This window comes from Saccopteryx leptura, chromosome 10 (assembly GCF_036850995.1).
Source record: "Saccopteryx leptura isolate mSacLep1 chromosome 10, mSacLep1_pri_phased_curated, whole genome shotgun sequence".
NCBI classification, from domain to species: Eukaryota; Metazoa; Chordata; class Mammalia; order Chiroptera; family Emballonuridae; genus Saccopteryx; species Saccopteryx leptura.
In genome coordinates this window covers 42,629,776-42,701,864 of record NC_089512.1, presented here as the reverse complement: position 1 = coordinate 42,701,864, position 72,089 = coordinate 42,629,776, and positions in this window count along the sequence as shown.

Genomic DNA, 72,089 nt, shown 5'->3' with positions numbered 1-72,089 from the left:
TACCTTTTGTCCTACAAAGAGTTGCATGTATTGTAAAATTAGTTATTAGTGGAAGAGGTATTTTAGGTTAACAAGTACCAGCTCAGGGCTCCTTTGAGGACATTCTGGGTATTTAGCTTCACATGTAACATAGGCTAGGAATACATACATACTTCAAGGGTTGTGAGGTTTAGTTGAATCACTGCATGAAAAGTGCTTGGGATAGTAGTTGGGACCGGGTAGGTACTACATAAACTTTTTTATTATTATTATCACGATCACTATTGTCAGGGCGGCGGCTTCCATTTCCAGCCATGTCTGAGGAAGTTCTTCCTACAGGGGAGCAAGTAGGTTCCCAGGAGAAGGAGAGTAATGGTACCAACGCCCCTCCCCTGTTCTGGCTCCTCCTTGGTAGCCAGAGAAAGGAACTGAGAAGGCATCTTGCAGCTATGACACTTCAGCGTTTTCCAGCATCCCAGGATACAGGCCTCTTGTGGTGCTGATGATGGGCCAGGCTGGGTGTTGTTATATTCTGCAGTGTCGAGCCTGAGAAGAATATATCTGCCCAGAAGGACTCTTCTTGGTTAACTGGGCTCAAATTCTTAACCAGAGTCTAGCAGCCATTGTTCGCAGAGGTCCATTACACACACTGCATTTCAGGGAAAAGTCACAGACTGAGCTGCCAAGTTTCTTGCACTATGTTTTGGCTGTTTGAGTTGACCCTTATAAGGACAGTTCAGAAGCCCCTAGGATCAAAATTCAACTATTAAGACTGAGATTTTCCCCGTCCAATCAGAGCTGTGCAACTATCTCATTTGTAGCTTCACCAACCAATCAGGGTGGCTCCATTTTGACCAATCAGGACAGTGCTATTTGGACCAATTAAACCATGTGATTTTCGAGCCCTCCTTTACGTAGAAATGGACCATTGGAGTATTGGGAGTGGGCACTCTTCTCTATATAAGCCAGCTTCACCCCTACCTTAATAGAGTGCACTTTTAGGTTTCAACAAAGACTGCATTTCCCATGCCAGTGCCATAACACCTGAAGTGCCTCACTGGGCTACCTCACTGCTGCTCTGTATCACATTGAGCTGGTTCCGCTAAATAAAGTTTCACCCCTTCACTGAACCGTAACATGGGGATTCTTGTTGGCATTAAATTGGCTTTGATGAACTTTATTGACAGCAGCAGGGGGAGAGGAAGATTCTCCAGCATTCCTTGCATTGGAGGAGAAGGATCAGATCATCACAGAACTGTCAGATGTTACCTCTTATGTGCCAGAGTCCTGTCTCCTCTCATCATTTTGTTCTTAGTTGGATCTTTTGGTGCCTGGTGGGCAGGGCACGTGACAAGGAAGTGTGGGTAAGTAGAATTTTCCCTTGGTGTTGTAGCATGCACTCCCATCCTCCCCACTGCTAGGATCCACAGCTATTCGAGTATGTTCATTCTCTACTGCCCCGAGCGGGGCTCCCACACAGCTCTGGCCCCTCTAGGCTATTCTCTCAGCAGCCCCTGCATCCCCGTACATCTACACTCTGATCGTGACACCTGGTGAAGGCCTTACTTCACTCTGTGCACAGCGTAGTGCTGGACACAGCATAACAGGGCACAGAGTCCTCAGGAGGTTGGGGCTGCAGTGGCCATTGGCATCTCTTTTCCTGGGGAAATGGGGCCATTTTCACAGAACTGTAATATCCCCAGAAACTAAGAAAATGTGGGATCACTTGGTGAATGCAAATTCAACACCATCATGATTTCCAGGTTCTCCTAATTAACCTAATTAGTGAGATCAGTTGGGGTCAACCCACCATGGTGCAGGCTCTTTACCTGTATGATTGTTCGATTTAGGAAATGCATCTTGAGTACGCACTACATGCTGAGCATTCTTAGAGCCCAGGACATGGAGGAGAATCAAATAGGGGCAGACCCTGTGTCCTAGGAGCGGGAACCCAGAGGAGTGTGATCAGGTGAGGGGGATGCCTTGCCATCAAGTAAAGACAGGGACAAGAGAGGCAGGCACGCAGGACAGCACCACATGCAAGACATGGCATGGTGACTAGTGCAGAAGCTTTGGGGTCATGCCCACCAGGAGTCAAGGCCTAGCTCTGCCCTTCATAGCTGTGTGGCCTTGGCAAGAGAGGTGACCTCTCTGAGCCCCAAGTTGCAGCTGTAAATCAGAACTCATAATACTTGTGCTGTATAGCACTATCGTGAGCAGTATGTCTACAGATGTTCATGTAAGTATTAACTGACTTAAATATCATAACAGACCCATACCCTGGGTGCCATTAGACATTTTATTATACATTGTGTTTGATACATTTTAGTTGTTTCTGCTGCTGTTGTTATTGATGAAGCTCGAACTAAGGAAAGACTAATTCTGTTGGCAGCTGATCAGGAAAGATCACACTGAAGAGGTGAGATCTTTGCAGAGATTTGAAGGGCGCAAAGATATTCACCAGGCTGTCATCAGGGAGAAGGACATTGTAGGCCTTAAGATCAACATGTGCCAAAAGCACAGGAGTGAGACTCAGCATGGTGTGGTCAAGGAGCGAGGTGGCACCATTTCAGCCTGACTGATGGCTCCCATGAACATTTCAGCCCTTCCCCTCAGGCCTGTGGAACGGGAACCTGGAAACAGCTTCCTGTTCACTTCCAATATGAGATGTCGCCATCCACTCAGTCCCATGCTGGCTCCAGCACAGGCAGCATGGCCACTATGCTGGTGACTTTTCTGTTCCATCCGTGGCTCTGGCCACCTAGCCTGGAGCCCGCACTCGGCTGGTGTGGGGAGAGCTAATTGGCAGATGAGGCCTCGCAGGAGGCCTGATGTCCTTACCCCTGGCTGTCCCTGATGCTGTGGCAGATGGCCTGCCTTCTCCAGCCCTTCAGAGACGCCCCCTCGCAATTACCACTCCACAGCTGCCATGCACAAGGTTAGCTTGGTGCTTCAGTGTGCGCCTGGAAGATTATGTAACCCTCTGGCAGGAGAAAGCCAGAGTTGGCGAGTTTAGAAAGATTAAATGTGTCAACAGTCGGCTTGGAATATGAAATAATGCAAATGTCTCCTTCGTCTCATTTGAATTTAAAAAAAGGCAAGATTGGTTCAAGTTCTGCCTAAAATGCTATAGATTGAGAGCATGTTGACCTCATTCATGCCTTCATTCTGCAAAAGGATATTAAGGGATTATTATGTTCCATAAACATGTGAAGCATGGAGAATCAAACACCGTTACTGTTCCCTCCCCTCAAGGAGTTTACATTCTAGCGCAGAGTGAGACAGACAATAAATAATAAACACAACATTTACATTACCTATATAGCAGAAGTATCACGGGATTGAAAAAAACAAGCAAGGTAAAGGAGATCAGGATTCAGTCCTCAGGAGGCTGGGGCTGCAGTGGCCATTGGCATCTCAGGATTCAGCGACTGGGTCAATGTTATATGTTAAATAAGGGGAAGTCAAATTTTCATTGAGAAAGCGAATTAGATGTAGATTGTGTTTAGGTGACTTTTCACTCTTCTGGGTGACAGGTGTTTGGTAGGTAAGTCTGGATGGAGTGGCTAAAATTGCTCTGGGGTGTCTTGAGGCATCTTCCCTGATTGTTACGAGAAACTTTGTTGAGGAAGGCTGGAGAAGCATCTCCCCACATAGGTTGACCAACTGTCCTGGGTTGTCTGTGTTGGAGGGGTTCCCAGGACCTGGGAGATTCAGAACTAAAACCTGGGAAGTCCCAGGTAAATGGGGACAAATAGTCACCCTATCTCCATAGCACTGCCTCAGTAGGATCTTCTAATCTAGCCCCAAATAAGCTATCAGCCTCACTACCCAGAATGGGCTGTCCGTCCAAGGCTCCAGCCTTGTCTTATCCATTTTTCAACCCCTCCGTGCTTTGTTAAAATGTTTCTTGTCTTAGATAACCTGGACATGTTTTTCTTTGAATATATGTACCCTGATTTATTAATGTCACCCCATTAACATTAATAAAAATTTATTTAAAAAAATAAATAAAAAATTAAAAAAAGAAAAAAAAAATGTTTCTTGTCTTAAACCCAAACACTTCATCTGATAGATAAACTAAAAATAAGTCAGGTTCAGGATTTTATCAAGATCAAACAACAGAAGAGCTTTCTTCTGTCTTCCTCTGATTTTTAAGGCCACCACTGGGGCACCGAGGGAGGGGAAGTGAGCACCCATTTCCAGTGTGCTTTTGAGAGTCTCCAGGGAAATTTACTAGCAGACATTGTAGAACTGAGAACAAGACTTGCCTTAAGTGAAGTTTGAATATTCCCTAAAGACTTCCGTTGTCAGGGCCCTCAGCAGTCACAGACATTCAGAAGCTGATAGAGTTCAAGACAGGGATTGCCATGGCAGATAAGTGCTCCTGGCACTGAGTAGAGGCCCTGGCCTCTTGTAGGATGTCGGTTCAGACCTTAGTATTTTAGCCTCCTTTCCATCATCCTGGCACTTACTGAACTCTGTAGCCTCCATCTCCCCCCCTGCCTAGACACGCTCCCTCTCCCAAGCTCCCACTTCAGTAAATGGTCACACCATCCTCTAATCACCCAAGTCAGAAACTGCTGCCATGAATCCTGCCCGCAGCCCATGAATCATCTAGCCTTACCTCCACACTGCCTTCACTTCCACAGTCACTGCTCTGGTCCCACCCACCATTATCTGGCACTTGGATGACAGCAAAGCTTTCTCATTGGTCTTCCTATTTCCTCCACAAACCTTCTTCAACGCTGACAAAAGGATCTTTAATTATATTTGCCTGATTCTATTACTTTCTTAAATGGCCTCCCATGGTTTTCCAGTATTTAGTGGAAAAAGTCCATGCTCCTTAGCTTGGCCTACTGTGCCCTCCAGAATCTTGATTGCTAGATGGCTGGCTTTAGACCAGCCCCCATTTCCTACCACTGGACGGTCTGATTGGACTCAGTAACAAGACATTTTCTTAGGAGGCTTTGCTGCACTGTTTTTACACCACTCCCTCTTGAGGACCCATCTTTTCTATTTTATTTCAAGACTCAGCTGATGTCACCCTGCAGTAGATTTTCCCAACCCTTCTAGTTAGAACAGATGTGCTGCACTTCCTAGTATCTGCTGATACTCAACACCCTCCCTGACTTTCTAAGTTTTTCTTGTATCACAGGGGCTGGAAGTCTGGAAGCTACATTACTCAAATTCCCTTGCCTGCAGAATTCCAGTTTAAATTCTTCAAATGAGAGGATTGTGCATGATATTTGGAAGTCAAAAAAGAAGGATAAATTATTATTTACTTCCAGGAATGGCAGATGGAAAGAGGGGCAGGCGGCAGCTTTTGGTAGTTCTTCACTTCCTCACTTCCTGAAAGCCAACATCAGTTTTCCATTAGCATTGCTTCCTCAGCTCTCCCATCAGTTTTATAAACATTGGATATCTTTTATTTTATTTTATTTTTTAAAAAAATTTTAAATAACAAACCCTTGTGTCGAACATTGGATCTCTTATAATAAATTTGTCCCTTGGAAATATGAATATTAGTTTCTGTTTCTCTGATTATGTGTGCTCCCTATTTTCTCAGGTAATTAGTCTTCATATATTCAGCACTTGGCATGGTATCTGGCACTTAAGTACTAAATATTACTGTTTACTAAGTTAAATTGAATCATAAGAAAAAAAATACCATGGGTCAATAACTGCCCGGAGCTACTCCATGAGGCATGGCTTTTTGCTCATTTTATTGTATCTGTTTCTTTCTATCCTCTATCTCTGTATTTGTAATGTCAGATTGTGTATTATATGAAATACAATGAAAAGAGAAAAACTGTTGGGGTACGACAGCCATGGATTCAAATCCCACATCTCTTACCATCTGTGTGGTCTTGTGAAAGTATTAATTTCTCTAAACATCAGTTTTCCAATCTGAATAGTGAAAATAATTATGCTTTTCAGAGTACTTGTGAGAGTGGGTACTCAGTAAACATTAACTCCTTCTCTCTTCCAAGTAGAAGAACCATGAACTTTTTGAGAAATAAGTAGCCTCAGAGATTATTTGTGACCCCAGCCTTTCCTTTTACAAGGGGAAACTGAGGCCCAGAGAAGGGGAGTGACAGGTACAACATTACAGTTATTAAGTGGTGGCGCCAAGACTAAGATAAACTTTTCTGACTTCGAAGGTGTTCATTTTTCTACTATATGTACAGATAATAATGATAAAAATAATAATTTTATGATTGTTGAAGAACAAGATAGACTTTTCTGCAGTCAAAGACCCCTAATAAAGAAAATGTAGAACAAAGCACCGTTTTTTTTTCCCCCCCACAGATATGATATATATGTATAAGCACTTATTGTTTGGCTACTGAGATTTTGAGGTTGTTTGTGATCAGAACATAACCTTGCCTATCCTGATTGATATAGGATGTGAGCTGTGTGGAACTCCTTGTAGTCTTGTTGACGTGGGATACAGCGGCTTAGGCTGAAGCCATGGCTGGTATTGCAAACTGATGCCGCTATGAGATAGATGCATGGGACTCTAACTTACCAAACGTCCATGTTCCATGTAGGAAGTGAGAACTAGAGCATGAGGTGGTGTTTGGGGGTTTAGATTGTTAAGGCTAGGCATTGACGGAAGGTACAGGCTCTCTTTTCTCAGAAAGTGTTGTTTTGATTCTTGTGTTAAGCTGCATCCAAGACCAACAAAGATCCTTGTGAGCTGACTTCAGATCCGTGTGCTTGGTTCATGGGTTCCTGGAGCCACCTCCTCCCTCATGCTAGCAAACTGGCCTTAGACTGTATTTTGCGTAAGTCTTGAGCATCCTGGTGGACTCAGGGACGTGAAATGTAGGGTTTTCTCAGAGAAGTAAAAGATGTTAATCCATGAGTGCATAAAGAAGCATGAGAATCTTACTTATATAGGCATATGTCATTTTCCTGGATTGAGGCCAAAAAATTAAATGGAATTATTTCAAATCCTATGCCTAAGAAAGGGATTAAAAGCTTTAGCTAGAAAGTTTGTGATAAAAGCAATTGGGCCTGACCAGGCGGTGGCACACTGGATAGAGCATTGGACTAGGGCGTAGGGGATCCAGGTTCGAAACCCTGAGGTCGCCGGCTTGAGTGCGGGCTCACTAGCTTGGGTGAGGGATTGCTGGCTTGAGCGTGGGATCATATATGAGAAGGCAATCAATGAACAATTAAGGAGCTGCAATGAAGAATTGATGCTTCTCATCTCTCTCACTTCCTGTCTGTCTGTCCCTATCTGTCCCTCTCTCTGTCTCTGTCAAAAAAAAAGCAATGGGAGAATCCGTGCTTGAAGACTGAGATGGCTACATGAGGGAGCTACAGAAAGTTTGCATAGATTATAATCGTGGGAGAATAACTCAAGAATATTAAGGGTAGTTTTCAAGGTGAGACACTTATGAGTGGGAAAGTAGGTCTGGCGCAGGTTTGGAAGAAACGTGTCAGAAGTGAAGCCGAGAGGCCAGTGGAAAGCCACAGCTGAGTGAAGTCCAGGTTTGATGTAGGACTAACCCTGAGTGTGAGCCCAGGAGGGCAGAGACTTGGTCTTGTTTACCACTGTCTCCCAGCATCCAGGACAGTACCCAGTGCATAGCAGGTCCCTTGTCGATATTTGCTGGATGAATGACGGGAAAGTGCTTCCTGGTGGACTTCCTCTTCTCAAAGAGGAAGTGACAAAGACAGGCAAGATACAAAGATATAGGAAAACAAAGGGAAGCATTGGGATCCAGCAAACAATACTGCCCCTACACATGGTAAAGAAGGAAAGGAGAGAACTGAAGAGGCAGAGGGTATACATTGTAAAACCTAACCTGACAGGAGTCAGGGTATGCCAGAGGGAAATGGAGTGACAGGTGGAGCCACTGCCACAAGAAAAGAGCCAATGGAAAGAAAACTTGGGAGATGAGGAGAGCAAGTTTTGGAAAGGGGCCCTGGCTTGAAGAGGTGGTCTTCTCCAGAAGCACCAACAGCAGCTTTGATTCCTGGTGCTCCTGCCACTGAATCAAAAAGTAGGGAGAAGGAAGGTGCCCTAGTAGGCAGGATCCCAAAGCCTGTGCAGGAGGCTGGGAAACACTCAGGGATGCAGGTGACAGTCACAGAGAAGAGTGGGAGTGTGAGGCGAGCAGAGCCACACACACTGAGCTCGGGCAGGTTCCTGCTCACAGGGTGGAAGGGGCAGGGGAGCTGCCCCTCAGAGGGCCAGTGGGAGTTGGGAGGTTTTATAAACACAGGCTAGTCCTGGTGGAGACGGAAACTCAGGTAAGACCCGGAGGCAGGAGGCTGCACCAGGGAGAATGCCAGTCTTCCTGGCAATTCTAGACAGTCTGAAATCTAGAGTATTTTCTGTCTCACATTGGTTTTCTCCAGCCCCTTCTGCCAGATGTGACCAACCATCTGCTCCATCCGTGGCTGACAACAGAAAATGGGGTTCTGGAGCATCATGTTGCATGGCTGAGTGTGGCGAGTGAGGGGCTGGGCTGTTCTTGTGTGCCCCGTTGACTGGCGATGTCTTCGAGAAGCAGACACATGTGTGATCTGGGATTGGATAGACACACACTCCTGTTGCTTCAGGAGCCACGCCCTGCCTGGGTCTCCGCAGGGAGAGCAGCTGCTCCCAAGGGAGACACTCAGACTCCAGCCGGGGAAGCTCTGCTGGCTGAAACTCGAGGGAACTCAAATCTGGAAGGGGAGGTCTTTCATTTCTTTGGGTTTTAATTTGCAAAAGGAGGGAAACTCTTGTTTTGAATTTTTATTTCCCTCCTTGAGCTCCACAGAGGTCAAGTTCGGGGTATTTTTGAGTTGCTACAACTATGCTCCTCGGGGTATTTTTACACTGGCATGTGGTGTTTTTGGTACGGCTTCCTCCGCTGAGCTATATGGGCCAGTCTGGCTTGCAATTTGAGATGGGAAATATAATCAGGGTGAATTTTTGGCCTAGGGTACAGTAGGGACTTGGACTGATTTTACCCAATACCCTGTTTTGGCCATTTCAGAGGCTTCTGGGGGTGACAGCTAAACTGCACTTCCCACAGACTGGCCTCTACACCTGAGAGGACAGGTGTACCCAGGCTGACCCTAGGCCTGGCTGGTTAGCCCCACTGGATAAGCGGGCAGAATCTGGGTGGAGTTAGGCCACAATCCTAATCCCATCTGCCTCCTGTTTCCACAGAGAAGAGGCTTCCTTCTTGTCATCCCCTAACTCAGAAGTCCCAAGGACTGTGGAGCTGCTGCTATTCAGAAGGTGACATGTTGACCAGGGAACAGACTGGGAGAGTTAAAGGTACTGCCTATAGGTAACAAGTTAATGCAAAGGTGCCTCTGGGTGAATTTGAAAATGCTTCATGTGGCCAGGCAGGGCCTGACAGACACAGAGGTTGACTAGATGACATATCTGTGCAAAGACAAAGGTGCCCCTTTTGCTTGTTAAGTGGAGCTGGGGCTCCATTTCCTTCTTCCCCTTCAGGGGCTACTTCTGTGCGGTGCACAAACTGCACAGCCATACACAGCTGTCCTGGGTACCCCTCCTGTTCTTGCACTGTCCACCCCATCACTAGGGATACTTGCATTTGAAGGTCTCCACACAGCTTGGCGCACCAGGCACGACCTGCCTCTGGAGACCCAGCCCAGCCCAGCCCAGAGCTCCCTGCTTCTCAGGGCTCGTGGTCTTCAGGTCACAGGAGGGTAGAGAAGATAAACACTACCTTTGGTCCAGCTTGTCCAGGGGCTCTTATGCCTTGGGTCATGGGTACCTGTCTGACCCATGAGTAAAATATCCACTGGTCTATCCCTACCTAGCATCTTTTATGATGTTCTCTGTCTGCCAGAGCCTGAGAGGGCAGGAGTAGCGAGAGGGAGAAAGGGTCAAACTCCACCCTGATCCCTAGTCCTTAATGATAATGATTAATGTATTTCTTTCATAGAAACAATATGAGTTCTTGTGGTATCCAAAAGCATTTTTTAAAAAGATTTTATTTATTCATTATAGAGAGGGGAGAGAGAGAGAGAGAGAGAGAAGGGGGGAGGAGCAGGAAGCATCAACTCCCATATGTGCCTTGACCAGGCAAGCCCAGGGTTTTGAACCGGCAACCTCAGCATTTCCAGGTTGACGCTTTATCCACTGCACCACCACAGGTCAGGCCAAAAGCATTTTTAAAGGTAATTTTATATTGCGGCTCCTGTCATAAATAAATGATGTGTAAACCCACACTTGGGTTCATTAAAGGGGTTGTGTGCCTCTCCCCCCATCACTGGCTGGGCTGGGAAGTCCTGTTTGTGTAATAGAGAACACACCCCGGCTGTAGGAGCTCATTAAGATAGAGTTCTATAAGGGAGATGTCAGGTGAGTTATGGGGGTAGATCGGGGTGATTAAAGTAGAATTTGAACCCAAATGTTACTCCAGTAGTCAGACCAAGCCTGCTTCATCCAAGTATTCACCTATGACATCATCCAAAAGAACTCCTTAATTTATGACTTTTGTGAGGTTGGTGGAAGATGTTGAACATGACTGAACCTGGTCCCCCCCCCCCCCCCATACAGAGGAAAAATACTCTTGTCATTGTTCTATTTATAAACATAGCAGATAAATCATGGGTGCTGATCACCATTTCCAAATTCTGCAAAGAGCTTTGTAGAACCAGCGTGCCCTCCTGGCCTTGCCTTCCTTCAGCCTCTCCTGCTCACCTGTGCTCCAGAGAGGCCTGCCTCTCCTGCTCCCCTGTGCTCCAGAGAGGCCTGCACTGGGAAAGGCCACTTTTTCCCTCCTGACCTTCAGTGCCGAGTACTTAGTCTTTGTTTCTGCAAGTCCTCAACAATTATTAAGCTGGCCTTTGAAGAGGCTTTGCCGTCTCTTCCCTTGAGCTTTGTGTGAGCCTGCCTTAGGTTTAATTCAGGAATGGCTGCTGAGCTTGCAGTTTCTGCGTCTCTCTCTAAACTGGGTGCCTGGATGCTAGGGTTTGCCAGGCACTGAGACGTTTCTTGGGACACAGGCTTCCAGTGCTAAAATCGGGGAAGTTCTGGGCAAACCACTGTGTGCTGGTCACCCTACCTACCGCCCTGATTCTCAGTCGAGGGGCTAGATCTCTGTAGTCTGACAAGAATCCTCTGCCCGGGCTAACGCCAGTCCTTGTTACCTTCTTGTTTCCCCGCCGGCCAGCAGCTAAGATCTGAGCATGCTGAATCTTCCTAGGAATATTGTGAGTTCAGGTTAGCATAGATAATTAAATGGAGCGATTTCCTTTCTTTCTTGTGTGTGTTTGGAGTCTATGGGGACAGAAAGCCTCCCAGACACAGGTGATCCAAATGTCTGCAGGATCCACCTGAAAAGCTGCATCAGCTGTGCCCGACGCTCACTTTTGCATCCAGCTCCATCATGTTTAGAAGTTTTGCTGTGTTTCTCTGGGTTAAAATCACATTTCTGCTTCTTTTGTGCAAAGGCGCCACTTCTCATTTCAGATTTATTCCAAGCCAAACGTTCTGAGATTGTTCTGGGAGTTGTGTCACTGTCCTCAGTTTCTCTTGTTTCTATTTTTATTTTATTTATTCATTTTTAGAGAGGAGAGAGAGACAGAGAAAGAGAAGGGGGGAGGAGCTGGAAGCATCAACTCCCATATGTGCCTTAACCAGGCAAGCCCGGGGTTTCAAACCGGCGACCTCAGCGTTTCCAGGTCGACGCTTTATCCACTGCGCCACCACAGGTCAGGCCAGTTTCTCTTGTTTCTATGGTGCTCACGTGGCCAACTACCAAATCCTAGGATGTTTTGGTTATTATAATTTTTTGGTTAGGAGAGTCTGGCCTATTGCCATGCTACCTACAGTCATACCTTTCATCAGTGACCATATGACTCTGCAAGGTGGCCAAAATGCAGTTTATAGGAGCTGCTGAGAGTCATGTGGCAAATCCAAGCATAGAGTTTGGCTAGGGTGGGTATGTGCTCATACTTTCCACTCCAGGGCAGGGCAATCTGTTTGCAGCTCCAAACTCTTTCTTTCTTTCTTTCTTTCTTTCTTTCTTTCTTTCTTTCTTTCTTTCTTTCTTTCTTTCTTTCTTTCTTTCTTTCTTTCTTTCTTTCTTTCTTTCTTTCTTTCTTTCTTTTTCTTTCTTTCTTTCTTTCTTTCTTTCTTTCTTTCTCTTTCTTTCTTTCTTTCTTTCTTTCTTTCTTTCTTTCTTTCTTTCTTTCTTTCTTTCTTTCTTTCTTTCTTTCTTTCTTTCTCTCTCCCTCCCTCCCTCCCTCCCTTCCTTCCTTCCTTCCTTCCTTCCTTCCTTCCTTCCTTCCTTCCTTCTTTCTTTCTCCTTCCTTCCTTCCTTCCTTCCTTCCTTCCTTCCTTCCTTCCTTCCTTCCTTCCTTCCTTCCTTCCTTCCTTCCTTCTTTCTTTCTCCTTCCTTCCTTCCTTCCTTCCTTCCTTCCTTCCTTCCTTCCTTCCTTCCTTCCTTCCTTCCTTTCTCTCTTTCTTTCTTCTTTCTTTTTTTCTTTCGTGTGACAGAGACAGAGAGAGGGAGAAATAGGGACAGACAGACAGGAAGGGAGAGAGATGAGAAGCATCAACTCTTTATTGCAGCTCCTTAATTGTTCATTGATTGCTCTCTCACATGCAACCCTGACTGGGGGCCACAGCAGACCGAGTGACCCCTTACTCGAGCCAACAACCCTGGGCTCAAGTTGGTGAGCCCTGCTCAAACCAAATGAGCCTGCACTCAAGTTGGTGACCCTGGGGCTTCAAACTCAGGTCCTCTGTGTCCCAGTCCAACGCTCCGTCCACTGCGCCACCGCCCAGCCAGATTCGTTATTTCTTTATTTGCATTCAGTACTGCAAAGCCAATCATGAGAAACACATTTTTATTTTATATACTTTTTTTAAATTTTTTAAAAAAAAATTTTAAATTTATTTATTTTAGAGAGTAGAGCGAGAGAGAGATAGAGAGAGAGGGAGGGGGGAAGAGAAGGGGGAAGGAGTAGGAAGCATCAACTCCCATATGTGCCTTGACCAGACGAGTGCAGGGTTTTGAACCGGTGACCTCAGTGTTCCAGGTCGACACTTTATCCACTGCGCCACCCCGGGTCAGGCGAGAAACACATTTTTAAAGCATTATTCTATAAAATTTATTAGACTGAGTATAAACATTTTATCACCAGTATGTTCTAGAGGGTTTTGTTCCCCCTTCTTTTTCTTTTTTGTTTTTTAATGGAAATACTATTCACAGCTCTCTGACTCCTAAGCTGGGTCACAAGTTAATAATGTCTCTGCCTTGGAATGAACTTGGGCTGTTGCCAGCTGTCTTGTCATAAATTAGGCCACAGTGAGTTTTTCATTCCTTATGGCCACATCAAGAAGCAGTGCATCGTCATTATGAAGCTTTCTTCTTTACTTTGTCTGTGCCATCAAGTAAAATCAGAGGAATGAGAGGGCTGGGAGGCCTGTGAACCTTGGCAGATTTCAGGCACACACACATCTGGGTTACGAGTCTCGGGGGGAAGGGGTCTTGGCGCTCTTTACACGGGGAAGTGTGTTTGGCATAAATGTTATTCAGACCCCAGAGATGCTTTTGAAAAGAGACACCTTTCGAAGGATAGAAACAGATTCCCATTTTGGGGACAGCATTCTAGAGTTAAAATTGTTTTGACACTTGGCCTATTCTGATGCTGCAGCTTTTTTAGTTTAGGTTTACAAGTTTAGTCTTCAAAATTGTGTTTCTCTTCTGGGCATGTTGTTTGCAGATGGAGTACAGAGCCCTGCCAAAGTAGGGGGGGGGTGTCTTGTGCTTGGAACAATTAGGTCACTTCCATACAGGGGAGGAATAATCATCAGATAGGAGGGTCCATCAGCTTCATTTTCCTTACTTCCAAAGTAGAGATAATAATGCTCAGCTTATTGAAAAGATGAAAAGGTAGGTGATATAAAAATTTCAGTAGTGGTCATTTGCTGCTATTATTACTACTTCAGCTGTTTGTAAAGCTGCCACCTCTGGGGAGACTCCTAGTGCTGTGGATGTGCTGTAGGGACCGGCGTGTGTTCGGGCTGTAAGACGGGAACACCAAGGCCACCCGAGACGCTCTTGATGAAAACAACCTGGTCTATTCCAGTGTGTGGGACAACCACAAAACAGTATTAGTTGCTCCTTATGTTTGTATAATCACTCCAAATGAACTCTTGTAAGCACCGTTCCTCTACTCCTGGTGTAGGACAGAACTGATTAGCTTCATAGGCATTAAACAGAAAAGATCTCTTTGGGGAAAAGCATAGATTTTTATAGATCATTTGTAAAACAGTTCCAGCCAGATAATAACTAGCTTTTCTCCTTACCTGCAGTTCGAAGAAAGGCCTTTGGGAGTGTATTCCTTATACAGTACTCATGACCTTCATGGGGTTTGGAATTGGGCTCTGGTGCTTAAGCTCTTCTTGAGTTGGTGTGAAGTGCTGTGCAGCTCAGAGACTCTGGTGTGGCTGTAATCGCCTGCCCTCCATAGAAACTGTCCTCACCCCAAGGGCCTATGTGGGTGGAGGCAAAGAACTACAGTCTCAGAGTCGTTACTTGGATCCTGGGTGGGCTCACCGATGTGCTAAATCCTTTCTTTAAAAAAGATGCTCAGCCTTTGTTCTCAGGACCCCGGCTGCAATGCCATCTCCCAGCCACCAATCCTCAGGCTCACCTCTACAGGCATACCTTGTTTAATTGCACTTCGCCGATATTGTGTTTTTTTTATAAATTGAAGCTTTGTGGCAACCATATATCAAGCAAGTCCATCAGCGCCATTTTTCTAACAGGCTTAGATGATGGTGAGCATTCTTTAGCCATAAAATATTTTAAATTAAGGTACTTATTGTTTTTTAAAGATATAATGCTATTGCATACTTAATAGACTATAGTATAGTGTAAACATAACTTTATATGCGCTGGGGTATCAATAACTTCATGCGACCTACTTTATTATGATATCTGCTTTATTGTGGTGGTCTGGAACCAAATCTGCAGCATCTCTGAGGTGTGTCTGTAATATGTTAGTTGTTTTGCAAACTCTCAGGGGACCTACTATCAAAGAATTCATAATTTAATGAAGGAGTTATGCATGTAGATATTTAATTACCATCCAACATAATAAATGCTCTGACAGAGGTCATGTTATTTTAAGAGAGGGATCCAAAGAGGTCCTGAGGGATCAGAGAGAGACTCTTGGAAGACAAGGTTTCTGAAGGCTGGGTGGGAATTTGCTAAGGGAAGAAAGAGTAAAGGTATCATGAAAAGGAAATATATGCAAATTTCAGGAGGTAAAGAAAGGATGGTGCATTTGAATTACTGAAATTAATTTACTATAGTGGAAGGACAAGTGTTTTCTGGGATTTGGAGGGGTGAAATAACAAGATATATCCTGGAGAGAAAAGAAGGGTCAGGTAATACATGGCTTTAGTAGAACACAGAAATGAGCTCACATTTTATTCTGAAGACAATTAGGAACCATTGAATGATTTTATGAAAAGGAATGAAGTGATCAGATTTACAATGGAGAAACTTCATTCCCTGTCTATTTATATTGACTCTCTTTTCTGTTGGGGTTCCAGTGATTTGGTCTTATTTACTGATAATGCCTGGTAATTTTTTATTGCATTTTGGACATTGTATTTAAAAGGTTTTAGAGACTTCAGATAATATTTTCTTCCTCCAAAGAGGAAAAGTCTTCTTCTTTTATCTTTTGTTTTGTTTCTATCCTTTAATGAAAAAGAAATATATTTAGACCTAGCTCAAGGAAATGTGTATCTGGTGTGTCATTGCAGAAAGGGTTGGGGATACATACAATAGATCCAATAAATAGAATATACATAAAGATACATATGGCCTCAGAATGAAAAAGTAATGCCTGGATGGTTAAGGCTCAGTTTCCTGTCCACTCAGCAGCATGTTGGGGATCCTGCAGCTGATGGAGAACACACGTCTAGACCCTGGGCATCGCAGGGTGCCCTGTAACACATCTGCCTCCTGTGGTATGTGGCGCATTTTCCTCAGAAATTTCTCACCATACTCATACCCATGGATTGGCCCTTTGGGCACCTGGTTGGCCACCGCCAGAAGTGCTGCCCACTCCACCTTGGGCATCATATGTATCACAAATTCGGGTTGAACTCCACAGATCTCGCAAAGATGCAGACCTTGATGGCCTGAAGGTGCAGGGAAAGCCACAGGACCCCATCTTCCACACATGGAACCCCAGGAAGTTGTGGATAAGCAGCTTCATTTGCCACATGCTCAAGCAGGCTGGAACTGGAAAGGGAATGTCTTCTTGCAAGCAGACAGGATATGGTGAGAGCTCCTTAATTCAGGGGAGGCTTTTCTATTTCTGGCCTGACCTTGGTCCTAAGGCATAGTCTCTCTGAGGTCTCAGCTGGATCCCTGGTTGCTTACCCGCCTTTCCCCATGGTAGGCCCCAAACTCGCATTATTTTTCTTTCCAGCACAGTGAGGCTACGACATTCCATCCTTAGATTTTTACTGTCTTGGCAGTTTCTTTGCATTTGACTTCTTGTGTGTGTGTTTTCCCTGTGTTCTTGCTCATGTTCAACATGTAGCTTGGAAATAGTGAATTGACCCAAGGGGAAATTCAGCTTCAATGTCAGCTTTGCCTCATTTTAGTCCCTTTTCTCCAGGATCTTGAGCCTTAATTCTTTGTTTCTATGTAGTTTGAACTCCAAGGTTTGTCTGTCCAGACCAGTAAGATTGCTGTAAGCTCTAGTCCCAGCTTTTTTCTTCTTGATTCTATGCTCCATGCCAGGAAATAATAAATGAATCAAGGAGAAAAAACAAGGTTGAATGCAGCTTTCACCACAAAGCATTTCCCTTTTTCGGGGATGTGGGCCCTCCAATCTCGGAAGCACTGGTATTCTAACGCAATCTACTAGCTCTTTCTGGCTTGTTATTCCGCTCTTACAGGTTTTGTTGTTGTTGTTTTGTTTTTTTTTTTATCTTAGGGAGTTAGTCTGATACAATTTACATTATCTTAGCTAGAAGTGCAAGTATGGACTTTAATATCTATTTTTTAATGTGTATAAACAAAACTAGATTGAAATTCTTCTATTTATAGGCTTATAAAAACAAAAATAAACACAAATTAATCAATTTAAACCAAATTAACTAATTTGGTTAACAAATTTAACCAACTTAAAAACTGGTTAAAAATAAAACTAACATTAACATTATTTTTAATTTAATATGATAAATTAGATATGTGACTATCTCATAATGTCAGATTTTTAATTGTGCTATATAATGATTCAGTTATCCTCTATTCTAGCCACTAAATAACCTAAACTCCAATTTATATGGCATGCTGTGACATTATTTAGTCTTTACTTTTTGTAAACATACTTATGCATAGATTCAAATATGTTCTTTTCTCTTTGGCTCTGATCATTTAAAATAGTGTTCCTTGGCATAAATACAAGGATAGAAATGAACACAATGTAGGCACTGAAATGTCATGGCAATCCTTGCAGCTGGGTGGTCATCTTGATATTTCAGGATGTACTTATGTTCTTAGATAATCACTGACATAAAAAAAATTTTTAAATTACCCTTATTGCAGCTTTGAAGACTCTGTGACTATGACAGTGGACTCAAAACTACTCAGCCATGGGTTCCAAGTCTCCTACGCTGCTCTTCTCAACCTTTTCACACCCACGAGGGAGAAATGTACCCGGCCCAGCTGACGGCCCAGCGAGCAGAGGGCAAGGCTGACCGCGCATCTCAGTCTGGCTGCTTCCCACTGACGGAGGGTCTGTGCTTCCGCAGAAGACAAGACACTGCCTGGAGGGTCAGGCTTTGATTCTGGGATCTGCTGCACAACAGCAACAAGAAGCAATGGGCAGCCTTGCCGTTCCTTAACTCACGGTCTCCTTCTGGGCCTGGCTGACTGTGTGTGGAATTGAATAGACAAGAAGGAAAAGCCACAAACCTGTAATCCAGAGCAGGAGGGAGCAGAGAGACCAAGAAGCCAATAGAAAAAGAATTGAACTAGAGCTAGATGTCACTTAAAAATATTAAAACACACACACACACACACTCACACACTCATACACTCACACACTCACGTAAAGCAAATTTCCACAAGGTGGCCATCAGTATAGGGCAGTAGAAAAGAGAGGCAAAGAGACTTGAACTTAAATTCCTGCTCTGCCTCTGATTGTGTATAATATTGGGCAAGACACTTTACCTCTCTGAACCTGTGTTTTTAAATTTTTAAAATGGAGGTACTGACATCTGTTTCACCACATTATTAGAGAAGTGTTAGGCTTCAATTGGCCCCTTTAATTCCACAACTGTAAAATTCAAATTCCCCACACCCAGCTTCTCACTCAGGCTCAAAACAGAACGTTCTCATCCCTTGCTGTGAGGCTGTAGTTAATTTGCTTGCTGTTCTCTCTCCTAATGGCTTCCTGGCCTTCACTTTTGAAATGTAGCAAAAAGTTGACCTTCACAAGAATGTCTGGGAAAGCTTGCATTGGGGAGACACCTGACCATTAGGGGAGTTAAAATCACAACAGTTGCTTGTGAAAGCCTAGCCACAGACTCAGGTCCCAGCTATGCCTGGGAGATTCCCGACCTGCTGGCTGTCTTCAGAATTTATCAAGGACACCAAACCTGTGCTACATCAAAAAAGAACTTATGTTTCTACAGCAGAATTCCCTTTCTGCTCATCATCAAGTCAGTGACCAAGGCCACAAACCCTGACATGCTAATCTGAGTATGTTCCAGGTGCAGGCAACCCCATGCCAGCAAGTGCCTGTAGTAACCCCTGTATCTAAAGCTCCCTCCTGCAGCTTAGCGCTGACACCCTTTGCTGGTCTCATCCCGCCTGCACCCAAGCGCTTTTAAAATAAATTTCCCTTTTGGAGCACACTAGCCTCATGTTTCTGGTTTGTCCCACGATTTCTGCCTTTCAAGAAGTAAACAAGAAAAATATGTGGAAAGGGGTTTAGTCTAGTGTCTGGCACATAGTAGGATCTTAACAGATGTTACTTTTCTCCTTTAGGTAGAAATAAAGCCTTTACTTCTACTATCAAAGTGCAGAGTCTTTGATGTTTAATAGCCACTGTAAAGTGTAAATGAAAGATACCTGAGCAGGGTGTGGGGCACTAGGGAAGGGATACTGAAGTAAGTGGAGGCAGGGGCCAGTGGGCGCAGGAAGCCAGTGGTGACTAAGGAGGAAAGAGAACTCGGGGGCACCAGGGAGGTGACTTCATCATCAGAACAGCCCCTGACTTGGTCTGAAAGGAGACCCTTTTATACCTTTGCAGAAATGCCACCGTTGTGGGTGGGTAGATACCTGGAGGGAGTGAGCTGAGGTGAGCCAGGTGTTAGCACCTGGGCAGCTGAAAGAGCAAGTCCTGGTTGAGGAGTTAAGGTGGCCTTAAGTTGAAAGAGTCCAGTAAGGGAGGTCGTGGTCTGGAAGAGCAGGCGTTGTCTTTAGTCTGGTTTCTGAGACCCGGTCACTGAGTGAAATACAGGCAAGGGAGACAGAGGCCCTCTAAGAAAGCCTGGGAGCAGCGACTAGGCCAAGTTTCTCTCTGATTTAGTTACTATTTCTCACCAGAGAACAGCAAATCTAAAAATTAACCAAAGTGAAGGACTGATGTTGGCAAAACCACCCATGGTGTGACTATCTCAATAGTGTTTTCAGTATAAGAAAAAGGTAATATCACCTATGGTATGATAGATACTTAGGCACACTCATTATCTTATTTAAATGCCTATTTTATTAGGGAGGCTAAAAGAGGCAAAGTCACCTGAGCAAGGACAAAGGTTCTTGGTTCTAACGCGGGAAAAACCTCAAGTAAGACTCCCAACCAGGAGCAGGAATGTGGGCTCTGGGATAAAATGTGTCAAGGTTCTCTTCTCCCACAGCCAAGCTTCAAATGAGCAAGTTGGCCCCGGGTGCTGAGGATGGCTCCATGGCCTTGCATCTGGCACTAAAATAGCTCTGTTGCAGAGCAACAGAGCAACAGCCCTAGATGGGCAGAGCATCAGCCCCAAACAGAGGTTGCCTGGTGGATTCCAGCTGGGGTGCATGCTGAAGTCTGTCTCTCTACCTTCCTGCCTCTCATTTGATAAGGAAAAAAAGAAAAAAAATTTAGAATATTAGGGCATATAATTTTCTCATTTTTTATTCCTGATGGGTGTACTGCCTTTTCTCTTGCCAAAGGCACAGCCTTTCCATTGTTTAGAACTTGTTCCTGAGAACAAACATTTTATTACTTATCACCCCATGGTTTTATTTTTGTTTTCTATTTCAATAACTTCTGTTTTATTTTTATTATTATCTTCTATTTAATTTAGTTTTATCCTGAGCTTGTTCTATTTTCTTGAATTGAATTTTAGTTCATTATTTTAAGTTTTCCTCATTTCCTAACACATAAAATTAAGGCTACACAGTTTCTATTAAATATACCTATTTAGCTGATTCTCATAAGGTTTTAAATGTAATATTCTCAATTTTTAAAATTAAAATTCCAGTTTTGATTTCTTCTTTAATTCACAGATGATTTAGAAAAGAGTTTTAAAAAATTTCAAGTGGATTATTTTGTTTAATTTTTATGGACTAAGGTCATATATATATATATATATATATATAGTTTTATTGTATGATTCTATTTGTTTTGGGAATGGCTGACATTTTCTTGTACCCTAATACATAAAATTCTAAGGGGGTTTGAAAAGGATGTATATTTTCTATGTGTTGAGTATGAAGTTCCACATTTGCGTATGAGTGTGTTTACTGTCATTAGTGATTTATTCAAGTTCTCTATGGTTTTATTTTACATTTTTCTACTAGATTATATAAGTTCTGAGAGAGGCGTTATTAAGTTGTCTTAGAATTTCTTTGATATAATTGTGGATTTGCTTGTCATATTTCTGGAAGTCATTGCTTTAATAGTTTAAAGTTATGTTATTGGTTCATTAGGTTTTTTGGCTGTTAGAACATCTGGGTGTATTTTACATTTTATCCTTATGAAATATCTATGTGGCTTGACAATACTTTTAGCCTCAAAATCTACTTTATGAGGTAAAGAAGTACTGCCATCCTATATTCCAGTTGTTTATAAATGCCACCCTCTGTTCAGTCTTTCTCTGTCTTAAGTTATACACATAGAGCATAAAATTGGAGTTTGCTTTTTCACTCAATCTTAGTCTTTGATATTTTTTAAAAAATATATTTATTGAAATATAATTATGTATAATAAACTGTACATATTTAAAGTGTACAATTGCACACTTATGAAATAATCACCCTAAGGATTGTTTTTAATGGCTGCCTAATGATTTTTTATTATTTTTTAAAATAAGGACATTAATTACAGTGGCCATAATTGAAATAAGAGATGTGTTGGGGTTTATTTTGTCTTATTTTGTGCTTTTTGTTTTCCCTAACCAATTTTTACTGCATAATTAGAGTTTTTCTTTTCAGTTATTATTTTTGCCTCCAGTGATTTGAAAGTTTTTCTACATGTTTCTAATTTTTAGTGGGTATATACATTTTCAAGTGAATACTCATGTCTATATTTCTTTACCAACATTCTGAATGTCCCAATTTTCCAAGAAGAGACCTGTCTTGTGCAGTTTCATTCAACTCCATTTCAGCCACATACTCAACACTGAAACAAAGCTGTTAGCATGTGTTTACTTCCCCGTTCCTTCTGTTCCTTCCTCACTAACTTCTTGGTTTTTGCTAGAATTCTTTGAAATTTTGACTCCCAGATTTTTTTAAAGTGAGAAGCAGGGAGGCAGAGAGACAGACTCCTGCATGTGCCCCAACCAGGGATCTACCCAGCAAGCCCCCTACTGGCCAATGCTCTATCTGGGGCTGTTGTTCTATTGCTAGGCAACCAAGCTATTTTTAGCACCTGAGATGAGGCCATAGAGCCATCCTCAGAGCCCAGGGCCAACTTGCTCCAACTGAGCCATGTCTGTAGGAGGGGAAAAGGGAGATGGAGAAAGAGAAGGGAGAGAAGGAGGGGTGGAGAAGCAGATGGTCATTTCTCTTGTGTGCCCTGATTGGGAATTGAGCCCAGGACATCCACATACCAGGCTGATGATCTACCACTGAGCCAATCGGCCAGGGCCTTGACTCCCAGATTTTTAAAATAATTTTTTATATCTTTTAATCTCTTATGTTGCAGGTGGCAATCTCCTTACCTTCATTTATTCAGGTTTAGCCACAACTGTCACTCATTCATCCACTTGATTGCTGGACTCCCTCCTTTGTCCTGTCCTGCACTCATTGATGCTTCTGGTCCCTCACTTACTGTTCCCCTTCCCCACTCCCACCATCATTGTGGGGCTTCATCATCCATGTTGGTGACACAACCAACCTTCTCTGACTCTCATGCCCTCCTCTCCTCCAGTGAGGTTTTCTTGGATGTCACCTCAGTCACTCATTCATGTGTCTACTTCCCAGACTTTGTCATTATCAGTAATTGAACTCTGTCTGTCATGTGACATCATGCCCCCCCTTTCCACCCTGTCTCCCCACCTCTCTTGCTCTGGTTCTCTTGCTCAGCCACTCTCCAATTTGTTCTCATCACTCTTTACTCCATGACCTTTTCACATCTTTTTTCCCTCCTCATTCAGCCTGGATTCCATGATCTAGCCCTAAAACCTCCCTTGCAAATTCTTTTTTTTTTTTTTTTTTTTTTTTTTAAAAATAAATTTTTATTTTAATGGGGTAACATCAACAAATCAGTGTACATATATTCAAAGAAAACATGTCCAGGTTATCTTGTAATTCAATTCTGTTGCACAGCCATCACCCAAAGTCAGATTGTCCTCTGTCACCTTCTATCTAGTTTTCTTTGTGCCCCTCCCCCTGCCTCCCGTAACCACCACACTCTTGACCATGTCTCTTAGTCTCATTTTTATGTCCCATCAATGTATGGAATCCTGCAGTTCTTGTTTTTTTTTCTGATTTACTTATTTCACTCCATATAATGTTTTCAAGATCCCACCATTTTGTTGTAAGTGATCCGATGTCATCATTTCTTATGGCTGAATAGTATACCATGGTGTATATGTGCCACATATTCTTTATCTAGTCTTCTATTTTTTATTTTACAGTGATTAAAGCCTTTAAGCAAACTCTTGGCCAATACAGCAAGAATCCATAAAAGAGTAGTGTCCTTAACATGTTCACCAAGTCCAAGTTGGCCCCAACACCATGCCAAATCCCTGAAAAATGCAACCCAACCCCAGTTCAGTCTGTTAGGAGCTGTCACAAGGAGCAGAAGTCCAGGAAAAGTCCACATCCAGGAAAAGTCCGCATGGCACTGGAATTGTTGTCACAATTCTATACTTTGCAGCTCACATCCAAGTCCCAATAACCACTGCTTCTAGCTGGTAATGATTCAGGTAGACTGGAAAAGCCATCTGCAGCATGTGTGGAGATGGAGCTTCTGTTCTCCTCTGCCTGGAGAGATGAGACCAGGGTGCTTTTCCCTGGAGCTCTGTGACTGTGGCTTGGTAAAGAGAACCTTGGGATACACTAAGTTGGGTGGCAAAGGTAAATTCACAATAGAAGTTGGCAAAAGGGGGAAAGAGAGCTATAAATTAGGAGTACGTCCCAGCCTGAAATATGAGTGGGGCATTGAGGTAGGAGGAACAAAGGAAACACTATATATTAAACAAAGCAGCAGAAAATAGGACTATCAACACCCACAACAGAGACCTTCAAGGGAAGAATAAAAAACCTGCCTATTCAGGCAAGACATAGTTAAGTGGCCCTTGTGCAAATGAGATCAGTTTACCTGCTTCTTGGAAGAAATACCCTAGGCTCATCTACAGTGTTGTAGATGGGGCCGACGGCCCTGGGCACCTTCAGCCTTCCGTGGCAAACACCAGCATTCTGGGCAAGGTTAGGTCATAGGTGGCTGGAGCAGGGCTGGAAGAGACTGAACCCTCCCTTAGAGGAGCGAGGGGGAAGCCTACCTTCCAGTGTCCCTGTTTCCTTACAGCAGAGGCATGTAAGTCTGGCAGGCTTTAGCTCAATGACCTTCCTTTCCACTATTGAAGCAGGACCCAGATGGCATCCTATGAGACCCCTTTTGGGGCATTGGAGCCTTTAAGGGCATATCTTAAAAGCTAGTAGTTCCCCTGATCTCTATTGGGCTTTTTCTGCCTCTTGGTATCTTAAAAGCTATGCTCAGAAGATCTCGCTGAGGGGTTTGAGGATCCCCATCCGCCTATATAAATCTTTTCCATATATCTGGAGCTATTTGGAAAAAGATATAACAGTGTTATTAGCTGGATCAAATAAAGAAGGTAGTAGTTTGCAGGAGAAAAAGATTTGGCATCTCCTGTTCATCAGCATTAAAAAGAAATTAAAAAATTTTTTAAGTAAAAAGCATGATATGGTAGACCCGTAGGAGTTCCAGGATATGACTACCTCCTTTTAAAGTTTTTTAAATTCACCTTAAAATATTTGCTGGGTACACTTTAATAATACCTTAACTTTAAGGATTGTAAGAATGACAAAATACAGTAAATGCTTTTGCTCCATATGTAGGAGCATTTTCAGTTTAACCAGTTTAGGAAATCCAATAATAAAACAATGCATACAGACAATGAGCTATAACATGCTTAGCAGCCTCTCCTGTTCTGGCAGAGGTTACTATAAATACAGAATATGTATCCACTGTAACATGGACATAGGACTGTTTGCCCAATGAAGGTATATGAGTAACATCCATTTGCCAAAGTTGTCTTAATAGGGGTCCTTGGAGGGTTAACTCCAAATGAAGGGGCAGATTGTAGTATAGGACCCCTTGGACAGGATTTCCCAATCTGCTGTGCTGCTTCCCAAGAAAGTTGAAACTGTTTACACAGGGCTGCAGCGTTCTAGTGATGAATAGTATGAGATTGAATTGCTCGATCTGTCATGGTTGCTCCAAATAATTTTCTTTTGGGTAGCTTGATCAACAAGGGCATTCCTAGGCCCTGGCCGGTTGGCTCAGCGATAGAGTGTCGTCAGCCTGGCGCCTTGCAAATTCTTTTAACTCACTTGCCCTGCTCCTTGTGGTGCCTACCCAAAAGAGATGCCCACTTGGGATCTGTAAATGTGAACTTATTTGGAAAAAGGATCTTTGCAGATGTAAATAAGTTAAGGATGTTGAGATGAGATCATCCTGGATTAGGATGAGCTCTAAATCCAGTGACAAGTGTCCTTATAAAAGAAGGAGAAATAGACACAGAGACACACAGAAGATGGACACAGAAACAGAATACTCATAAGCCAAGGAATGCCCAGGATTGCCAGCAGCCACCAGAAACTAGGAGAGAGGCATGGATTGGATTTTTCTTCAGAGCATCCAGAAAGTTCCAACCTTGCTGCACCTTGACATCAGACTTTGGCCTCCGGAACTGGGAGAGAATTTCTATTATTTTAAGAAACATATGTTATGGCAGCCCTGGGACATGAATACATTCCTTCTTAAGTGCTTGACTGGAAAAACCCTGACCTATTTACACCCGACTATCTGCTCATTTCTCACGTGTACCCAGGCAGCCAAGCAATGCTGGGAAAGCCCCACTGTGCTCCTGGGGACCTGCACTTCCCACGCTTTCCTCCTCCCTCAGATGCTCTTCCGCTCAGTCTCCATCACACGTTCCCGTCCACCACCCAGAACTGGAAATGCGGGGAGTCCGGACTCTGCCCCAGGCTCCTCTTCTCTAACAACACTGTCCTGCGAGGAGGTCCCGTCCCGGCCTTCAGAAACATATAGATTCATCGACACTTCTCATGCTTCTTTCTTCAACCTCAATTTCCTGTTTGAAACTCTAGATGCACATAGCTAACATCTTCCTTGGATGTCTAATAGACATCTCAGATTTGACAGGAACACAGAAATCTTGATTTCCCATGCTCCAAACTTGCTTTCTATTACAGGTGTCCACATCTCAGTTAATTATCTCAAACTCACAAGTCACTTTTTATTCCTCTCTTTTTCACATATCTCATATCCAAAATATCAACTCTACCTCCAAAATTTCTCCCAAAATTAATCATGCTGTACCCTCTCACATTCTAAAGCCCCACTCCAAGAATATTTCACTCATAGTGCTCTCTCACCATGACTGAGCAGAAGCCTGCCCCTAGATCCTAGGACATAAATCTGATTGTGTCACATTCTTCCTGCATGTTCTTACCCTCTCATTCCCATTACACGCCCCTCCCTCAGCCTTTCTCATTATACTTGGAGAGAAATTCAAACTCTGTGCTTTGGTTCCACAAGACCCTGTTTGCCTGTGATGCTCAGCGTATGCGAAATGCTGTGATGGATTTACTCAGCACGCAGCCATGCTCAAACAGTATAGATGTTTGTTTCTTGCTCGCATAACAGCACTGAGGTAGGTGAAATGTTGGTAAAGTTGTTCTATCAATAATCATGCAGAGCTATAGGTGGACATCATTATTAACATGAGACTGTTTTCCAGGATAACCCCGGGGGTTATTTTCATTGTAACTAGCTGGAAGGGAAAAGTGAGTGGGGAAGAGTGCACCTCAGGGTGGTTTGAATGGGGTAGAACAGGGGTCCCCAAACTTTTTACACAGGGGCCAGTTCACTGTCCCTCAGACCATTGGAGGGCCGGACTATAAAAAAACTATGAACAAATCCCTATGCACACTGCACATATCTTATTTTAAAATAAAAAAACAAAACAGGAACAAATACAATATTTAAAATAAAAAGCAAGTAAATTTTTTTTTGAGTTTTTAATAATTTTATTTTTTAATGGGGTGACATCAATAAATCAGGATACATATATTCAAAGATAACAAGTCCAGGTTATCTTGTCGTTCAATTATGTTGCATACCCACCACCCAAAGTCAGATTGTCCTCTGTCACCTTCTATCTTGTTTTCTTTGTGCCCCTCCCCACCCCCTTTCCCTCTCCCATTCCCCCCTCCTCCCCGTAACCACCACACTCTTATCAATGTCTCTTAGTTTCACTATTATGTCCCACCTACGTATGGAATAATACAGTTCCTGGTTTTTTCTGATTTACTTATTTCGCTTCGTATCATGTTATCAAGATCCCACCATTTTGCTGTAAATGTTCCGATGTCATCATTTCTTATGGCTGAGTAGTATTCCATAGTGTATATGTGCCACATCTTCTTTATCCAGTCATCTATTGATGGGCTTTTTGGTTGTTTCCATGTCCTGGCCACTGTGAACAATGCTGCAATAAACATGGGGCTGCATGTGTCTTTACGTATCAATGAAAAACAAGTAAATTTAAATCAACAAACTGACCAGTATTTCAATGGGAACTATGCACCTCTGACTGACCACCAATGAAAGAGGTGCCCCTTCCAGAAGTGCGGCAGGGGCCGGATAAATGGCCTCAGGGGGCTGCATGCGGCCCGCGGGCCATAGTTTGGGGACTCCTGGGGTAGAATGAACTCTCTTCTGATTGCCCTGGCTGGAACTCTCATGGCCACACCCACCTTCCAGGAAGGCTGGGAAATTGGTCTAGCAGCATGCCCTGGAACAAGAGGAAACCTGCATTTCAGCGAGTAGATGCTGGTCTCCACCACACTGCCTCCCTGACCCATCTTCTTCTACTCCTGCCCAAGTTCCCTACACCCAGCCACTGTGGTTTTCTTCTTGAACAAGCAGAACACACCAAACTTATTTTCTCTCAAAGACTGTGCTTCTTCTGCTCAGAATGCTCTTCTATAAAGATGCAAGGTTGTCTCCTCCTTACATACGTTCTCAGTTCACATGCCATCCCTAACTTTGCCAAAACAGCACCAGCATATCAGTCCCTCTTTTCCTCATTATCCCACTTAATCTTCTTCTCAACACCTGGTACCTCAACAGGAGCTTCTGGAGGGCAGGGGCTCTGTTTTGTTCACCACTCTGGCCTAGAACAAAATAGGGATTTAATAAGTATATATATATATATATATATATATATATATATATATATATATATATATATATATGGAAACGGGGAGAGACAGTCAGACAGACTCCCCCATGCGCCCGACCGGGATCCACCCGGCACGCCCACCAAGGGCGACGCTCTTCCCACCAGGGGCGATGCTCTGCCCCTCTGGGGCGTCGCTCTGCCGCGACCAGAGCCACTCTAGCGCCTGGGGCAGAGGCCAAGGAGCCATCCCCAGAGCCCGGGCCATCTTTGCTCCAATGGAGCCTTGGCTGCGGGAGGGGAAGAGAGAGACAGAGAGGAAGGGGGGGGGGTGGAGAAGCAAATGGGCGCTTCTCCTATGTGCCCTGGCCGGGAATCGAACCCGGGTCCCCCGCACGCCAGGCCGACGCTCTACCGCTGAGCCAACCGGCCAGGGCCAAGTATATTTTGGCTGACTCTTACTCTTTAATTATTTCATCCTACTTTAAGATATTTTGTTCTAATTAAAAAAAATAAATTAGAGTCCTTCCTTGATTAATTTACTTAGAAGTATAGTACTGAGTGGCATGCATTGTGAGTCTCCTTAAGATTAAAAAGAAATTCTCTTTCCATATGAATATTTATTAGATAGTATAAGATGCTTGGCTCACAACGCTTTCCAACAAAGACCATATATACTTCTACTGTTTCCCAATGTCCAGATTCGCAGATGAGAAATCTGTGGTGCTGAGTCTCTTGCCTTTGAAACTCACCTCCTCGCTGTGTTTGGAAGCCTGTAACCAAATCTCTTTATCCTCAGTGTGTATTTTCCTGACATTATATGTATCTTTTCAATTAAAATTTTTATATCTCTTTCAACTCAGTTTTCTTCTTTTTACATTTTTGCTTTCCTATGTCTGTTCAGAAGTAGGTAAACTACTTCTGAAACTATGGAATTTGCATCCGAGGTCTCCTGGATCTCTGTGCCTCTTATTTTTTTCACTGTATTTTTATTCTTGTGTAGTAAGATAGTTTCTCTACTTGTTTTTAGATTGCTAATTCAGTTTTCAGTTGAATCAGTTTTATTTCATAGTTCTGCAACTGCATTTTTCAAATGAGAATTAAAAAAAAAATTACTCAAGCTTTTTTATCCTCCAACTATATAGCTTTATATATTTCTATGAATATTTACTTAAGCTTTCTTGTGTCTCTTTCACTAAAGTGTCCTCTTTAGAAGTCGGCTCTTTGCTTGGTCTCCCTTCATGCTACCATCCATTGCAGTGATTTTCAACTGGTGTGCTGTAAGAATTTTCAACACATGCAGAACCCTGACTATTGAGGCAGGGGCACTGACCTCTTTTCCCTTAGATTGTCAAATTAAAAAATGACCACAGCCAACACAACAACAGCTGCCCCTGTGAATGACCACAGAACTTTAGTAATTAGTTTATATGTGCCACAAGATGCAAAAGGTTGAAAATCGCTGATCTATTGATTTGTAATCATTCATTCCACAGCATGTCTTGGGCATGGCTTTCTCTCTAGCACATGTTCAGGACTGGTTGAGGCTCTCTCAAACAGTGTAGATAGAAGAATTGGAGGGCAAGAAAGATGAAGAAATGAAGGACTGTGATTTTCTCCCAGTTCTGAGAGCAGTGAGTTGGTGGCCACCGCAGCTTTCTCTTCACCTTGGGAGCTCAGTGTCTTGGGCCTGTTCATGTTGCTGAAGGTCAGATGTTTCCACCCCAGACTTTTCCAGAAAGGACACCTCCTCCCTTGTCACTGGGTTCTACATCCTCCAGGTGATAGAAGCTGGTGCCACAGAATAGTAGTTGACCACTGCCCACATCTGCCCAGTCTCTTGGAACCTGAAACCTCAGATGGATGTCTGCTCCTTTTTAGGATTCAGCATTAAGGCCACTCCCATCTTCATTGTTATTTTGTTTCCTTTTGAGTTACTGCTGCAGGGAATTTGCTGATAGAGGGCATCAGAAATATGGAGTCAGGCTGCTACCTGACTTCTCAGATTTCCTTCTTGACTTGCTTTGTAATTCATGTGTCTAATGTGTAAGTATAATCACCTTCACCCCCACTCCATTCCTAGGGCTGACAAGAGATGAAGAAATGACATCCTTGAATAAAATAGAAATTTGTGAAATTAAATAGGAAAAATGAAACAGGACAAGTGGATATAAAAAAGAACAATGCAAACTTCTGGAACTATAAACAAATGGAATATTAAAATAAAATTATTCTTTATTCCTTTGGGCTCAAGCTGGCGAGCTTTAGGATTGTGTGAATGATTTCCCCGCTCAAGTCAGTGACCCCACACTGATGAGCCCACGCTCAAAGCCAGTGACCTCTGTGTTTCGAACCAGCAACCTCAACATTCCAGGTCAATGCTTTATCCACTACTCCACTACTGGTTAGGCAAAATAAAATTATTAATAAAATAAACTCTAAGTTGGAAGATGAAAAAGCTGAAAGATAGTAAAACTTGAATTCATTTGGAACTTAGCATAAAAAGATTAAAAGAAAAAATAAGAGACATGGAAAAACTTTGTCAGACTTTTAAAAAAGAAGAAAGGAAATGGTGGCACAATTGAGTATGAATCTTAAGAAATAGAAAAATAAAACAGAGGTATAAATCTTTATGACTTCAGATTAGGCAATAGTTTTTGTGTATGACACCAAAAGCGCAAGCAGCAAAATAAAAAAAATAGACAGATTGAAAATCACCAAAATTTAAAATCTTTGGTCTGCAAAAGACACTATCTAGAAAATTAAAAGAATCCACAGATGAGGGAATTTTTTTCCAGTTATAGCTGATAAGGGGCTTGTATCTCTAGTATATTAAAAATACTTACAATGCAATAAAAAATAACCCAATTTAAAATGGGCAATGAATGTGAATATATATTTGTCTAAAGAAGATATGTAAAAGCACTTGAAAAGATGCTCAATATCGTTATCCATTAGGGACATGCAAGTCAAAACCGCAGTGAGAGACCACTGCTAGTGGGAATATAAAATGGGGCAGCCCCTTTAGAAAATAGTGCAGCAGTTCCTCAACAGGTTAAGTATAGGGTTACCATGTGATTTAGAAATTCTGCTTCTAGGAATACCCAAGAAATAAAAACATATGTCTGTACAACAACTTAAACCTCAAGGTTGATAGCAACATTATTCACAGTGACTCCAAAGTGGAAACATCCAAATGTTTATCACCTGATCAATGGCTAAATAAAATGTGGCACTTCTCATACGTGGCATATTGATATGATGAAATATTATTTGGCAATGAAAAGGAGTGAAGTATTTCATGCTATAGCATCAATAAAACTTGAAAACATTATGCTAAGTGAAAGAAGCCAGCCACAAAAGACCACATATTATATGATTCCATTGATAAGAAGAGTCTAAGATAGGCAAACCCATAGAGACAGGAAGTAGATAAGGGTTGTCTAGGGCTAGAAGGGAAGGGTCCACGGGAAATGGGGAGTGACGGCTAATGGGTGTGAGGTTTCTTCTTGGGGTAACGACATTTTCTAAAATTGATTGGGGTGATAGTTGTACACTGACTATATTATAAACTGTTGAATTGTACACATTGAATGGGTGACTGTATATGAATTATATCTCAATAATTTTTTAATTGAAAAAATAAAAAGTAAACAGAATAAAAAAATCTATAACTTTCAAACCAGGTAAGGGGAAAAGGAAAAAGTTTTTAAGATGTTATTAATTCAAGAACAGACAAGTTAAGTCAAAAAAGTAAATTAAAAGAAAGAAGCAAGTAAATAAAAAAAATTCATACGTATAAAATCACCTATCAAAAGTAGAGACGATTGATTACAAATAAAAATCAAGCTTTTTTGTTTTCACGAAAGACTTTCCCAATATAAAGTCATGGAGAATATTTGCAAATAAAGAGTTAGGCAAGATATACCTACAAATACAAATCAAAAGAAAAAAAGTTATATGGCATTACCAATATAAGAGAAAATTGAATTTAATGGAGAGGAATATTAAGAATAGAAGGGAGCTCTACCTACTGATCAAATATTCCAGCAAGAAAATGTAACAATCACAAACATATAAGCTATGATAAATTTACACAATGGAAACCATCACAGCAATGAAAATGAATGAGCTAGATCTTAAATGTATCAACATTGGCAATCTAAACTATGCATTAGTGAGTGAAAAAAGCAAGGTATGTCTCAAAACATAAAGAATGGCACTTTTATCTAAGTTCTAGAACATAGAATGATGTATATTGTCTATGAATAAATATATAGTTCATGATTTCATAATTTTATGATATACCTAAATAAATGCTTGAATTCAACCATGGCTCCTTTAATACAAGAATTGCAAAGACTTAAGGAAGTGGTTTTTCCCCCATGCAGAATCTGAATGTGTATAATTTTCACCAGTAACTTCATTAAATCTATATCAGACTCAAATTCCAGAAAATGCACAGGACACTGGCAGCAGCCCTGGCTAGCTGTTCTGTGCTGGGCATAGGAAGATGCATAAGGTACAGCCCCTGCCCTAAGGGACCTCCCAGCCATCAGGGATGAAGGAAAAGCGAACACAATATGATGTGACAGATCGGAAGGATGGGAAAAGTTCAGAGAAAGCACATCCCCATTTCTTTCTGTGGGCTCAGGAAAGACTCTGGAGGAGACGCATCCTGCACAGTCTTAAAGCTTGAGCGCAGCTCTCCGGGTGAATGAATAAAGGTGGTGGGTGAGGCTGGAATGAATGAAAGCACGCAGCCAAAGCAGCAAGGGATATGTGGATGTCTATGTGGTTTGGTGCTCCCAATTGAGTATAAAAGTGCAAAAGGTGGGGGTGGGGGAACATCTGGTCCGAGAGATGGGCGAGGGCAGATCACCAAGGAGCACGCTGGCATGCCAAAGAACTGGAGCTTGAAGCTAGGAGTAAAGGGAAGCTACTGCAGGGTTTTCAAGCTGGGCAGGAGCACAACCAGATTTGCATTTTGTATACTTCACTCAGGCAGCCAGGCAGAGGGCCGGGACCCAGAGACAGCAGGTGACTTCAAGAGATAAGGAAGGTCTGAAACAGAACCTGAGGTTGAAGAGGTAGGCAGACTTGATCCTTTTAGAGAGATGGGCATGAAAAGAAGACAACTGTAAACAGGCAGGCTGGGGCTTGGGTGACTGCTGGGCAGACACCAACAGGGTTTGTGTCTGGAAGGAGGGTGGGTGAAGACAATTACGGGTTCATTCTCTGCCTCACAGTCCTGAGGGTTCTGAGAAGTTCAGTCAAGCGGCTTCACTTTCACGACTGTGGATTGTTTAATTTATGCAGGTCAGTGACAAAAACTGGAGGAGAAGTGACTTGTAAATTATTTCACTTCTGGCCTTTTGATTTTTTTGGTAGTAATTATCTTGAATTCACATGATCTGTGACAAGAAACATTGACACAAGGCTTGCAATGAGAAGTTAAGCATCTGAACTGGATTGGAATAAGAAGATGGCTAATGCGTATTCCTGACATTTTTGCAGTATCAAATCTGACTTCGCTGTATTTATAAGGTACCGAGAGCTGGGATCCAGTGGCAGTGTGTTATCATTGCCTAGCACAGTGTTCCTTAATTATCAGCCCTCTCACACTTCCTGCACAGCAGATTTGAATCTCTAGAAATAGCACAAACTTTAAAATTAGCGTTTTTCTCTTAAATAATCAGGATGCTATATTTATCGTTTTCATAGGATTGATGTCTTAATGAAGGTAAACTAATTTCACACTCAGACGTGAGGTATTCTCCCCTCCTTCCTGTGTGCTTTCCCCTTCTCAAGGGTTTATCTTTTCGGTCCTAAAATTTGCATAGCATGAATAACCCTCCTTTCTAAAGAGGTGTTTCTGCACTTAACTTGCCCTTGCAATAATTTACTATGTTGGCAAAGACTCCTGCTGGAGTAAATGGTTCACCTTTCTTTACTGTTGACATTAACAACACTCGATCACATGAATTGCACAATTTTTAAACTTTGACAAAAGTCAAAATGCCTTGTCTAGGTCACTGAGCTCTAAATAACATATAAACTAGTGCCCATCAACTAGCAGTTGAGTGGGAGAGGAAAAGAAAAGAAGATGAAAACTAAACAAAGAATAATAGATGGGGAGAATTCTGAGTAGTCCTTAGCAGAGAAGTGTGAAGTATACAGAATCAACACTTGGAAGTCCCGTCCCCATTTGGGTCCTCCTTCTTCATTTACCTTACCCTACTTCGCAGGCATACGATGCCCCACGGACAGCCCGTATAGGTCCACCTCCCCAGCATACAGTCCTACTCCGGAATCCCTCTCCCACCACATTAAGCTGCCATCTTGCATGTTAGCTGATGCTGCTCAATTAAGAAGAAAGCAACCTTTTGGGATGAATTAATCTTCCGTTATAAATTGATGTCCAGCATCCTCATGATTCTCAAGCTATGGGGATTTTTCAGGAGTGTGAAGAGGTAAAGTGAGGAATTTCAAGCCCCGAGGCTTAGATGCAATCTTGGAGTTATAGAAGGTCTCAGCCAAGTTGTCTGTGCACAAGACCAGCGTGGGGAAAATGAACAGCCTGTGCTGTCAGCATCACTCATGCTGTGCTTACATGTTAGACTTTGCTGTAAGCTTCTCCATGAATGAAAGTTTCTTTCTGGCAAAGACATTGTAAACTTGAGGGAAGGGATTGTAGCCAATACATCTTTGTTTTTGCAATGCTATAGCTATGTACACTTCCTAACTGTTGTGGTTGTTCAATAAATACAGTGTGTCCGTAAAGTCATGGTGCACTCTTGACCGGTATAAGGAAAGCAACAAAAGACGATAGAAATGTGAAATCTGCATCAAATAAAAGGAAAACTCTCCTAGTTTCATACCTATTCAGTGCAGTTTGATGTGGGCTCACGTACAGATTTTTTAGGGCTCCTTAGGTAGCTATCCCGTATAGCCTCTACAGACTCGTCACTGACTGATGGCCTACCAGAACGGGGTTTCTCCACCAAACTGCTGGTTTCCTTCAACTGCTTATCCCACCGAGTAATATTATTCCTATGTGGTGGCGCTTCATTATAAACGCGCCGATATTCACATTGCACTTTGGTCACAGATTCGAATTTAGCGAGCCACAGAACACACTGAACTTTCCTCTGTACCGTCCACATCTCGACTGGCATGGCGGTGGCTGCTCCACTGTATACAGTGTTACGTCATCATCTGCGCATGCGCACATGCTGCCACATCATCCTACAGAAACTGGGAGGGTTTTCCTTTTATTTGATGCAGATTTCACATTTCTATCATCTTTTGTTGCTTTCCTGTGACTGGTCAAAAGTGCACCATGACTTTACGGACACACTGTAGATCCAGATAATAGAAAGAGAGAGAGACAGAGAGAGAATGGCAGACAGAAACAGCACAGGGAGGCCTTTAGAATGGGAAGGTAAATAAATGTTAAAATAGAACATTGCTGAAAAGAAGGAACAAGAAACTAAAAGGAAACAAGAAAAATAAAAGGCAAAAATAAAAAGTAAGTGAGAATTTAGAATTTTAGGTTCTTAGGTTAATGGCTGGAAGAGATCTTGGAAGGCACTGAGACCTGTTCCTATCTACAGCCAGATTACTTACTGTGCCTGAATCCTGGGGGGCTTTGTCTGTCTGGTATCCTTAAAAACTCAGCAAGGCTGAATGGTTGGGAGGGTCTTTCCAAAGCTGGTAGACACTGTAGGTGTTGGTCACTGGCCAGTGATGTGGTACTTGACACAAGGAATCACCACTCTACAAGGAGTATGTAGTGAATATTAATCCGCCCCCCCCCCCCCCCATCTAGTACATGTCTTCTTTCAAGGAAAACTACTCCCAGTTCACTTCAGGAAGACCAGACCTCTCCACTCTCAGGCTAGGGGCTGTGGGAATCCATGGCCAAGCATGGCAGTCAGGCTTGGCCAATCACAGCATTGCATTCCCCAGGCCACTGTGAGTCATTCTGGGATGGGCTTAACAACTTCTAGCAGGGAAGAGTGAGGAGATCTGTGAATCCTCTCCTCAAAAACAAAAAATTGGAGAAATTGTCAAAATAACCGTATCAAAGCTCTGGAAATTGACCAGAGGCAAATAACATATTGAGAAGTGTTTATTCATGCAAAAACTGCTGAGCTGCAGGTAAGAACACTGGGAGTGTGTGGCATTCTGGCCTGGGGCTGTTCATAGTCCTCATTTCTCTTCCTCTACACTTGGTTGTAAAGAGTTTCTATCACAGCGGGGTGAGGTGTGGACACCAGCAGTTCAATCGCAGCTGGGAGAAAATATTTGTAAATCATATATATGTAAAGGATTCCAAATATATGAAAAAGGCTTACAACTCAATAACAGGAAGATAAACAACCCAATTTAAAAACAAACAAAATATTTGAGTAGATATTTCATCACAGGAGATATACGAATGGCTACTAAAGCACGTGAAAAGGCGCTCAACATCATTAATCATTAAGGAAACACAATTAAAACCACAATGAGATATCATTGCACAAACACTAAAATGGCCCTAATTCAAAATGACAAAGGCAAGTGCTGATGAAGATGTGGAGAAACAGAAACCCTTTTTCCATTGCTGGTGGAAAAAATAGGTTAGTATAGACATTTTGAAAACATTTGGCAATTTAAAAAAGTTACATGTAAACTTAACCATATGACTCTTAAATTCCACTCAGATATCCAATCAAGAGTAATCAAAATATATATTCACATGCTTGCATGCACATTTTTATAGCTTCATTTATAAGAGCTCAAAGGTGCATCAATTGGTGACTAGATAAACAAAGTATAAGATATTGATACACTGGAGTCATGTTGAGCAATAAAAGAAACAAACTACTAATAGATGCTACATGGATGAACCTTGAGGATATTATTCTGGGTAAAAGAAGCCAGACAGAAAAGACTGTATGTTGTATGATTCTATTTCTGTGAAATGTCCTCAAAGGGAAAACCTAGTGACAGCCTGTTGGTGATGGCCAGAGCTGGGGAAGGGGCAGGTTTTATTACAAATAGGCATGAGGAAACTTTCTGGAGTGAGGAAAGAGTTTTAAAATTGGATTATGGTGTTGATTGCACAACTCTATAAATTTACTAAAAATCATTCAGTTGTACAGTTCCAATGGATAAATTCTATAGTATGTGATTTATGCTTCAATAAATCTGCAAGAGAAAAAAAAAAAAGAGATGCCTAGCTTCATCTGTGGTCAGAAACATGCAAATTAAAGGACTTGAGAAATAACATTTGTCACCTATCACATGGCAAAAATATTAAAGAATTAAATTACACATCACTGGCAAATATGTAGGGGAAAGGTTGGAATAATTGTTTTAGCGTTTTTATAAAAAGATATGGAAATAACTACTATAATTTAAAACATCTATATTCTCCGGATCTACAATCCCACACCTAGAAATCGATCCCACAGAAATAAAGATGTTGCATTTTGTTGCAGCATTATATTTAGTAGCAAAATTTAAAAAAACAATCTGGTAACAGAATGATTGCCTTTCAATGTGGAATGAGTAAACTGTGATGAATCCATACTGTGGCTCCAGTGTTCAGTATGGTTATTCTGAAGAGAAAGGGTGTTGATTGGGGGGATTAGGTTGGTATCCAATCCTTGGGAGGGCTAGAGGGAGCAAGGTTTAAGTTTGGTTTTCAGAAATGACTTCCAGGAAGGACTCCAGAACAGAACTGATTCACCAAGGTTGCTATCCTCTCTGGCAGAAACAGGTAGCAATAGTAGTAGATTGTATTATTGTTCTCAATTATTTGCTTCCCTTCCTAGAAAGGGCATTATACTTCTCCACCTCATTAACATAAAGCTTGGCCACATGCAAAGTCAGTGGGAGTGGTGTGTGCCAGTTCCAAATCAAAGCATTAAGTGCCTTCACATGGTTCCACCATCTCTCTTTACAATCTGTCACAACAATGGCGTGCCCTAGACAGGGGCTATCATCCGCCTGGATCCTAGGATAATGAAGACACAGTGGTAGAGTCAACTCAAACCACAGCAATGTGCAACATCAAGGAGAAATTTTTCTTTGTCATTAACCACTGACATTTTTTTTTAAAGCAGGATAACTTAGCAAAAGCTAAGAAAACTAGATATTCAGGAAGCTACAGCCACAATTGCTGGATCCAATGCAGCAGTCAATCTAGAGCAGCAAAATAACTGCCCTGTGCCCTGCCTCTGGCTATGCATGAAGCTGGGCACCAGTTCCTGGGACTCCTAGTACAGCTCCCATGCCACGGTTCCCGAGTACCACTGGGATGAGAGAAGCAGCCAAAGCAAAATTCTTCCACACTCTGGCTTCCAACTCTCTCTTTGGTGCCTGTTTGCCAGAAACTACATCAAATGAGAAATTGTAGGTCTAGGAAGGGCTGGAGACACGTGCAGGAAGACATATTCCCACAGGACTAGAATGCAGTTGAGCGCACTCACCTCGATATCTGCCACTCGTATTGTGCAGTATCACTAAGGCCTTAAAAGAGTGAGTCAACCCCAATCACTCAGGCTGTAGTCCGTACATGGCATTTCATACTAAAAGGAGGCTAGTAAGACTAATAAGGCATTTAAAAAAGCACAGGAGCCAATCGGAGGGGCTCCCATTGGCTGAAGTTGGGAAAACTTGAGTATTAAAAAGAATTGCAAAAGATTAAAATGCATTGAATATATGCACGTGAACTTGAATACTAAAACAATGTTAGTGAAATGATAGATTTAGGCAATTGACTCCCAATATCACAGGGCGAAAAAGCTTTTGAAGCTTTATCTTGAATGGATAGGCTGACAACACCTGGACCACCAATTCATCTCAGTATTCCTCAGTGTGGAAAAGCCACATGTAATGCAAGAAGAAGTCAAAGGAGTTGAATCCAAGTTTTATCAAGTTTCTAGATCTAACTGCCAGTTTACGTCAAATATGGGGGATAGAGGAACATGTTAATGATACCTTGAGGATGTGCTCACCTAAATTTAGAAGGTGGTAAATCTAAATGTACTTGAGCAAACAACCATGTTTTTTTCTCAAAATAATGGGCTGTTTGAAAGGGAAGGAGGGTAAACTATTAAGAATAGAAAGTGACTTAAGAGAAATCTCAATGGAATATAACCTGAAGACTTCTTTAGAACTTTATTAAACAAACCAAATATAAAAATAGATATTTTCTCAGATAATAAGAAAAAAAATTCTGAACACAGAGTATTGGATGATATTAAACAATTATTCATTTTTTAAGTGTAATGGGCATTATAATTATTTTATTTATTTATTTATTTTTTATTTTTTTGTATTTCTCTGAAGTTGGAAACGTGGAGGCAGTCAGACAGACTCCCGCATGTGCCCCACCCAGGATCCACCAGGCACACCTACCAGGGGGCGATACTCTGCCCATCCGGGGCGTCGCTCTGTCGCGACCAGAGCCACTCTAGCGCCTGGGGCAGAGGCCAAGGAGCCATTCTCAGCGCCCGGGCAACCGCTGCTCCAGAGGAAGGAGAGGGGGAGGGGTGGAGAAGCAGATGGGCGCTTCTCCTGTGTGCCCTGGCCGGGAATCGAACCAGGGACTCCTGCACGCCAGGCCGATGCTCTACTACTGAGCCAACCGGCCAGGGCGTGTAATTATTTTTAAAATTGTCACCTGTTAAAAAATATATGGGGAAGTATTATGGGTAAAATGTGATCTCTGAAATTTGCTGTAAAATATTGCAGCCATTGCCAGGAAGGAAGGAAGGAAGGAAGGAAGGAAGGAAGGAAGGAAGGAAGGAAGGAAGGAAGGAAGGAAGGAAGGAAGGAAGGAAGGAAGGAAGGAAGGAAGGAAGGAAGGAAGGAAGGAAGGAAGGAAGGAAGGAAGGAAGGAAGGGAGGGAGGGAGGGAGGGAGGGAGGAAGGGAGGGAGGTATATTAGTTTTTTATTGTTGCTATAACAAATTATTACAAACTCAGTAGCCTAAAAACCCCCCACATATTTATTATCGTGCAGTTCTGTAGGTTAGGAGTCTCACATGATTCTCACCGGGTTAAAATCGAGGTGTTGGCAGGTTGGGCTCCTTCTGGAGGCTCTCGGGAAGATTCTGTTTCCCTGCCTTTTCCAGCTTCTAGAGGCCTTGCTTCATGATCCTTTTCCTCTATCTTCAAAGTCAGCAAGGTTGCATTTCTCTGGTCATTCTTCCACAGGTATGTCTCCTTAACTAGTTAACCAATTTTAAGGATTCACATGATTAGGTTGGGCCCGTTTGATAATCCAGGATAATCTCATCTCAATCTACTTCATCATATCTGCAAAGCCCCTTCTGTCATGTAAGGCAACATTCTTAGAGGATAGAGTGTAAACATCTCTTGGGGTCATTATTCGGCCCATCACAGGAAGGATTAATAAAACAAAATTGGCAAAATGTAAATATTGATCATTGTTGAAGCTTGGTAATGAATATGTGAGAGATCATTATATGATACTTCCTTTACTTCTTTTGTGTTATGTTTGAAAATTCCCATAATTAAAACCTAGAAAGAATGAGTTAAGTCTACTGAAGATTTACTATAGAGGATTTACATGATGAATTATAGGTGGGAAAAGCAAACTTCAGGGAAATATAATATAATCCTAGTTTTATAAAATAAATAATGACTGAAATTCTATATATTTGCTTGCCTATGTCTCTCTCTCTCTCTCTCTCTCTCTGTCTTTCTTTCTTTCATATCATTTATCCACCTATGATTAAATGAACCTTGAAAAAGCTAGGCTAGAATATTTAGGTAAGCTGTTAACATATTGGTTATTCAAGATGTATGTATTAGAGTAAGAGAGAGGAAAGCAAAGTCAAAAAGAATTTGGCAAAAGCAGTAATTTAATTTAAAATGCAAATATATAAGTTCACTCCTGAAAGTTTTATAAATGAAAATGTATAAATGTAAGCGCATAACTATTTCTATATATCTGTATCTAGAGATACACGAATGGGTGGCTGGTCACCCAGTCTTACTATCTCAGAGTAGAGGGTATTTGAGGGGGGGATTTTTACTTTTTCCTTATGTTTTTCTGAAGTTTGAAAATATTTTAAGCTAAATATATATTCTAAAAAATCATGAAAGATACAGTAAAGTAATTTTAATTATAGAAAATACAATAAATGTAAATGAGTATTATTCATTTTCTTAGCATCAGGCATTTACCCCCCACCCTCTGATCCTTTCCTCTCTCCCACCTCCTCAAAAGATGAAGAACTGAAATTCTAAACAGTACCAAAATGAAGATAAATTTATGTGGTTGAAAGGAAGAAAGTATGGTGTGACACATCCAAACTCTAGATTTTGATAGAAAATATATACAATTAAAGATACTGTATTAGAATTTTTTGAGCAACCACTAAAATAATGGAAGTAGATATTATAACCATCAAACTAACAAAGTAAGAAAAAGGAGGTTAAGAGAAGTAAAGCATAATCAAATCACTGGAAAAAAATTTTGGACAAGAAAAAATAATAGGAAAAACATGCTAAAAAAATTAGCAACCCAGGTGTAAACATATTCAGCTAAGTTATTAAAATACAGGGATTATCATGTTGACTAAAAATCTGAACAAAGTTCTAAAATCCATTTATTTGCTGCTTTTAAGAGTCACAAATAAAATTAATATAGAAAGGTTAAAAATAAAATATGGAAATAGCATATTTTGCAAATGTTAGTAAAAAGAAAACTCTTCTAATGAGATGAAATAGATTTTAAGGTGGAAGGCTTTAAGATGCTGCATGACAAATGGTATAATTTATCAAGATATAATTATGACCTTACTCTCCTAGTAACATGGCCTAAAAATAGGCAGTATTATAAGGAGAAATGGACAATCCTCAGTCCTAACAGGAGGTGTGAATATCCAGCTATCATAAACTGATGGATCAAGAAAGATGACAGAAATTAGTCAGGGGGTTCTGCGACCCATTACTCCCATGCAGAAAGGCACAATGCTATAGACAGAATGTTTGTGATTACACCCCCAACCTCTTCATTCATATTGAAACCTAATCTCCAAAGAAAGCCATTACATTTAGCACGTGAGGCCTTAGAGAGGTGATTAGGTCATGAGGGTGAAACCAGCATCAATGTGGTTTGTGCCCTTATAAAAGAGATCCTCTCCCCTTCCATCATGAAAGGTTGCAGTGCAAACAAAACTGTCTGTGAGGAAACAGGCTTTCACCAGACATAGAATCTGCCTTGACCTTAGACTTCTCAGCTTTGAGAACTGTTAGAATTAAATGTGTGTTGTTTGAACCACAGAGTACATAGCATTTTTGTCATAGCAGCCCAAATGGATTAAGACATAAAGAGACAGAAATAGGGAAGGAAGAGAGAGGTTTTGGGGGCTATGAAGCCCATTTCCTGTCACCCTCCATGGTACACCTCGATGAAGTTCATATGACCCTCAAATTTCATCTTTGCCTTGAGCTCATTCTAGTTATATTTCCGAAAGACTGTTATCACGCAGTCTAAGTAGTCAGTCAAATCTTTAAGGCCAAATCAAAGCCAATTTGACATTGGAATACAATTTGAAAACCATTATTTGCTAACCAGATACATTTTTTCAAGATTATATAAGTTCTGGACCAGAGACTGATGAAGGAATGTTTTATGCAGAAAATGAAGGATTGAAAAATACAATATTAACATGAATGATGTTTACAATAAGCCATTAACATTCCTTGTGAGTGAAACTCAAATGCTAGCGTGATCACTCGCTCTACAAACAGCTTGCTTGTTTTGCAAATGGTTTGGCATGGGGAACCTTTGAGTAATGAACTCCTTAGTGCATTCTGTACAGGGCACCTCTTCCCAAGGTACAGCCAGCAGCAGCTCTGGGGCCAGGAGTCCTTGAGAAGGAGGCACTCCTAACCTGGGACACTGGGGTACACTTACAGGAAGGAGCCCAGTTAGTTCCCTGCAGCTGGGAATGGAAATGCAGGCTGCTCACTCCAGGTGGCGCTAGGGAACCAGGGGCCCCTGGTGCTCCAGCAGTTCTCATTCCTGGGTTAGGCACAGGGTTATACACTCACTGTGGTAATGAAACTGGAGAGGGTTCCAGTTATGATGCCAGCCTTGGCGAGCAGTGCCAGGCCAAGGAGGATGAAGGAGTTAGAGTCAACTGTGGGCGAAACATTTCTGAAAAAGTTGTGAGATACAGAGACCTTCAGCAGAATGGATAACTGGACTTATTTTAATAAATTTGAAATGAATAAATGAATGAATAATACAAGTCCACTGTAGAAAAATAAGAAAATATAGACAATCAAAAAATATCCCATAATTCCCCACCCAGAGGTAGATAATTGCACTTAGCATTTTGGTATTTCCATTTAAATTTTTTTTTCAATGAATATATACATATATCTACAAATATATGTGTGGTTTCTTAACAAAAGGTATCACTACATGTGATACCTAACTGCAAAGTAAATATTTCATGCCATATATATGGATATGTGATATGATATAAGATTCCATCCATCTCCTCATGTTAGATATTTAGCTTGTCTCCAAGTTTGCCTATTGCACTAGATGAACTTGTACACCCATCTTCGTGAGCTTCTTTGTTTGCTTAGGATAAAACCCCAAAGTATTATGTCCAAGTCAAAGGGAGTACACATTTGCCAAATCATTATATGAGGAAATTTACTGGGTGATTCTCTCTTCATCAAGGATAAGAACACTCAATTCCATTTCACCAACCCTATGCCTCAACATTTCCAGATTGATCAGTATCAAAGGTACCTTGTAGTTTTTTGTTTGTTTTTTATACAGGGACAGAGATAGAGTCAGAGAGAGGGATAGATAGGGACAGACAGACAGGAACGGAGAGAAATGAGAAGCATCAATCATCAGTTTTTTGTTTTGACACCTTAGTTGTTCATTGATTGCTTTCTCATATGTGCCTTGACCGTGGGCCTTCAGCAGACCAAGTAACCCCTTGCTCGAGCCAGCGACCTTGGGTCCAAGCTGGTGAGCTTTTGCTCAAGCCAGATGAGCCCGCGCTCAAGCTGGTGACCTTGGGGTCTCGAACCTGGGTCCTCCGCAGGCCAGTCCGAGTCTCTATCCACTGTGCCACCGCTTGGTCAGGTACCTTGTAGTTTTTTAAGCTTTCATTTGTTGGATAGTTGGTGAGATCGTGCCATTTCTGAGTGTCGGCCTCAAAAGACTTTGTATGTTTTCCCATGCTCTCTTGCATTTTTCTCACCAACATGAGAACACATCCAAGCATATGACAGACACATGGAACAGAATCAAATCACTCTGCTTGCACTTGTGGAGGATAGCCCGAATTAGTGAACAGCCAGGTGGCCCCAGAAGTGTGAGCAATCCCAGAAAAGGTCAACCCACAGTTGTCCCCAGACATATGAACAATGAATGCTTATTTCTGTGAACATTAAGTTTTGTGATTGATTGTTCTGCAGCATAATTATAGCAAAAACTGATACAACCAACACTGGTTACTGCACGAAAAGTGGCTTGCATGTACAGAAGGAATGCAGTTATCAGAAGAATACATGCAGTAAAAAGCAAGAAATGCCCATTATGCAGAGACATTAGAACTTAACTCAAAGAAATGAATCCCCAAGGATGGCATTTGAGGTGGTGCTGGAGGGAGAATGCCTTGCCTCCTTCTGTAGCCCACAGTGGGTTTTGTAGCCAGACCAGAGTTCTCCCAGGATTCCTAAAAATATCACTTAGTTGGAGTGAAAATGAATAGTGAATGTACTTTTAGCAGAAGGACAATGAGTTGTTTGAGAAAAGATTTTTCTCTCCTCTCATTAAGGAATCTCTCTTCTTAATGGTCATGCCAATAGCGTCTCTTAGGAGCAATATGTGGTAAGTGGCATTTTTATGGAAGCTGATTGCCAAGCTTAGCCCAAAGAGCTAGAATCTAAGAGCTAGCTGGGATTAACAAGAGAGACATAATTACAATCTAGGGGAAATCTTATTTGAGTTGTGTAAATGATGTTAGATTTCCATAGTACTTTCCCCCCTTATTTATTTTTCAATCATGTAGGACATTTCTTGGAGGAAATGGGATTATGTTGCAGCAAAAGAAATATATTCCCATCATAGGGATGGATTCCTTCTTGTCATTAGACACGGGAAAGGAGTTTTGTAAGCTGGTTGTGAAGTCTCTCTCCTCGGAGGCTTATGCATTGGTTGCTCTGGGGTAGGAGAAATTTCGGTCAGTTTAGATTTCATCTTTTCTGGGAGCAGAAACAAAGGTCAGAGAGGCTAAAATCCTAAAATCTAAGTGCCTGTCAGTTTCTGCTCCTGCCCCAACTTTGTTTAGCCTTATTAGATTCTGGGATTCTCTCTCTAGCTTCTTAGTAGAGGGCCATTTTTTACCTTCACTGTTCTAATTGTTTCCATGTTTCCTTCCCCAAATTCTGTTTGGGAGCCATGGGACGTGCCACAGTGGGAAGAATGTGGGTCTGTGATCAGACATCCAAACAGTCATCCACATACATCGGAAAAGGGCTTCCCGTGGGCAGAGCCTGTGATTCAGACGAGTGTCCTGCCCTCATTCCAATGGGGGAGATAAAAATAAAGCCCAAACAAAAATAGAGACAATGTGCTGTCAGGTAGGGAAAAGTGTGAGAAATAAAGTAGAATAAAGCATTACAAGTGATGTGTAAAGGTGACACTTTAGAGATAAGATGTCATCAGGAAAAGTCTTTCTTAGAAGGTAAGATTTGAACCTGAGTGAAGTAATTGACTAATGCCATATAAAAATGGGGGTTAAGGCTGATGCCAAGTCCTGAAATTGGCAAGGCCTGAAACCGGGAGTGTTTAAGAAACAGCAAGAAGGTTAGCGACTGCGTGAAAGAACCAGATGGAGAGTGACCAGAGGTGAGACTGGACAAGTAAGCATGGGCCAGGCCATGGGGGGTGGGGTGGTTGGAGGACAGGTAAGCATTTTGGATTTCATTCTGAATGATGTGATACTGGGACAGCCTTGAAGGGTTTTGAGGTGGGAAGTGACAAGATTTGACTAATTTCTACAGGATGTCTCTGGATGCTGTGTGGAGTAGACCCTAGGGGCATGGGTGGGGGCAGGGAGGGCAGTGAGGAGGCTCCGGCAGCAGTCCAGGTGAAGGGACCATGTTGACTTGAGCCAGGGCAGTAGCAGTTAATTGATGACTCATTTTGAGACTAAGTGTGATCTGGCACTGCTTCTAACAAACTGTGGCCTTGGCCAAGTTAATTGGCTTCTTTGAACTACAATTTCTTCTTTTTTCTTTTTTTTCATTTTTCATTTTTCCCAAGCTGGAAACGGGGAGGCAGTCAGACAGAATCCCGCATGCACCCGACCGGGATCCACCCGGCATGCCCACCAGGGGGCGATGCTTTGCCCCTCTGGGGTGTCGCTCTGTTGTGTCCAGAGCCATTCTGGCGCCTGAGGCAGAGGCCACAGAGCCATCCCCAGCGCCCGGGCCATCTTTGCTCCAGCGAGGCTTCGCTGCAGGAGGGGAAAAGAGAGACAGAGAGGAAGGAGAGGGGGAGGGGCAGAGAAGCAAATGGGCGCCTCTCCTGTGTGCCCTGGCCGGGAATCGAACCTGGGACTCCTGCACACCAGGCCGACACTCTACCGCTGAGCCAACTGGCCAGGGCCGAATTTCTTCTAAAAAAGAAAAAAATCCAGAATGGAGACATTGCCTTTGTAATCACTTAGTCCACTGTAGGTCCTCAGTAACCTAGTGACTTTACTGTCCACATTTTGCCTTCTGGATAATTGTCCTCCTTTCCTGAGAAAGAAATCCTACAACCAGTTTACCACTGTGGGTGCCAAGAGTTGAGTCAATCCTCTTCATCAGGGTGTGTGGCCCATGATCCTTAGGGCCCATGCAGTGTTCCTCTGCGTTTTGACTTCTTTGTGCTCCATTCCCTTCTCCCCTTCTCCTTTCCTTTCACCCTCAGCTAATCATTCTAAAGTGCTTAATGAGCATCCTTTTGCACATTAAGAGCATATTGTTCTCTTGTGTGCATGTATTTTAAGTTGACCTCAATGGTGTTACATATTTCATTCTCCTTTTTATTTTACTGAGCTCTGCCATTTCCCGATCCACCCTTGTGGCCATGTACATACTTGATCCATTGCTACTAACTGGTGACTAGTGCATGCTTCATGAGGTACACCCACTACGATTTGCCTCGCCACTCTTCCAATCCCCTGCAATGTGAAATAACTCCATATCCTCATACTTGTGCCCTTGGACTGTATAAGAATTTCTTGGGATACATACCGACGGGGCAGTGTAGCTGGGTTGTAGGTATTTGTATATCCGATTAGACTAAGGACTCACTGGACCTTTCCAGAATGGCTGCACCATTCCCACCAGCAGTACATGGAACTTTCCATATCCCACACCCCCTCTAGCACTTGGCATTATCCAGGTTTTGGATTTTAACAGTCTAATAAGTATAAAGAAATGGCTCTTTGTTAATTAGTATTTCTCTGACTGCTAATGAGTTTGAGCATCTCTTCATATACTTATTAGCCTTTTGAATTTTCTTTTCTATAAATCATAGCCTTTGAACATTTTAAATTTGAGGTTGCTGTGTCTATGTATTTTTGTATAGCCTAACCTTGTTGATATTAAATGCTACAAATATGTTCTTTCATTCTGTCATCTATTAACTCTTTCCAATATGTCTTTCATTGAACTGAAAAATAAAATTTGATATAATCCATATAATTTTTGCTATGTGGTTTGTGCTTTTTAAGTACTGTTTAAAAATTATTTTTCCTACCTCTATGTCACAGAAAACATTTATATGTTGTTCTTTTCATTTTAAGTGTTTATCTCACACATTTAGATCTTTTATCTATTTGGAATACAGTGACATTAGGTAGGAATCCAACTTTATTTCCTTGTGTTCCAGTATAAACAATTTTCTTTGATTTATAGTGTTATTTTATCACATAGAGCTATGATCATGGGTCTTTCTTGGCTCTCTATTTTATAATCTGTTTGTAGAACAATACCAGACTGGTTTTATTACTATGGCTTTATATTTTATTATTTGATAAAGCAAGTTTCTCCCATGTCTCTTCTTTTATAAGGTTGTTCTTTTTAATTATAGATTTTTATTCTTTCATAGGAATTATTGAGGTACAACTTGTATATATCAAAGGTTATATATAATTTTCAAAATTCATTTAACTGAATTTATGATCTTTCCAATTTTGTTACATGTGGAATTATATGTATCTCACTAATTTATATGAAAGAATAAAAATACAAAATTAGCTAAGGCAATCTTAAAAATAGAATATTTTTAGCACCCCAGAAATTTTTCTTATGCCTTTCTGTCAGTCCTACCCCTCACCATGATTCTTTTCTTTCTTTCTTTCTTTTTTTTTTGTGACAGAGACAGAAAGAGTCAGAGAGAGGGATAGACAGACAAGAAGGGAGAGAGATGAGAAGCATTGATTCTTTGTTGCGGCACCTTAGTTGTTCATTGATTGCTTTCTCATATGTGCCTTGACTGGGGGGCTGTAGTAGACCGAGTGGCCCTTTGCTTGAGCCAGTGACCTTGGGCTCAAGCTGATGAGCCTTTCTCCAACCAGATGATCCCACGCTCAAGCTGGCGACCTTGGGGTTTCGAACCTGGGTCCTCTGAGTCCCAGTCCAATGCTCTATCCACTGTGCCACCACCTGGTCAGGCACCATGATTATTTGATTATTTTTTGTTTCCTATTATGATAGGTTAGTTTTACATGACTTCATATAGAGTTAGTCCATATTCTTTTATACCTAGATTTTTGTTTTCCTTTTAGATTTACCACTGTTGTTGGAAATTTTAGTATTGCATCCTTTTTATTGCTAGTAGACTTATTTTCCCACCTACCTGTTGATAGACATTTAGATTGTTCTTAATTTTTGTATATTATGCAAAAGGTCATTACAAACATTACTGTTAAATCTTTCTGTGGACACAGATGATCACTTCTCTTTGGTAGATACCTAGGAGGAAAATTTCTGTGTCTTAGTGTAGACTTATATCTAATTATAAGACATTGCCAAACTATTCTTCAAAATCATTGTAGCATTTTACATTCCATCAGTGATGTCTGAGACTAGTTGCTCCACATCCTCACTGATGTTGGCATTATTAGTCTTTTAGATAGAAGCTCTTCTAGTGAGCCCAAAATATATTTCATTGTGGTTTTAATTTGTATTTCCCTAACGGCTGATAATGTTGAGCACCTACATGTGCTTATGAACTAATCTGACTCTTCATGTCCTTTGCACATTCCCCCTCCCCCCCTTGGATTATGTATCTTTTCATTATTGACTTTTAGGAGTTCTCAACATGCCCCCCGCCCCCACTTCAATCTGTTGAAGAAGAGTTTTTTATTAGATAAATATAGTATGAATAATTTTCCAATTTGTGGCTTGCATTTGCATTTTCTTAATGATGTCTTTTGGTCAGCAAACTTTTTTTTTTTTTTTTTTGTATTTTTCTGAAGCTGGAAACGGGGAGAGACAGACTCCCACATGCGCCCGACGGGGATCCACCCGGCACGCTCACCAGGGGCAACGCTCTGCCCCTCCGGGGCGTCGCTCTGCCGCGACCAGAGCCACTCTAGCGCCTGGGGCAGAGGCCAAGGAACCATCCCCAGCGCCCGGGCCATCTTTGCTCCAATGGAGCCTTGGCTGCGGGAGGGGAAGAGAGAGACAGAGAGGAAGGAGGGGGTGGGGGTGGAGAAGCAAATGGGCGCTTCTCCTGTGTGCCCTGGCCGGGAATCAAACTCGGGTCCCCCGCACGCCAGGCCGACGCTCTACCGCTGAGCCAACCAGCCAGGGCCAGCAAACTTTTTTTTAATGCTGTTTGATTCTGCTAGTGTTTCTACTTAGATATTCATAATATTTCCAAAGAGTGAACAATTTTACCTTTTTTTCAAATGCTTTTTACCTCTTTTTATTTTCCATTGGCCAGAACCTTAGTGCTCTGTTGATCAGTAGCATACAATCATTTTTATAGCACCTGACACCTCCCTGCCCTTCTTTCACGCCTTCCTGGCCACAGTGGAATTGAACCAGAAATTAATACCTGAACCAAGCTGGGCCAATCAGATCCTCTCCTCTAAGAATTTGGAATTGGAATTCAGAGTTGATGGTCAGCTTCTGTTAGGCAGGTGAATTGGAAAATGTCATCAGGTTTGGATAGGAGCAGTTTAGTCCTTTGCACACACAAGCAGAGAAAGAAGGAAATGAGCCTGTCAAAGGAAGAGATGACACAGCCGGAGCGAGGCAGACAGAGACAGATAGAAGCACACAGATACTCCTAAACTCACGAAGAGACAAAGAGAAGAGGAATAATCATGGTGACACAAGACACAGGAGAAGCACACATTCATACACATCTAGAGAGAGACAGGCACGCAGAGACAAATACAGACATGGAGGAAATGTGCAGAGATAGATTAGACAACAGAGAGACAGACACACAGATCAGAGCCTGACTCGGTGAGGGTGTAGGAGTTCATTGATGCAGAGGCAGAAAGGCTGCCTTGGCTGGGGGGGGGGGGGGGCTGCGGCATCTCCCTCGGAGTAATTCCTGCCCTCAGGTGAACCCTCATAACAAATCCCACTTGACCAAAGCCTCACTCAGGGGCTTCTCCCTGACATAAAATGCATAACTCAGCCCAGAGCTCTCTTCTGTGCTCTACAGTTTTGCACAAAAACTGACCTGTACCTAGAAAGTTTAAAGACATCACAAACCTAACCCTTCCCAATTGGAACTCTTGATTGTTCCAGAAAGCAACACTGCACTCCTTCCTGTGTTCCCAGAAACCTAGGAACCACCTACAATTGCTCCCTTCCCTCAGCCCCTACAGCCAACCGCCCTTTGTCGTATTAGTTGTGTCTCTAATTTGTCCACATTTGTCCATCTCCACAGTCCGTGTTCCGGTCTAGCCTCCAGTATCTCCACCTGGATCACTGCAGCAGCCCCTTAATTCATCTCCTGGCTTTCACTTTGCCCCCCGCCATCAATTCTTCACACAGCTGCCAGAAGGTTCTTCTTAAAATTTAAATTGATAATATGCCCCTGCTTTTAAAACCCTTGAACAGCTTCCCATTTTACTTTGCACAAAATTCAGCACCTATTAGAGCATAGCAGGACTACATGACCTGCCCCTGCCTTTCTCTGCTCTCATCTCACGTCACCCTACCTCAGTTGCTAGGCTCCACATGGACATACCAAGCTCACATGACCTTAGGGCCTTTGCACATGCTGGGCTCTGCCTAGAATGACACTTACTATGGCTAACTTCTTATAATGTAGTTCTCACCTTGAGTGTCTCCTCCTCAGGGAGAATGGAGTGACAATTTACTAGTGTAGGACCACCTAAGGTAGACCCTATCCCTTTTTCCTATAGCTTGCACCTAAATGGTTTCCTTCATAGCACTTATCTATCTTATCCTTTACTGGTCTAGTGTGTGTGTGTGTGTGTGTGTGTGTGTGTGTGTGTGTGTGTGTGTGTGTTTATTTTTGCTTTCACTGCTCAAGAACTCCATGAAGAGAGGGAACATCTATTTTGACCATATGGTCCTCATGCAGTGCCTGACACATAGTAGTAGTACAATAAACACTTGATAAATGAAGACAGAAAGGGGGAAAAAAATGAAGAAAGAAGCCCTCACTAAGTTGGAAAGTAGGAAAATGAACAAGGATTGAATGACAGTGACCAAAGTAAGCATCCCATACTGTGGACATTGGTCCCAGCTGACAGCTAACACCTACCCCGTTACAGAAGGTCAGCTCCAGCGAGGCTGGGCCATGGGAGCAGTGGGCATAGTGGAAGGAGCACAGCATGAGGAGTCTGAAAACCCGGCCTGCAGGCCATTGTGTGACCAGGGCTCAGGTTCCTGTGGTTGAACTGGAGGATTCTACGGTCTATTCTAGGTCCCAGCCACCACCAATCCTAAGGTGTTTTCAGGTCTGTGAGAGCATGCTCCAGCTTTTTGGATTTCCAGGCTGTGGAGACAGCTTCCTCTCTGTGCTGGGACTGCTCCTCGGAAGAGCAAGGTCTGACAGCACTGACCCTCCCATCCCGCCAGCTGACCCGACAGCCCAGCTGCCTCTGCAGCGCGCTCCTGCAGTCAGCTCGGCCACAGGCATGGTCACCTCCAGGGAATGCGCTAGAGCAGGCCGTCTTGCCTTGCGTGAGAAGTCTGCTCAAGCTGACTGTTACTTTCTATCCCTCCCCAGGGGAAGGGTGCAAAGAGCCTGGCGTTAAAGTCTATAAATGTTGCAGTCATTGTCTGGTTCCAGCCTCTTTTGATTTTACTTTATTTGCAGAAATTAGCAGATTACATGTGAACAGGACAATATTTTCGTCTTTTATGAAAAGTTAAAACTACCCCCGTTAGATATGGTATCAGTTCTCTCCTTCCCAATCTGTCTTTGCCAGCGGGCGCCTTCCGTCCACTCCGGCTGCCCTCCCACATGTCGGGAGTCCTGGACCCTGATGGCAGGGAGGGTCCAAGCACGAACAGCTGTGCGCAAGCTAATCCTCCTCTGAACCTCCGGACCACTTGCCCTTCAAGCTCACGAGATCCCACCGGCAAAGGAGGTACATTTTAGGGTGTCTTTCTGCCTCACAATTGCCTCCTGTTTGGACAGAGTGTCACCCCACAGCCACAGGGGAGGTGTCCTGGAGCTGGTTACACCACATGACCTGTCTCCACATGTCCTCCCACACAGTTTATTGAACCAGGCTGGCCAGCTGACCCAAGTCAAGCCACTTGGGCTCTCTGTCCTGGGAATTCTACTTTGGGCCTGAGAGGCATTGATTTTAAGCAGTGTTTTGAGGCGTGTCTGGAACCAAGGCGTGTGGGGCAGCCATGACCTATACTGCGAAGAGGTTTGGCCAAGAGACAAATGATGCAGAAACGGGCAGGGAAGCTGCTTCCAGGCTCTCGTGCCCGCCCTCGGGGAGGCCCAGCTGCTCTGCCCCCTCCTGGCTCCCTAAACCACCGCTGTATTCTTATTTTGAACATTCCCATGGATTACGTCTATAACCGGTTCTAGCTCATTTGAGTAGGTTGCTACAATTTGTGAGTGCATAAGTCTTGACTCATTTGTATATCTGTACAGTGTACTTTAGTTACCTCATCCTTCCTCTTAGTGTTAGGCTTCTGGGGGGCAGGAATCTGATTCTACACATCTTTGTGTCCTCATGGTGCCTAGCACAATGTGATAAATGCAGTAGTGACTCAATTACAAACTTGCCAGATAAATGCACTCTTTATACTAGAAAATATACCCAGATGATAACATCTATAATATCTATTAAAAAGAGCCACATGCATCAATAACAGTTTCAACAAATAGTGATTATTCTTAAAACTTTCTAGTATTTAAACAATGGATACTTAAGAACGTTATCATTTCCACATACACTTGGACAACCATGTCTTGTAAGTAACAACTTTGTCAGCATCTTCTGCTCCAGAACCTTCAGTGGCTCCCATCGCCTGCCTAATTATATCCAAAGTCCTGGACCTGGCATTCTAGACCTCCCAGAATATCGTCTTAGGTGTCTTTCCATTCTAACCCCTCCCGCCACAGTCACATGACAGTACTTACTGTTACCACCTACTCAGACTTTTTTTACTACTTACAATGCCCTCCCCTCATCTTTACTCTAAAAAAAAATCTTAACTTGTTTTCAGAGACCAGTTTAGAATCTCGCATCTCTTTAAAGGCCGTTCCTGATTGACAATTCAATCTGCCTTCTCTTCTAGAACTTCTCAAAGCAGTGTGCAAAAGGCCATGGCAGGGAGAGAAATACACACACAAGGGTGTGAGCTCAACAACCGAGGGGCAAGAGGTGATTCAGACCGCAAATATAATTTGTCCATCAATCACATTTCAACAAACTTTTTCTGAGAACTTATCATATGCAGGCACTATGCCAATTAGTAAGGCTTTCCTTACTCTTCCCACGGCCCCTTCCCCATGACTGTCAACGTGGATGATTGTTATTTCTTCAATCCCTTGTGAAAGGATAGGGCACTACAGCTTCAAGTAGCCCTTGCCCACCAGATTGAAGCCTAGCCATTCGTTCCTGTAAAGACATCTTGAAACCTTCACTAAATAAGAGCTTTGAGAGGTTAAGCACTGGAACCAGTGGAACACCAAGAAGACCCCCCTGCCTAGCCTGAGGATCTCAAGAAGGACTTCCTGGAGGGGGTAAACTGAGTTAAATTTGAACATTATGGGTGAGTGTGTTTCATGGCAACCCATCCTAAGCTGCCTTTGTGCTTCCTCCCCCACCTTCCCTTTCCCCCTGGAGAGGAGAGGTGGCTGAATTTGAATGGTTCTCCCACTGGCCCTTTAGCTAGTCTAGACCAAGACTACCACAGTGATACTTAGGTGCATAATTAATCCTTCTGTACTTTATTTACTTGTCATTTATTTCTGGTGCTAATTCATATTTTCAGAAAAAGAGTTTGCTAAGAAGAGGGGCCACCAGACCCAGGGTGACAGTGGGGCAGTACCAGCATTTGCTGTTTTCTACATATATTCAGAATCTTAAGACATCTGGCAACCACCATCCTCCCCAGCCCGCGCCTGCTGCACGAGACTCTTTGGGTCATAGAAAACTCTACAGTACTTATTTTTCAGAACTCGAAGTTCTCCCTTCAGGTAACAACACATCAAGATTGACAGTAGCTTGGACAAAATTAAGCATTGGATTAGAAATCTATCTTCTTTCCTGAGAGATACTGTTGCACAAATCAGAAAATCATAGGCTGGCTGTATAACCAACAACACTTCATTCCGGAGAGCATCGTAGAGCTGGAGTGGTAAGGCTGTTGAAGCTGTGAATGGCATTGTCCGAGGTTTCTAAACAGCCACACTTTCTGGTAGCCCAAGAGGTATTTCCAAACACATCTGAGGATTTTTCAAGCCAGCTCTGTTCTTTATAATTGGAGCTGATATAGCCAAAGTCGTAGGTTCATTTCTACAAGGGACTGTTTTCTTCACTTTCTACAGCTATTTCTAATCTCTAAACATGCTCCAATGAATCTAGCCCATTTAGTTAAAAAATAAATAAAAAATAATCGATCAACCCCCACATTTCTTTCTTGCTTTACTTTTATTTTTCCAATCCTTTATAGCCATGTATGGCAATAATACAGGTCGTATTTACTCTAATAACCATTTACTCTACACCTTGTCAAACACACTGTTTTACTAATTTTACTTAATTACAACCCAGTTAGTATTCGTATTAATACTAAGATTAGTATTATTAATACACCTATTTCCCGGACATTGTTGAAGGGCGCTGCAGCCCGTAGGAAGTGGCACAGAGGGGAGGGATTTTTCTAGCTGTTCCCACTCCCGCTCCACCCTATGGTAGCCCAGCTCCCTCCTCCGTGGGGGCGCTGCCATGGCCAGGGCACCAGTGACTGTTGCTTAATCCAGTGGAGGATGTTCTGTCCTTAACTTGACGCTCTCTCTGCAGCATTTGCCATGGCGTCTTCCTTCAGCTCTCCTCGCCCCATGCCATTTACATTTTCTCCATTTCCTCTGAGTGATTTTCTAATCTCTCCTCTCTTAATGCTGGCGTCATTGGGAATTCTGTGCTGGGTCCTCTTCTCATCTCACAGTGTCCCTAGCCTTGGCTGGTGTCATGCATTTCTGTGGCTTTGACACACACCCACAGGCTGCCGTCTCCCCAATCTATGTCACCACTGTGGCCCTTTCTTTTCAGTCTCAGACCTGTAGTTCTCACCATCTACTGTACCTTAATGTCCTGGCTACACCTCAAATTCAGTTCGCTTCAAAGAGAACTTGTGACATGCCAGTCCCAAGCGCCAGTCAGGATTAATCTCATCAGGCCTCCCATCAGTGTGGACCTCAGTCACGAGGTCTCGGATCCCATCCGCACCGCTCTGTCAGCTCTGGTTGGCCCTCTCCCCATTGGCCAGCCTCCTCCACACTTCCCTGTGCTTTCTGGAAAACACAGACCTCTCCTCTGAATGATCTCCTCGCTCTCCTGCTCACACTGACACCTGATTTCTCCCCAGGGACATGGCTTCCTCAGTCACTTTCTATAGTGGAGATTGTCCTTTCTCCTTCAGAGCCTAGACTTGAGGTAAATGTCATCATTGCTCCTTATTGTCACTTCCTGATATTCATTTCTTCCTTCTTCCCAGACAAGTCCTCATCTTGTTTGACTTGCATATCATCAGATTATATACCTCTTGCCCTATTTCTTGGCTTCTTATTCTTCTTCAGGTAACAGTCATCAAAGACTTTTATACCTGGTTCACTGTATCTCTTCCCTCTACTACTCCTGCCATCATTTTTGGTGATTTTGGCATTCATGAAGTGAGGCACCCAACTTCCTGACCCCTCTGTTGCTTGCTGCCTCATCTACAATGATATCTTCCTCTCCCACGATTACACCTAAGGTATTCTCATTAGTAATCACTGCAACCTGAAAGTCTTGACTCAAAGCACAGCAAACCCTGACCATTGCCAGCTTTCCGGTCTGTTTCTTTTAGTGTCGTCACTCTAGCAATTCCTGCACTCCCTGGAGTCCTGACACATTTCACTACCCCTCACCGAACTCCCTTTATTTTCAAACCTGTATTTCATCACTAGGTACTTTATTAAATACAGCATTCCTTCTCTTTCCTTTCATTGTACCTTCCTGGAAAAACCCTAATTCTGTCTATTAAAGTTTAACTTTCTCCCCATTCCACACCTGCATTAAAGAAGCTAATCATGTCTGTAGGAAAACATTTGGTCTCACTTTAAATTTATCATCACAGTGGGACCCCAGATTTAGACAACTGTTTCACACTTCTCTTTTCTCAAACTCCCAGCATTTCCTGACTCTCAGTTCTTAATCTTGCTTTTTTTCTCTAATAAAATAGAAGAAATAAGAAGGGAACTGCTTTAGTCAGAACATCCATCCACCTACGTACATTTGAGTTCAAATGTCCTGTCTTTCCCCTTAAAACAATGGACTTGCTGCTCCTGCTCCCATCTAAGGCCAACCATTCTGCTTGTGTACCGGTTCCCTCAAGAGCTTTCCTCCTCTGGTTTTTCACTCTCTCTTTCAAATAACATCAAAATTCCTTTCTCTGTCAACTCATTCATATCATACAAGAATGCTGTGCTCTTACAACAAACCTTCCTTAACCCCATACTCCTTTCTACTGCCCTATTTCTTTGTTCCCCTTCATAGCATAGCTCTTTAGCGGAGTATATAGTCACTGTCTCCACTATCTTACTTCCAGGGTTTTTTTTGAGCCCACTCCAAATAGCTTTTGTCTTTACCATGTTACTGATTCACTCTTGTTGAGATCAATATCCTCCATGTTGCCAAATCCAATAGAGGGGGTCTTCAGGTTACAACACAGTTCTATTCCTTCGACAGTGACATAATCTAAATTTTGGTATAAGTTGAAATACACCCAAGCCTCAGTCACTTACCTATCTTAACACAGTTATAAAATCATAATCTAGAACACAAAAACACAACTAAGCCACAGAAAAAGGAAAAGAACATATATATACCGTACTGTACACTGTGTTGTAGTAACAGAAAAGAAATGACAAAAAAATGAATGTAAAAAAATTCCTTACCTTTATTCCTGTGGTTGGCTTGCACACTGGAAGGGGCATTGCAAGGTGGGAGAGGGTGACCTGTTGGGAGGAGGAAGCTGGAGAGGCAGGAGAACCTGCAGAAGGTGCTGGAGATACTGGGTCAGGTGAATCAGGATTGCCTAAGGAACATGCAGGAGATGCTGGGGATGATTCTACCTGTACTACAGGTGTTTCATCTTGAGAAGTGCTGATGTAGAGGGTACAGGATCTGTTGCAGGCCTGTCTGCCTTCTTAAAGAATTGTTCGAGGTGAGTCTGGAAGGTTAATGACTTCTTCTCTTCCAAAATCTGCCTATAGCATTGCAAGGCATCCATAACAGCTCTGTAGACCTTACTGAATTTCATTGCTGGGGTCCTCAGCCTGAAATTTTTCCAACCCATCTTCTACCATAGAAAAACCTTTTGCCAAACCCTTGGTAGTAAATATCTTGGCAACTGTTATGTTCTTAGCAGCTAAAAGGCCTTTTCCTGCTTATACTTATGCTTCCTGATGTGTCCTAGGTGCTCAAGGAGGCTTAAAAGCTGACTTTCAAACAAAGGAGCATTTCCCCACTAGCAGCTTCACCCTGCACCTTAAGGTTATGTAAGTTGGCACAAGCTCTGAAACTCATGAACCAACCCCTACTAGCCACAAACTCTTCACTCCCTTCCCCCTTTTCACTTTTTATTGCCTCAAACAATCATTTCATCTTCTCCTGGATCAACATTAGACTAACTGGTATATGCAGCTGATGTTGGTCTTCCAGCCACAAAACCAGCAATCTTTCCATCTCAATCATTATACCATTTCACTGTTGAGTAATCACAGTTGATTTCATTGGAGCTGATCCCTTTACATGCTAGGATACGGTCTTTATCCTTGATAATTGTTACAGTAGAGCGGCTAAAGCCTAGCATGTGGCCAATGTTCGTCACTGATTCTTCTTTTTCTGATCTCTTTACAGTGTTTAACTTCACTTCCATTGTAATGGCGTTCCTCTTCTTTGAATCACTGCCATCTGAAGACTTGGACTTTCATTTAGGAGCCATGATAAAGGCCAAAAAGTCGCCAAACAAGGCAATACAAATGGAACATTTGCACTTTTAACAGGCAAAAATGGCATAGGTAAGCATACTGAGGACACCAACTCCCTCACTCATACTCAGTGTTACTGCGTATTCTTCCGTCATGCACAATCAAACTAGTTCGCCCATGTAGTCTGTAAGTACAATGCTAACGGCATAAGCCAAAACACTGATGTCTCAATTTTTATTAGTTTTTATGGGAGTGAGCATTGTAAACTCAGAATGTCGAGACTGTCATAACCTGAGAACCCTGTAATCTAGTATCAGGCTTCATCATCATCTCTCAGCAGCATTACATGGCCAGTCACAACCTCTTTCTTGAAACACTTTTACACTTGACCTCCAGGGTACCAGGATAGACTCCTCTCCTGAAATCTACACTCTGACTACTTATCTAATAGCTCCATTTGCTTGTCTTATTAGCAGGGGTCCCAAGAGAAGCGAGACTTCAGTGCTTCCTGCTTGGGAGCTCTAGACAGATCTTGTCACATCCTTCAGTCCCCATCACCATGGTCACCTCACCTTTCATGACTGCCCCAATTCTAGCCCTTTAATGCAGCCTACCTAAATCTGCCCCAGATCCAAGCACCTTACTCTCTCATCCCAAACTTTCTCTTCTCCTGTGTCCTGTTTTAAACACTAGCACCACCATCCACTCAGCTTCCCAAACTAGAAGAAGCCTGGCTTAGATTTCTCCCTTCATAGTCTATATCCAACCAACCTCTGAGTTCTGTCAGTTTTACTTCCTAGATACTTCTGGCCTCCACTGCCCCCAAGACAGCCCCCCATTACTTCTGGCCTGAATTACTGCCAAGGACTCCTATTAGTCAGCCTCCATAGGCCCCCTGTCCCTATTGGGTGCTTGGCACCAATGCCAGTGGCACCCTTCTAGAATGCAGATTCTTCTTCTGACTCCCCAGTGCCTCCTGGAAAGTGTCCAGGCTATTTTGTGTCTCCTGTAAAGTCCAGCCCCTGCCCAGCTCTCACCCCTCCTGCTCCGCATGCCTAGAGCCAATTACCTTTTCTCTCCAAACACTGCCTTCCTCGCTCACCACCTACTTTTGCTCTTACAAGTTGCCCTTTTTGAGATGCCCTTCTTATCCCCTTCTTCTTCTTCTTCACCTAGTTAGTTTCTATTCCTCCTTTAACGCAAATCAGAAATCGAAGCCTTGCTGGCCCAGAGTGGGTCAGGAGAACTTCCTTCCTGTTCCAACCTCCTAACTTCTTCTCTCCTAGCATTTGCCACACGAGCTATCACTGTCTTCTCATCACTCATCTCTTTATAAGTTCCCATGGGACAGTGATTCTGTAGGGTTTATTTCTGTGAGGCCAAGAGCACAAGGCTTGAACTAGACTTAGTAGGCATTTAATAAATATTTGTTGGGGAAATGAGTAAAACAAGAGGTAACATAGACTGCACACTTCTCGTGTACTTACTTGACTTAAATGATCCCAATGGTCATCACATCGTCACGGAGGTATGCTGGAATTATTACTATCAAGGAGGTATTACTATTATCCCTTTTATAGATGAGGAAATGGAGGTCCAGAAGTTTAAGTCACAATCAGAATTTAATCTCAAATATATATAATCTGGAGCTTGAGTTGTTGTTGTTGTTGTTTTGTTTGTTTGTTTGTTTTTATCACAAACGAAATCATCCACTATGACAACGAATAGGGCTGGGATCCCTGGGGCCGTTATTACTGCAAAGTGATTGCTCTCTGGAAATGAAACATGGGTGAGTTGATGGGTTCAGGGGCTTTGCCGGCTTCGCCTCAAATGGCCAGGTAATTGATTGCATTGTTAACATCCCCGCTCCTGGTCTCAACCTACAAGCCTGACTGTCCTTCATTGAAGGGTTTCTTATATAACCTGCCATGGACTCTGTGTGCATACTGGGTAGTCCTCACCTGTGGAAACAAAGCCCGAGCCTGCTGAGGTCGAGAAGCATTTCCTGCAGCCTGGCTCATGCTCCTCTCTGGCTAGAGCCATCAGTCCATTCTGACCGAGGGTGGTGGAGGGGTGGCTCTTCTTTGTCTTTTATCCTGTTCATAAAGCTTAACCTAGCTCAGGACTGGGGCACAGCAAGGAGCTTGATAAATACTAGCTGACTTCAATTGAGAACCATCCTGCAAGCTGGGACTTGTGAATTGCTCTCCAGCCTGCTGGGAGATGCTCTAGCCATTCCCAGAAGGGGGGTTTTGTGTAAGATGGCCACTTTCTCTGCCTCCCAGGTAGGGAAAGAGTCTAAGTAGAGTAAACTCCTTGGTAGATGCAGAAGATTAACCTAGCAAGAAAAAAATCATAATGCTTTTATTGTACCCACTGAAGCCATTTTCACATGTGGTACTCTGTTAAGAAGCAGGATAGAGTCATGTTTATTTCTACATCAGTGAATCAAATCTCAGTTTTTATAAACCTTGCGCATCCTGGAAGAAATAGTTTGTGTATCCATAAGTGCATGGATGAATACTTTAAGGTTAAAGGTATTAACATCTCTGGAGCTCAAAATTCTCTGGGCATTTTGGGCATGTAAGTCTAACATTGCCTTATCTAAGGTGTGGTTCTCTCCTCATACCTAATCAGTGGTCATCTTATGACTTCATAGGACACATACTTATGAGTCACTCTCCTTAATTTTAAATTTGTTTATAAAAGCAGAAACCTTCCAAAAAGAGAGGCTTGCTTTGGAGTGACCTACATTAGCCATAACCTTTTTGTTAGGTAGAGGAGCAGGCCAGATGCCACACTGCCAATTCGTGCACTTTCACTTGTCTCTAGGCTGCCAAATGGCATGCACAAAGCCCCGGACACAAGGCCAGGCAGGGCTCCACAGTTGGGAGGGCGGAGAAGCTTGGCGACGTACTTGTCAAAGAGCATTCTGCCAGGCCAGGCCAGGCCAGGAGGCACTTGGCAAATGGAGACATCCGGTGTCCTGCTGGGCACATCTCAGTCTGAAGACAGTGGCATACAATGTATTCCACCTGCCTACCACCAAAGGCTTGGGTGGAAATGGCCAAATCTGACATTTTCTCAAGCATGGCCAGCATCTAACCAGTTTAATTTGGAGATCTCTGATCAGACCACAGAGCACATTTGTCCAAAATTTCTATATCGTTTTTTGAGTTAGCAGTTTTTACAAGCTATGTGTCCTGTTCTGTGAGAGCTATTGGACCCTGTTCCATTGGCGAAAACTATCAAATTCTTCTTTTTCAGGAGCTCATTTTTAGAAATAAAATTGGCAGTCCAATTTTATTTCATCAGAAGTGAATATTCTGTGCCTCTCTTAAGTGCATTTCTCATCCACAGAAGCGTGTTTTCCTCTAGTTTTTGGACAGGTGTGAGGTTTGGAGTTTTTACACAAGCTGGAGCCATCTTGTTCTACCAGAAGTAGATGTGATCTGGAGGTAGGGGTTGGCATGAATTGAGTCAAAATGCCTTATGGGCCTTCTCAACACCCACTCTATTCTATCCCACCCTTATCTCCTCAACGCTGCCAAGAGAGGCTTCCACCTTACACCCACCAATCCCCATCTTGCCTGTGCAAATATCCCACTCTTCGGAAATACTCCCAAGGTTTCAGCAGACTGCAGTGACAACCCTCAGAACAATATGCCACTTTGAATACTTTCAGATTTATAAGGCCATGACCACTTGTTCCCCTAAAAACCCATTTAGCTGTTGGATGAGATGTAGTTGGAGAGGCGGGGCTTACAGGGTTAATCCAGGGCTGGAATCTCAATGCCTCACTGCTATTCCCTGGGCTGAACACCTGGCTGGCAGGAGGAGACCTAGGGTCTGTGGGAAGAGAGCCACATCTGCTGTGCCTTTGTTCCTGCCTTAACGACAGCAACACGCCTTCCGATGCCGTGTGACCACTCTCCTTGGTATTTTCAGGAGCTGTCTGTCTTGGGCTTTGGTTAATCATTATTTCCCCATTATTTAACTAAAATTGGCAGGCAAAGATGATCTCCTTTTCATCCTTGATTACATGTTGTACCTGATTCCAAGACATTGGCCCCTGGAGTCCAGAGTCTTGGAGTCGGGAAGTGAAGTGCTGAGCCAGCCTGGGTTACAAAAGGCCTGGCCTTTGGATTCCCACCCTGAGTTGTTTGCTGTTGCCTCTAACACAGGGTTCAGGAACATTTTTGGCTGAGAGAGCCATGAACGCCACATATTTTAAATGTAATTCCGTGAGAGCCATACAACCACCCATGTACGTTAGGCATTATCCAATAAAAATTTGGTGTTGTCCCGGAGGACAGCTGTGATCGGCTCCAGCCACCCGCAACCATGAACATGAGCGGTAGGAAATGAATGGATTGTAATACATGAGAATGTTTTATATTTTTAACGTTATTATTATTATTTTTTTATTAAAGATTTGTCTGTGAGCCAGATGCAGCCATCAAAAGAGCCACATCTGGCCCTGGCCTGTTGGCTCAGTGGTAGAGCTTCGGCCTGGCGTGCGGAAGTCCCGGGTTCGATTCCTGGCCAGGGCACACAGGAGAGGCGCCCATCTGCTTCTCCACCCCTCCCCCCTCCTTCCTCTCTGTCTCTCTCTTCCCCTCCCACAGCCCAGGCTCTGTTGGAGCAAAAGATGGCCCAGGCGCTGGGGATGGCTCCTTGGCCTCTGCCCCAGGCACTAGAGTGGCTCTGGTTGCGACAGAGCGACGCTCCGGATGGGCAGAGCATCGCCCCCTGGTGGGTGTGCTGGGTGGATCCCGGTCAGGCACATGCGGGAGTCTGTCTGACTGCCTCCCTGTTTCCAGCTTCAGAAAAATACAAAAAAAAAAGAGCCACATCTGGCTTGCGAGCCATAGGTTCCCGACCCCTGCTTTAACACCTCATTCAGGGACTCAGCTCGCTCCCTGTTCTTTGAGGAGCCCTGTCTGTACAGGAAGTCTCTCTTCCATGAACTGGTGACAGCAACATAGTACAAAGCTGTGAAAACACAGGAGCAGGAGCTTCCAGATGTGGAAACCCGCCCTCTAAAAGTGAAAAGGCAAAGACTAAGTCAGGAACATGCCCACACTTGCTCCTGACCTGAAAGTGACAAATTAGGCCCCTTGGGAGAGAGGATGGCTTTTTAGACAGTTTTTCCTACTGTGTCTTCATACCTGTATCCTGTGGAGCCACTGACAGTTGCCTCAAGTACCCTTTGAGATATATTTGGAAAAGAGAGTTTTACAAGCCCCATCTGTCCTGCTTTGTGATCACCCACTGTGCCACTTACTCCAACATCCTTCTGCTTCCTGAGGAAATGCGGTCTCCTAATGAGAAACAGCCCCTCTCCCACCCTGAGCTGGCCCAAAGTCAGCTGCCCAGGCAAAGCATAACCCGCTGACTCCTTTAATAAAACCAACAGGGGCCTGTCACATGGGCAGTGGGAGGGGGAGGGAGGCTGGGTTTCGGGGGCCCTGATTCCTGTTTTCTGATGTTCAGCTTCTCCTTGGATACTCCTAGCAAGTCACCACTGCCATCACCAGAGTAGCCTCAGGCAGTGCCACTCCCCTTCTAAATCCTAATGACTTGCAACTCTTTGCTTATTTCCCTGTGGGCAGCAGCTGGCAATAGGCAGGACCATTTAACCAATATTGTCCTACATGCTCCTGGATAACACTAGGGAAATAAATGCACGTGCAGTAACTGGCAGCTCAGTCCACCTGGGCCTCCACGGGAGTCCTCCCGAGCCATCTCAGGATCCAATAGCCAGAAGCTACCTCTGCCTGCCACTCTGGCCAGCGCCCCAAATCACACCAGGCTCCTCTGGGGATGCTGAGCAGCTGGTCAGATGACTGTCTGCTTCCATGGGCGGTGTTCCTCCCTCCCCTTCTCAGATTTCTTGATCCCAGACCCTCATTATCAAAATCCAACACATAGTTCACAGCCTCTTCTGTGTACACTGAGTAGTGTTATTGAAAGAAGGGGTGAGGTCAGTGAAATCAGTCAGCATGCTTTCTTCTAGAAGCAGCAAGCAGCAAACAGTAGAGGTAAGTAGAGGTGGTAAGGTTTAGAATATCCAGTAAATCTTTCCTCTCTTTCTCATTGGCCAGACTAACCCATACAATCCTCCTTTGGTGAGTACTGGCTAAAGGATTGGAGACCCCTTTCAAAAGCAATTCGTTTTCACAAGAGATGCATCATATTTAATTACTAACAATGTTTTAATGCCTTATGCTCTCTTGTCATAGTCTTTTTATTATTATTATTATTATTATTATTATTATTATTCCTTTAATTGCTTCCCCTTCTTGATGTAGGAAAAATATGTGGGTTTTTTTTTGTTTTTTTTGTTTTTAAAATATCCATTGCCTAAAATACGGTGTTGCCTAGAAGAGCCCTCAGCACGAGGGAGTCATAACCAGCAAGGGTTATTTTGTGATTGGCTTGTCTCAAACCTATAGCCTGGAATGGAGGCAGGGTTAGACCACAGGGTGTTTAACAAACATTGATAACTTATATAGTAGATACCGTGGCATCTCATTAAAATAAAAATTTGTCAGGTGCCAACTGTGTGTCTGGCCTGTGCTAGATGCTGAGGATAAAGATGTAAAGACTTGACTCCTGCCCTCAAGGTCTTATAGCTCCAAAGGTAAGCCACGCCTGGCTTGGGTCCTAATAATTTCTGTGCTTTCCTTTGTAGTTTGACTGTATTTGTTAAAGTATCCATAAGAAATATAATTTCTTTTTGCCTAGGTTTGCAATTTTGTATGAATGGAATAATACCATAATTGGTTAGTTCTTTGAGTCTGGCTTCTCTTTTTTGGCATTATGTTTGTGGAATATATCCATGTGTGTAGAGTTTTTTATTGCTTTATTGTATTCCATTGAATAAAGGTGTCATAATTTATTTATCCCTTCTAGTGTGGATTGACATTTGGGCTGTTTCCAGTTTGTAACTATCACAAGCAAGTGAGGCAATAAACACCTTATACATATCTCTTAGTCCATGTGAGCAAGAGTTTCTCTAAGTAATTATCTAGGAGTGGTATTCCTAGGTCACAGGATGTGTAGCTTAACTTTTATTGTGTAACAATTTGCCAAAGACTTGCAGCACTTTCCACCCCCATCAATAGGGCAATGCCCATTGCTCCATGTTCTTACCAACATTTAATGCAGACTTTTGATTTTGGACAAACTGGTGGTTATAATTCTCATTATAAATTAACAAGAATCTACATATGTTCAGAATACTAGAACTAAGTCACTTAGGATCTCACAAATATCTTCTCCCATTTTAGACGCCTATTTTCACTCTATGGTGCTAGATGAATACATACTTTTAATTTAACGTAATCACCTTTAGTAATCTTATTTTTGGTTAGTTATTATACATTATTTTTTTAAAAAAGCTCTTCTACACCAAAGTCATGAAGATATTCTCCTATATTATCTTCTAAGAGTTTTAGAGTTTTGGTTATCTTTAGTCCTTTATTTAGGTCTGTTTAATGTCTCGATAACATTTTATAATATTCTATGTAGAGGTCTTTTATTATAATTATTGCCAGTGATATTTTTATTGTATATTTAAATTTTTAATTATTTGTGGTTGGCATATAGGAAGGCAAATGATTTTGTATATTACTTTTGTATCCAATAAACTTGCTAAAGGCTCTTATTGATTTTAATGATTTTTTGGTTTAGATTTTTTAGCTTTCACATTCACAGTTATATAATCTGCAAATAATAATCGTTTCCATTTCCCTCAAGCTTTATACCTTTTTCTTATTTCTTTCTTTATTTTTTGAAAAAAACCATGCTCACTAAATTTTTTAGTGCAAAACTGAACAAAAGAAGTGAGAGTAGCATTGCTTTAGTCACAGAAGGGAAAGCTTTCAAAGTTTCACAATTAAACATATATTTAACACAAGATTAATATGTACATTAATATATAACATACAATATAGGTTTATATATAATATATAGATATACAGACATACATTTCTATATTTATTTTAAAAGATGAGAAAGTTTCTATCTATTCATAGTTTCTGAGCTCTTTATAAAAATCATGAATATATATTGGTTTTTAAAACACCTTTACTTTTCTGAATCTTTTAAATTAGCATTCCATTTATTTTTAAAATGTATTAGTATCATGATTATATTACTATTTTCTTTTTTAATTAAAATTTTAAATTTATTATGTTACCATGAATTCAAGTGTCTCACTCAATATAACACCCTCACTCCCAACAAGCCCCTGATTATACCTCCTTTGCTCCCCTCTCCCTGACTCTTTCCTCCCCTTCTCTCTGGAATTTGCTGTCCTGTTATCTGTATCTCTGTGTTATGTATATATAATTTCATTAATCCCTTCACCTTCTCTGACCCTGTCCCCTCGTCCCCCTCCCCTCTGACAGCTGTCCCTCTGATCCTCATGACCCCATCTCTGCCTCTATTCCATTTCTCAGTTCACCTTGTTCATTAGATTCCACATATAAGTGAGATCATCTGATATTTTTTACTCTGTTTTCTAAAATTAAATAGACCTGCATTTCTGAAATAAGCCCCAATTTTTAATACTCTGTTAGGTCAGTTTGATATATATATATTTATATTTATGGAGGGGAACATATATATCTAAGTTCATGAATGGGCTTGTCTTGTAATTTTTTGTCCCCTGTACTGTCCTTGTCAGATTTGGTTATCAAGGTTATGCAAATTCACAAAATCAATTTGGAGCCATTCTTGCTTTTTCTATTAGTTAGAAAATTTTCTGTAAGATTGGAATTATCGGTTCCTTAAAAGTTTATTAAAATATTAGGTTAACGTTTTTATGAGAGAGGATTTAAATTACTGGATTTCTTTCTTTATTATTTGAGTTAATATTCTTATACATTATTTTTAATAGTATTTAATGCTTCTATTGTCAATTTGTATTTAAGTTATTTTGAAACTTGTCAAACCTTCTGAAAGGTTTAAGAATAATGAAAGTTGATACACCCTTCACCTAGATTCACTGATTGCGAACAGTTGGCCACATTCATGCTCTCCTGCTCGCTTGAACTCTATCTCCACCTCTTTCTCTCTCATATGCAAACGCATATATATGGTAAGTATATATATATATGCACACACTCACATTTTATTTTTCCCACATCACTTAAGAGTTAGCTGTAGCTATAATATTTCACTCTTAAAAATTTCACTGTGTATCATTTTCCTACTACCACTCTCAGGTAATTGGACATTGATATCACTCTATTATCTAATATACAATCTATATTCATATTTCCCTTCATGTTCCAATAGTATCATTTATAGGTTTAAAACACTTTTTTATTATTATTAAATGAGAGGCGGGGAGGCAGAGAGACAGATTCCCCCATGCAACCCAACGGGGATCCACCCAGCAAGCCCCTACCTGGCCGATGCTCTGCCCACCTGGGACTGCCGCTCCACTGCTCAGCCAGCAAGATATTTTAGCACCAGAGGTGAGGCAACGGAGCCATTCTCAGCACCTGGGGCCAACTTTGCTCAAACCATTTGAGTCATGGCTGCGGGAGGAGGAGAGAGAGAAGGAGAAGGGGGGAGAATGGAGAAGCAGATGGTTGCTTTTCCTGTTTGCCCTGACAGGGAATCAAACCTTGAATATCCACATGCCAGGCCGATGCTCTACCACTGAGCCAACCAGCCAGGGCTCTAACACATTTTTTTTTTTAATTCTACCAAATATTCAATAATTTTATTTTTTTTTAATGGGGCGACATCAATAAATCAGGATACATATATTCAAAGATAACAAGTCCAGGTTATCTTGTCGTTCAATTATGTTGCATACCCATCACCCAAAGTCAGATTGTCCTCTGTCACCTTCTATTTAGTTTTCTTTGTGCCCCTCCCCCCGTAACCACCACACTCTTATCAATGTCTCTTAGTTTCACTTTTATGACCCACCTACGTATGGAATAATGCAGTTCCTGTTTTTTTCTGATTTACTTATTTCGCTTCGTATAATGTTATCAAGATCCCACCATTTTGCTGTAAATGATCCGATGTCATCATTTCTTATGGCTGAGTAGTATTCCATAGTGTTCTAATACATTTTTAAATTAACTTCTGATCTAAGAAATTATCACGTTGCATTTTCCGTATCTCCTTAGCTTCCTTTACACAGGATAATTCCTAAGTTTGTTAAAAATACCTTTTATAGCATTGATGTTTTAAAGACAATTTTTAGTTTTTTAGAAATTTATTTCATCAGAGTTTTAAAATTTATCAAAATTTATAAATTATTGATAATATCATCTTATTATCTTTTAAATGTCTATAGCACATGTAGTTTTTCTTCTTTTTCATTGTCTACTTAATGTTGTATAGCTGTGTTTTATGTCTTTTTTCCTGGAAAAGTCATGCCAGATTTTTAAAATCTTATTTCAATGATTTTTCAAATAATTCAATAATATCTTCAAAATATCAACTTTGGCATTATTGTTCCTCTTTTGTTTGCTTTCTATTTTATTGTTTTGTCCTTTTAGTTATATTTTTATTTTAATTATTTTGAGGGCTATTTTAATGTTCTTTTATTGACTTCCTATGTTGAATGCTTAGTTCATTAAATGTGAATAATTTTAATTTTCTAATGCAAGTATTAAGGATATAACTTCCCTCTAAATATGTTCTGGCTATTGCTAAAAAGGTTTATATTTAATAACTTTTGTTCAGTTTTGTAATTCTAGTATGTTTTCTTCATTGATTTATGAGTATTTTAGTTGTATCTTTAAATAGCCAAACATAAAAGTTTAAAGCCATTTATCTTCTTACATTTTTGTTTTTGTTTTGTAACTTAAATGCATTGTAGACAGAAAATATGGTATAGATGTCAGGTTTTGAGTTGAATTGAGACTTGCTATATTGACTAATATAAATTGTTCTTGTGTATTTGAAAAGAATACATATTTTCTAGTGGTTGGGTGTGATGTGCTATAACATTCTTTTTACTTATCTTAAGTTTGCTATTTAAATCTTCTGTATCTTTACTTATTTTTGTCTACTTAATGTCACTTAACTAAAAGAAGTCTGTTAAAATTCCAGACTATGAATGATACATATTTCTACTTTTTCTTTAGTTCTTTCAGCATTTTGCTTTATTTCAAGGCTCCTTTCTTAAGCACATAGAAGTTTAGAATTGTTTTTATCATTCTTGTGAATTGAACATTTGATATTGATGTAGTAAACCTTTTTAACTTAAAGTTTACTTTGGTGGGTATTGATATAACTACTCTAATTTTCTTTTCATTAGTGTTCACTTTATATACCTTTATACATACTTTGAATTTTATCTTACTGAGTCCTTAGGTTTTAGACAATATACTTTAGTTACAGCTCTTACAATCAACATATAGTAGAATTATTGTTCCCAATCAGACCATCTTTGTCTTTTAACTGATGTTATTCCACTTACATTTTTAAGTATTTATATTTAGCTTTACCTACTAATTAAGTACTTTCTACATGTCTCACTGTTTCTTTTTCTACTTACACTTACTTTTTTGTTTTGTTTTTTGAGTTGATTGATTTATTGCTAGTGTGATTTTTCTCCTAATTTCATTTTCTTCAGTATACTTTCAGGGCAGTTATAGTATCTCCATTTACTTTTTCAGCGGTTGCACTGCCATTTGAGCATGCATACTTAACCACTTCTGACAATTTCTAGTGATCCCTTTAACTGACCTTCATCCTACACACTGGCCTGGAACCACGCTGACCCAATCTTCATATACAGGTGTACTAGATTCCTACAGAGAGTGACCATCCCAGCTCCTGGTTCCAGCAGCAGCCAGCAGTACCTCCCAAATTCTGAGGCTTTTTGTCTGTCTAACTGTGATCTCCAGTGAACCAAGCTCTGCCCTTCCCGTGGTGTACAGGTCTGGGTCCCAGGGGAAGTAGGGAGGATTCTTCCCTATCCGAGAAATGTTTCTTATTTCTGCTGTTTCTGAGTTTTTTCATTCTTTTTCATTTTCACTAGCTAATTTCATGTTACTCCAGTTCCCTGTCTATAATTCTCTGTATTAAATTTTCTATATTCAAATAACTGAGGGGTTTTTAATCTCCTGACAGGACCCTGGCTAATATATTTTCAAAAAACACATGTGCTATTATTGACCAATATTTTAATTCTGTCCTATTCCTTTGAAATTGACATTGCTCTTGTTATTGTATACTGTGAATATTTGTTTATATTTTAAAAAATAGTTATCAATACTTTTGCCTCCTCCCCATTTATATTAGTTTCTTCTTGTTGCTGTAACAAATTGCCAAAAACTGAGTGGCTTAAACCACACAAATTTATTATCGTACCATTTTATGGTCCAGAAGTCCAAAGCAGGTCTCATCGGGGCCCAGATGAAGGTGTTGGGAGAGTTGCATTCCTTCCTGGAAACTCCAGGGAGAATCCAGTTCCTTGCCCTTTCCAGCTTCTATAAGATGCTCACATCCCTTGGCTCCTGGATCTCTTCCTCCATCTTCAAAGTCAATATGTTGGGCCAAGTCTTTCTCCAACCTCCTCTTCTGTCCCTTCTTCCACATTTAAGGCCATCATGACTACATTGGATCCAGGCCTATCAGGTAATCCAGGATAATCTCCCTATTTTAAGGTCAGCTGACTGTCAACCTTAATTCCATCTGCTGCCTTAATTTTCTTTGTCATGTAAGGTAACATATTCATAGATTTAGAAGATTTAGATGTGGACATCTTGGGGTACAAGTGTTTTAATCTGCCTACCACACCATGTCTTTTTTTGCAATGCAAGAGCTTCCATCTGGGGTTATTTTTCTATTTCTTTATAATTTCAGTTCATAAGAGTAATTTTGATGATCACTTTTTTCTTTTCTTGCTGTGAAAATGGCTTGATTTCATTTTCATTGTTGAAAGACAGTTTTGGTGAGCATAGAACTGTAGTTTGCAAATTCTTTCAACATTTTGTGTTCTGATTCCTACTTTCTCTACACAAAATAAAGATCAAATTGCTTTTTTAATTATGCTTCCTTATATACCCCTTTTCTCCTTAATTATTTGGAAATTATTTGTTCTATATCTGATATTTAACAGCTTACCTTTAAAATTTTGACAAAAATTCTCGGTGAGCATAGTCTAAAAGTAATCCATATCTCTCTTCCCCTTTGGAATACATGCAGCCTAAACTATTTTAATTGTAATTTTTCTATTCTAGTTTCTATGTTATTTTTGCCTAATATTTTGTTACTATTTTGTTTATATGCCACTCAAATTACTTATTATTTTAACTATTATTTTTATTTTACTGTTTATATCTTGTTTATATCTAGTCCCATGTTTTTTTACTGGTCACAACTTCTTCTTTCATCTTAAAGATGAAGAGTGAGATCCTGTTGGTAAACTCAGTGCCGGGTGTCCTAAAGTGTCTTTATTTCATATTCATTCCTGAATAAC